The sequence below is a fragment of the Vicia villosa genome, unplaced genomic scaffold (assembly GCF_029867415.1).
Source record: "Vicia villosa cultivar HV-30 ecotype Madison, WI unplaced genomic scaffold, Vvil1.0 ctg.003815F_1_1, whole genome shotgun sequence".
NCBI classification, from domain to species: domain Eukaryota; kingdom Viridiplantae; phylum Streptophyta; class Magnoliopsida; order Fabales; family Fabaceae; genus Vicia; species Vicia villosa.
In genome coordinates this window covers 66,076-138,164 of record NW_026706307.1, presented here as the reverse complement: position 1 = coordinate 138,164, position 72,089 = coordinate 66,076, and the positions used below count along the sequence as shown (strand labels likewise).

At 34.1% G+C, this 72,089-nt stretch overlaps 1 protein-coding gene and 1 long non-coding RNA gene across 3 annotated transcripts; one reads left to right on the top strand and one right to left on the bottom strand.

The window, feature by feature from the left end:
- Window positions 1-23,417: 23,417 nt before the first annotated feature.
- LOC131641536 (MADS-box transcription factor 23-like) lies at window positions 23,418-50,001 on the top strand. The gene is made up of 9 exons (XM_058911843.1): window positions 23,418-23,550; window positions 23,848-24,063; window positions 37,583-37,661; window positions 42,528-42,589; window positions 49,023-49,122; window positions 49,203-49,244; window positions 49,315-49,356; window positions 49,509-49,663; window positions 49,748-50,001. Exons 2-9 carry the CDS (start codon window positions 23,882-23,884, stop codon window positions 49,761-49,763), a joined length of 678 nt encoding a protein of 225 aa, XP_058767826.1. The 5' UTR covers window positions 23,418-23,550; window positions 23,848-23,881; the 3' UTR covers window positions 49,764-50,001.
- Window positions 44,044-55,100, bottom strand: LOC131641537 (uncharacterized). Of its 2 annotated transcripts, none has more exons than XR_009295565.1 (3): window positions 54,816-55,095; window positions 54,541-54,588; window positions 44,044-44,367 (listed from the first exon to the last, which is right to left on the bottom strand). It is a non-coding gene; the product is annotated as an uncharacterized LOC131641537 (long non-coding RNA). The 2 variants fall into 2 exon arrangements; XR_009295566.1 differs by lacking the exon at window positions 44,044-44,367 and adding an exon at window positions 48,290-48,826 and having other exon boundaries at window positions 54,816-55,100.
- Between the last annotated feature and the right edge of the window lie 16,989 nt (window positions 55,101-72,089).

The following is a 72,089-nucleotide window of genomic DNA, read 5'->3' as shown; positions in this document are numbered from 1 at the left end:
ACCTAAAGGGTTAAAAACCTAAGCGAATGTTAATGGACAACACTTACCTAAGGTTAAAAACCTAATTTGGCTAAATTAATTAAAATTATAAAAAAAGGTTAATAAATCCTAAAATTAAATTAATTAGCCTAAAAATAAAACCCTAACCCTAATTTATGAAAATGGACAACATCTACCTGAGGGAGAAAATTTAAGGTTTTGGTTTTTAATTAAATATTAATAATAAAAGAGGGTTAATTAAAGGAAAAGAAAAAAAGGAAGAAAATAGAACCAAAAGGAAGAGGCTAAGATTTGATGTGGCAATCCTTGAGGGTGCATCATGGGAAAGTGGCCAACAAAGTGTTTGGCCAAAACAGGGTTAATGACCAAAGGAAGTACCTGCAAAAAAGGATAACAATAATAATAATAATGTTAATAATAAGAATAATAATATTAATAGTATAATAATAATAATATAAGATAAAAAAAATAACTGGGGTTTAGAAAATTAAATTATGACCAAAATTACTAATAACCTTGATTTGGCCAAAAACCTTTTGGTTTTTGGCCAAATACGAATAATCTTGATTTGGCCAAAAGCCAAAAAGGTTTTTGGCAAAAAAAAAAACACTTGGATACTCCTTGAGGTCAATGGATAAAGCTCTTTCCAGTTGACCAATCCATAGTAAACTTGTTCATAAACCACTGCAATGTTACGGTTAAGAAAACAAATGGAAAAATAGAAAAGTGATCAAAATAAAATCAAAAAAATATAAAAACCTGATTATAAATTAAATAAAATACGATAACGAAGCTACAAATTTTTTGAGATTTTTTTGAAAATATGAAAATAGAAATTAAATCAAATAAAATAGAAAAATGAGGAATTTGCGATTTTGAGCGTCAAAATCCTTTAGAATTCTATTCTAAAAGAGTATCGTTCCTCGATTTTTTTTAGAACTTAGGAAAAAATTTGGAGCAAATCGAAACAGTAGTTTCAGAATTCGACTGATAGGCTGGAAAATTTATCACTCTGCTGCAACCGGAATTATAGTAACAGAAGATTATTCGTAACGGTCAGAAAAGATGGTAAAAGTTTTTTGTGGATGGGTGTAAAATTATGAGAGTTGTTGATTGTTAGTGTATGGGAACGGAGAATTTGGTAGAGGTGAATGGTTGGTGAATGGTTAAAAATAGGGGTTGTTAGTTATTTATAAGAAAACATTAGGTTAAAAGGAAAATGAGCTTGGACCTCACTAAGAGCTTAATTTCTTTTATTTTCCTTATTTTGAATTATTTAAATGAATAAATCAAAACAATTAAAATAAAACAATTTAAGGGGTGATTGGATTAAAACTATGGCCCAATAATGAATTTGCTCAATTTGGATTTTATGCACTAACTCAAAATTTCCCAACTTTCACCAGCCATAATTTTCTCAATTCTCATTATTTGAGAATAATTTTGAATTTGTTGGAAAGCTTAGGGTGTCCTCTTCAATTATTTTCGCATTTGAAGATTTTTGTCTTTAAAAATAAAAGGGCAAATTTTGGGGTATGACATTACAACATAAGTTACAAACAGAAGGTACGTGTCATCCTTTTAGCATTAGATTCTCATCAGGGGGAATTTATTATGAATGAACCTCCACACCGATAAGGATTTCGAAGGTGGAACTGAATCATGCCAAACAAGATCTGTCCAGACAGTGCAAAGAGTACGAAGTCTATAGAAATTGTAAGCCCCTTTCATTACTGTTATTCTTGTTGTTATCTACGCATTGTTTTATTGTTGTTGTTGTTGAGAAGATATATTTTTGTACTCTTTTTTATTTTATTTTCAAAAGCTTTATTTGATTATGGATCGTAGTTGGATGAAAGCAATTAGATTAAGTATCGAGTATGAGAAATGATTGTTACAATTTCTTGATTTCGCAGATAAAAACCTTCCTAACAACAATGAGATTTTTTTGGGTCCTTGTATGAATTTCTATAATACACAAACATCCAAGGGATGTTATATTCAATCATTGTGGTTGTGATAGAATTATTTAAAATTATACAAAATGGATATGGCATGGTGAAGGGACAAAAAAGAGACCTTTGTCACAAACAGTTAAAGATGATGAATGTATGACTGATAATCTAGAAGACATCATTCGTGATATTGGAGTCGATGCTTTCAAGAAATCTAATATGGTAGATACTTTGTGAAGAGACAAGGAAGATTCGTTGTACCCGGGATTTAAAGGTTTTACAAGATTTCCAGCTGTGTAAAGACTATTTAATCTTAAGGCATGAGGTGGGTGGACGGATAAAAGTTTTATTGAATTGCTTGAATTGTTGAAATAAATGCTTCCTGAAGGTAACATGTTGCCAAATCGTACTTATGAGGACAAGAAGATATTGTATCCAATGGATTTGGACTATGTCAAAATACCTGCTTGTCGTAATGATTGCATCTCATATAGGAAAGAGTTTGAAAACTTGAACGAGTGCCTGAGGTGTAGGGCATCGCGCTATAAACAGAAGGACAACAGTGTTGATGACGGTGATGGTGCAACTATCAAGGGTGTTCCTGTCAAGGTGATGTGGTACCTACCAATAATTCCAAGGTTCAAGAGATTGTTTGCTATTGTTAGTGACGCAAAGAATACTAGATGGCATGTAGATGAAAAAGTGTGAGATGGAAAATTTTTGCCATGTAACTGATTCATGAAGAAAATTGATTCCTTGTTTCCAGATTTTGCTAATGAATCGAGGAACCTTAGGTTTGGACTTGCCACCAACGGAATGAACCCTTTTTGTAATTTGAGTACTAACTATATGTCATGGCCTGTTCTTCTCCTAATTTACAACCTATCTCCATAATTGTGCATGAAGCGCAAGTATATAATGTTATCGATGATGATTTCGGGTCCAAAACAACCAGGGAACGACATAGATGTTTATTTATCGCCATTGATTGAAGATTTAAGACTTTTGTGGGAGGAAGGTGTTGATGTTGATGATGTGTATACATGTGATAACTTTAAGTTGTATGCCATGTTGTCTTGCACAATCAATGAATTTCCTGCATACGGTAATTTGTCTGGGTACAATGTCAAGGATCATAAAGCTTGTTCTATATGTGAAGTTGATACATGTCACCACCAATTACAAAAAGGAAAAAAGACAATTTATCTTGGCCATTGAAGATTTCTAAGACCTAATCATCCGTATCGTAAATTGCACAAGGCTTTTAATGGAGAGCAGGAGTATGGTATCGCTCTGAAACCCTTAATCGAGAAATAAGTTTATAGAAGACAACAACACATTAAATTTGTCTTTGGAAAGAAACAACAAAACCCGTGGAGAAAAATTCTTGGAAAAAAAGGTCGGTGTTCTTTGATCTTCCATATTGATCAAGTCTTGATGTAAGACATTGTCTTGATGTGATGCACGTGGAGAAAAATGTATGTGAAAGTTTGATTGGAACACTTCTCAATATTAAAGGCAAGTTAAAAGATACTAAGAAATCCCGAAAGATAGGGTTGTGATGGGTATACAACAAGAATTAGCCCCAAAAGAAGTAGGAAATAGAACATATTTGTCCCAGCATGTCACACTCTATCTAAAAAAGAAAAAAAGATTTTGAAATTGTTTACAAGGGTTCAAAGTTCCCCAATGGTACTCATAAAATATGGAGAAACTTGTGTTAGAGAAGGATCACAAATTAATTGGCTTAAAATCTCATGATTGTCATGTCTTGATGCAACAACTTCTGCCAGAGGCTATTTGTGGCATCTTACCAAGAAATGTAAGGGTGACTATTGTAATACCCCATTTCTACCACAATATTTATTCATAAATCGGAGTATAACATTTCAAACATTCATATAGGAATATCACATTTCTTCATTTAAATCATTTACGACATACACGCCTTCACATAGATACATAGCACATATAATCAAAACGGACAATTATAATAATTAGTTCACTCCTTAAAATCACGTCATCAAATAATATTTAATCTTGCAGCGGAATTCAAAAACTTCTCAAAGTTTAGTTTAATCATCATAGCATCTTCGCAAAATAAATTTAAGTTACAAACCAAAAGTAAAACGTCACTAAAAATTCAGCAAATAAATGATAAGATAAAACAAACGTTTGTCCCCTCGAGTGCTACGTATCAGAGCGACAACCGACTCGACTAACGGCGGCTAATCTTTACTCACTGTCATCACCTGCACGTTACCAATATAAGAAGGCAACGGCGAAAACAAGTAAAGGGTAAGATATCAAACAATATAAATGAAGTTATGATAAATAGTATGCTTACGGTTTAAGTCACAATATATCTCAATTCACATTTTCCACCAAAACGGTTTACAAATAAAATTCACATAATGTCACAACAATTCATATGAATGAGACACGGCAAATGCAAATGCATGTGGTACCCAAGGCTTCAGCCCCCATCGCCAATTGCCAATAAATAGAGGCATTCCAACAGGCATAAGCCTTCGTCACTGTTCGCCAAATTCGGGCCGTCACCAAAAAGAATATGCAATTCATGCGACACTGAAGAAATGCAACAATCACAAACACATCACGAAATATCGTCACAGAGGCATTTGCCTATATCAGCAAAAAGTTATCAACAACTGTTGATGATTACAGTCACTTCATTTTTCCTGCAATTCACAAAACTCGTAGTATTTCATAATATTCATTACGTCTCAACATCGCCAAAACATCACAAAATAGGGATACCGAATCATTCTGGACACGCCTAATTTATTCTACTCGGTTAGATTTGTTTCGGTCGGTTATTGTTCAAATTCCTGTTACTCGTATGCTATATCATTATTTTTGCTACCTCAAGAAAATTACTCTGCTACTGTCACAAAAGTTATCCTGATAAATGTTATTGTTCCGGCATTTGGAAATTTACTGCTAACACTAACTCCGTTTCCTCTGTTACTACATTATTCCTCTACTACTGGACTTGATTAAGTGACTGCTAATTTATTCTAATGTTACTAATTATTTAAGTATGCAATCTAACTCTAGGTAACATCTAATACTAAGCATGATTAATGTTTAGTTACTTCATAGAATGATGTACTAAGCAAGTTATTTAATTAAATAATCAATAAAAACATAGTTGAAACATGGGACCCCCGCCCCTCACACATATCACCCGTCCCACATAATGGGACACCCCCTCCATGCTTAAGGGCGCCCGCCCCCTAGCTAAGGGCCGCTCGCCCCACCTAATGTGTGGGGTCTTCCCACTCATCTTCCTCTAAGGGACGTCCGTCCCCACAAATTGTGGCCCCGCCCCTTAATGTTTTCTTCTACTCCCAGACTTAGTTTTCCTTTCAGTTTCAGTATTCCCCAGAAACGATTTTCTTTTAACAATTTCAATTTCAGCATAATTTAACACCATAAAATCGTCAATTCATTCTCATCACAAAATATTATCATCGATCAAAATCCCAAATTCATTCCAATCATCACATATAAAACAACCAACAATAATCACACAACATAGTTTTTCATACAATTCCAGAAACATCAGTTTAGCAATATCACACATATCAGAACAATTAACCGAAAACACATAGATAATATAATCCCCTAAACCCCACATACAATTCATCATACCCTCGTTTATAGAGTAAGAACCACACCCTTACCTTTGGATCGAAGGTCCCTCTAATTCTCGTTCTGATCGAAATCCCCAAAATCGTTCTGCTATGCAATTGCTCGTACTCTCGCTTCTCCTACCTTTCTCTTCTCTGCTACTCTGCTAACTCTCCACAACATTCTATTTTTCTGATTTTCTAAAACCTTAGTGGTATACCCCAAGTGCCTCACTGCTCATTTTTAATTGGGCCTAAACAATATTACACGTATAATACCTCACTTAGCCCACATAACTTACTCACAGTATACCCTCATTCCTCATTGTCTCAAATTCTTGGTCTAATTTTAATTACTCGGAAAACTCCCAAAACGCTAAATATTATTCTAATAATATTTCTAATACTAAAAATATCAAAATTCGCGATTAACTATCGATCCACTATCCCGTAATAATACAGACTAAATCGCTCAAAATACGCCAAAAACTCAAGAAATACTAAAATAATTGAAATTAAATGATAAATCGAAATACGGGTGTTACAACTATAACCAAATTGTGCTTATTCTTCAATGATATATGTAGTAAAGTTATAAATCCTAGAAATTTAGATGAATTATAACAAAGATCTGCAAGTATCTTGTGTCAATTAGAGATGTTTTTCCCTCCATCATTCTTTGACATTATGGTTCACTTAGTTTTTCATCTAGTAAGCGAGATTAGAATTTGTGGTCCAGTTTATTTGCTGTGGATGTATCTGGTATAGCGTTACATGAATATTTTCAAAGGGTAACAAAGAATCATCATCGTCCAGAAGCTTCGATCGTAAAAAGGTACATCACAGAAGAAGCTATTGAGTTTTGTAAAAACTATTTTCCATATGCGAACTTTATACGAGTTCCTGAGACTCGTTATGATGGATTTTATGATGGTAGAGGTATTCAAGGTTTAAATGTTAAGACATTTAGTCGACAAGTAGTTCTTCAAGCACATTTGTATATATTGAATAACCTTAGTGAAGTTAATCCTTACTTGACCGTGCACAAAGCTCTTATAAAGGAAAAATACCCCCGATGAATGAAAAATGGTTGTTGATGGGGCATAACATAACTTTCATAGATTGATTTAATGAAAGTATTTATAAAGAGAGTGGTGCATCGGATGATTGCAAATGGTTGTCATGTATGCCTAAGTTTAATGTAATTACTTGGAGTGCATACGACATTAGAAAATATTTGTTCTCTACAAAATCAAAGGATAACTATAGCACCATGCAAAATAGTGGTGTTATGGTTGAGGCTGAATTCATGTACTAGCATCTAGAGCGTACTTTGGGATCATTAGGGGGATTTTGGAGATTGACTATGTTTCTTTTAAAGTGATTGACTATTTTGGAGACCATCTAGGTGCGGGTGGATTGACACTAAAACTGGTGTAGAAAGAGATGAATTAGGATTCACAAGGGTTGATCTTCGAAAGACAACTTACAAGAATGAACCATTCATCATGGAAAACCAAGCAAAACAAGTTTTTTTTATGTTAGTGATCCATGTAACACTATATGGTCAACTGTTTTTCAAAGAAAACATCTTCCTGATAGTACTGATGAAAATCAAGATTTTAACTATGAGACTCCTTGTTTAGCAACATGTATAAGTCAATCATCTGAAGAAAATGATTTAGATGATGTGCATGTTATTCGTCGTGATCATGAAGAGGATATATGAGAAAACTAGTAAGTAAATGATATTTTGCTTTTGTTTCTTAATCATTTGTTTAATTTTGATGTAGAATTATATAGTGTGTGCCATTTTAGATTTGCATTTGGTGTTAATCAATGAATATTTCTGTTTCAGATTGAGGAATGGGAAAAATTTACAATGTCTCTGTTTCAGGAATCTGCAAAATATGGTCCTGTATTATGTAATATGGTTTTGTAGTTCAGGTGCAGACGACAGTAGAAAAAAAAACCATAACCCCTCGATTTCTAAAATAAACCGAGGTAAGAATATTGGGCGCGCCATCCAATTATGTAAATAATAAAAATGCTTACTCTAGGAATCAAACCCACGTGCAGATAACTTAACCCCTTGGCATTTTAAAACCGAGGTAATAAGGAATAAACTTTTATGATGCTTCCGTAACCGACATGAAAAGCATTTCGCGTCCGTCGTTATATGTGTTTTTCATAGTAGTGTAGAGTTATCTATCATAATTTTGAATTTAAATTTGACCCCACCCCACAAAGAAGAGGAAATGTGGTAGTTTATTGTGTACCTTTTCTTAATAATTTTTTTTTTTAATATTGAACTTTTTTAAAAGTTATAGGTCAAATATTTTTTTTGTTTTTTTAATAAGATATTTTTAATAAACTAGTTACTTAAACTTTTTGGAGGATCGTGTTTCTAGTTTTCTCTCGATTGTAAATGCGGGGAACCAACAATTAATCACCACTGAATTAATAATAATCATTGGTGTAGTTTTTTAAGTTTTTTTTTTTCTCAATAAATTAGTCATTAGTCTATAAACATTTATTCAGTTACCTTTTAAATAAATTATGTTATTATAAAAAGTTGATGCATTTATTATTTATACTACGAATTTGGAATAATATTTTTAATCTTTTTAAATATACATCAATCAAACCTTATGATACATCTACATGATGATGCAATCTTATTAATTTACAATCAAACTTTAAAAGAGTTTTTATATATTGATGAATGTAAAAAGAATTTCAAAACATATAGGTCAATCATAGACTTTAATATTTATATATATCTCGTAGTGTAAACAAGTTATATGATAAAAAAGTGTTAAAAATATTATTAACGTCATCGTTCATAAATTAAAATGATTAATTTGTCCTCCAAAAAACTTAAAATATTAAAAATATTAAAACATATCCACTCTTAAAGTTGTTTTAAATAAAAAAGTCAAACATGAGAAAACATGTTACGACAATCAACATATTTTCATCACATTTGTTTTTGATATTTTTTATTTTCTAACATCAAAAGTAGTTGATCTTTTAAAATAAGTCCAAAAATTTATTAATAACAATATTAAATCTCTTAAATTTATAAATATAATTTTTAGAAGATTAATTTTATCATCTAAAAAAAATAACCATACATTTTGTTACTCAATTGGCTTCTATTTCTCTTTTATTTCTACATAAACCTAATTACTATTGAAATAGATTTAGATAATGATGTAGTTGGCTTATATTATTTTTATATTTATTCTTTTTTTTATTATTTCAAGTAAATTTATTCTTTATTATTGATTGCTAATTAAAAAATTTATAATTATAAATATTTTAGTAAGAAAATGGATAATGTAAATATAAATTTTTTAAAAAAAATCTAAAAAGAGAGAAAATCAAGATCATGTACTATATCTTTGAAAAAGAGAGTATTAGTGAATTTTTTTTTTTGATAAGCAAGATTAATTATATTTATAGATGAGGTGAGTACTAGGGGTACTCACAACCCAAACAAAACATAAGCAGGACCACAATTAACAATTCTTATGAGCCTCCAAAGGAGCCTTTAACCAAAAATAAAAGGACAGCACTCCGCCTTTTTTCGCACCGATAGAATGCCAAATCCAAGAAACTAGTTTAATACTAACAATAACGTCATCTAAAACAAGGCTAGTGTTGTTGAAGATGAAGTTGTTTCTTGTGTTCCATAACATCCACACCGTAGCAAGCCAAATAATGCACAAATTCTTCTTTCTGGTTTTGCCATACACTGCCTGGGTACACTGCAGAATATGTTCAGCCCCTGCCACATTCCCAACTAATTTCACCTCCATCCATATAAGAATATTCTCCCACACCTTTTTGGAGAAATCACAAAAGAAGAACAAATGTTCTATATTTTCCAGCACAGAGACACAAAAAACACACACTTTATCTTCATTTCTATGAATAATATTTCTTTTGCTCAATTGGTCTTTTGATGGCAGCCTATTTAACATCAACCTCCAACCAAATTTATTTTTGATGGAACACCCGAGCGCCAGAAGAGATTAATTGCAGATAAATTATTTGGTTCTACCCCCACATCTAAAAGACGTTCTCTAAACAAGGGAGTGCAGCTTTTCACCGAAAACGTACCGTCAGAATTGGGCCACCATTTGATCACATCTTCAACGCCGTCGACAGGACCAATACCACCTAAAAGCTCCAGCAACTCAAGAGCCTCTTGCATCGCTTCTGGACAATCCAGCAACGCCGACGCTGCCACATGGAAATCCCACAGCCAGGAGACACCGTCGCGACCACCCATTTCGTGGACAGTTCCCAACGGTTTGCTGGACAGGCTGAAAAGAATTGGAAAAAGCCTTTTGAGTGGTGAACCACCGAACCACCTTCCATACCAGAATAAAATTTGTCTACCATTGCCCAAACGAAAACTAACGCTACCTGCAAAACAATCAAATTCGTTAGACTTAGACCGGCTTGCCGCTAGCATGTCTTTCCACCAAACAGAATCTGTCCTTTTCGATTTATAGTCCGCCCCCAACATCACAGCTTTGTTAATGTCACTGTATTTCGCTACAAGGATTGACTTCCAAGCTGATGTACCCTCGCACATAACCCTCCACTTCCATTTTGTTAAGAGAGCATTATTAAAATGCCCAATGTGTTTGATCCCCAGTCCACCTTCCGCTTTGGGTTTACAAATATTAAGCTAACTAATCCAATTAATGACCTTTTTATCTTCCGATCCACCCCACAGAAAACGGCTCTGGATTCGAATGATATCGTTGATGATTTTCAAGGGAGCTTTGTAGAAAGACATGGTGTAAATCGGAATGCTAGAGAAGACAGCATTGAGAAGAGTAACTCTACCCCCAATGGACAAAAATCTAGACTTCCACAATGACAATTTGTTTTTCAAACCACTCAGAACAGAGCCCCATGAATCCCCTCTTCTCGGGTTTAAGCCCACTTGAATTCCTAAAAACTTAAACGGAAGTTTATCCCTGCCACAACATAAAAAATGTGAAGCTGCTACCAAAAAACTTTCAGCCACATTCACCCCCATCACCTTACTCTTGCGAAAGTTCACCTGTAGGCCGGAAATGAGTTCGAATCCTCTAAAAATCGATTTGATAGTCCGGAGATTCACCCAAGACCCTTTACCTATAATCACCGTATCATCTGCAAATTGTAACATCTTCACCTCTACACTATTGTTTACACTGTAGCCCTCGAAGTTGCCCAAACCAGCTGCAGAGTTTAACAGAACCACCAACCCTTCCGCCACTAATGTGAAAAGAAAAGGGGAGAGCGGGTCTCCTTGTCTAAGGCCCCTTTCGACTCTAAAATCTTTTGTTGGGCTGCCATTCACCAGAATCGATAGAGAACTATTGAAAATACACGCCTCCATCCATCGACACCAATTCACGCCGAAACCAAATGTATGGAACAAGGTTCTCAGAAACTGCCAGCTAACGCAATCGTAAGCTTGCTGGAAATCAACCTTGAATACGAAACATTCCCTTTTTGACTTTTTCGCGTGATCTAATATTTCGTTGAGAGCTAAAACGCCATCTAATATCTGCCTACCCGGAACAAAAGCTGATTGAGTAGGAGAAATAATATTCTGCAACACCTTTCTCAGTCTATTAGCAAGAACCTTGGACACAATCTTATACAGACAACCAATTAAACATATTGGACGAAATTCGTTGAGCCCCTGAGGATTCGCATTTTTTGGAATTAAGGCTATAAACGAAGCGGTAATCGCCTTTGGTAACGATGCACATTTGTGGAACTCCTCAACAAACGCGAACAAATCCTCCTGTAAAAAACTCCAGCATTCTTGAATAAACCTGAGATTGAAACCGTCGGGGCCTGGACATTTATCACCGTCTGAATCCCACACCGCAGCTCTAATTTCCTCCCGAGAGAATTCTGCTTCCAGTGAATTACGCTCCTCCTCTGTCAGTTTTTTAAAGCCAGCGCTGTTCAGCACCGGTCTATCAAACATAGGCTCTTTGAATCTACCCTCAAAAGCTTTCAGGACCTCGTTGCGCACCCCAACCACATCGTCAACGACCCTGCCACCTTCTGTTGTTACTTCTGTGATGTTATTCCTCCTACGTCTGTCTTTTATAACTTGATGAAAATATCTCGTATTTGAATCGCCCTCATTTAGCCACTTTTGTCTGGATTTTTGTCGAAGTAAACTTTCTTTAAGATGCAAGTGCTTCCATAAATCATCCTTGAAACCCGCCAACCCCATAATGTCATCAGTACTTGCGTTGATTTTCTTTGTAGCCACCTCAATGTTCAAACCAATCCAGTCGAATTTTTCCTTATTCCAATTCCTCAAAATAACTCTAAGCCTTTTGAATTTTTCTTTAAGGACATATGCATGATTTCCCACGACCCTCAAGCTATTCCACGAAGTCTCCGCGAAACCCTTGAAACTCCTGTCCTCGAACCAACAATTATTTACTCTGAAAGGTTTTGGACCCCAGTCCTTATTGTTCACTTTCAGCCAAACAGGGGCGTGATCAGAAATGTCCCAGTCACCCACCTTCTGGCCCGAAATCTTCCAAACATCTATCAGCTCCTCTGAAAGTAGAAATCTGTCTAACCTGCTTTTTGATGACCCATCTTTATTAGACCACGTAAATCTCTTGCCAATAGATGGAACATCCACCAAATCCAGTAGCTCAATAAAATCGTTAAACTCGCTAGATTCTGAATTTCTGCCAGCCACGTTTCTGCCCTTCCTCTCATTTGAATCTCTAGTGGAATTGAAATCTCCCCCCACACACCACCACCCTGAACCCAACCTACTTTTCAGCTCCACCAATTCAGCCCACAATGCTCTTTTACCAGAAATAGAACAAGATGAATAGATGTTGACAAAAAAGCAAACCTGACCTCTGAACTCTGCTCCTATACCCACAGATCCCTCCGTTTTGAAACTAAACAAAGGGGAAATGATACCCTTCTTCCATATAATAACTAAGCCACCAGAAGCTCCATTCGAATCTTTACCGGTCTATTCACAATATTCTGCCCCCCACAAACTACGCACAAAATTGAAATCCATGGATCGAGATTTGGTTTCCTGTAAAAAAACCATGTCCGCCTGGCCCATGACAATCATCTTCCTCAATCTTCTTCTCTTCACAGCACTACCGCACCCCCTAATGTTGAATGTCATTATATTCATGACACACCCTGATTTTTCTCCTTCCTTTCCACCAAGGCATCCGCATCTCTCCTATCCATCTCCCTAATTGCTTCCACAAAGAATTGTTCCCTGCTACCCCCTGAAATACCAATTGATGTTAACTCCTTCCACACTTTATCAACCACATCCTGAGAGATACTTTTCTTTTTTTCGCCGCTTTCTGCAATTGGTGAAGAACTCTTCATGGAATTACTGCAGATGGTCGTTCCTGATGATTGTGATGGTACTTGATCCCTCCTAATTCCTTTTGACGAATCTCCACAAATTAGGGTTCTTGGGCGCGCAAGAATAGAAAAAAAGGACTTGGAGATTTCATAGTTATCCTCCTGAGTTTTAGTGGATAACTTGTTCTTGCCTTTGCCCAATTCAAGTAGTAGAGATTGGGCCTTAACGTCACTAAAATCCCCATCCACGCTTTGGGCCCGTTTGGCCCCCACGAGACTACAGTTGGCTTTGGGCCTCTGACTTTTAATCCAACCCACTTTATTATTTTCAGAAAGTGCTTTTTGTCCTTTTACACAGTTGGCAACATTATCCACCGCCTATTCGCCAATCTGGATACCAGCTTTGCTATTTGATCCATTTAAAAACCTCTTCTTGTAACACGCGTCCAGCCTCCTTTTCTCTGCCACCAGATTTTCCTTTTCCAAGGCTTTCTGAAACATCTTTTCGTCATCATGCCCTCCTGTCCCCACTAAGCTCGCATTTAATGTTTTTTCTCTCAAAATACGTCTCTCCGCCGCCAATCCACTGGTTTCTTCTTGGGACTCCTGGACAAACGAAAGCAGACACGCATCTGAATTTAGGCTTCCCCAGCTTTCTTCCTCCTCCCCAGAACTCACCTCTGAGCTACTGTTATCTCCCATCTCCCCACCCTCCCCCCCATGATTCAAGGAGATACGAAGTGGCTCATGATTATCCTCCACCACCTTAATCCTGAAAACATTGTCGTTGATAGAAATATTATTTGTTTCGTTCAAAACCAAACAATACTTGTTCTAATTAGGATTCTGGCCACATCCAAGGTCCTATGGTTTGCTGTATCTTCATCCGTACAAATAAAGACTCCGACCGAAGTTGCCAGGAATTTAAAGACATCATCTTGCCATGCATGACTAGGCAACCCGTAAACTCTCAACCAAGTTACTCTTTCGTTATCCACATCATTTGGGCGCCAAGGTCTGATTTCCTCAAACCACTGGTGGATCATTTCCGGAGCCTCCGCTATAACCGCTTCTATGGTTCCTGGTACATAGGTTTGCACCCATTGGGGTTATTTTAATTCCAAAATATCCTTCCTTGTTAAATTTCTCCTGCATGTTGTACGTGTCTCCTGGCTTCTCCACCACGCCCACGAACGCTTTTTGAAATCTAAGCATATCTTCTTCCTTTACATTATATTCCAAATGGGCAAAAGGAACCTTTTTGTTGTGCAACTGACCATCGATCACCGTATTGGTAGCTCCAACACCTGCGACAGTCTGAGCATAAGATTTCCTTTGCCAAGCAGCCTGCCCCCCTGAGGTATGTTGGTTTCTGATGTTCCTCGGAATTTGTTGGTTGTGTGCTTTCGTGGGCCTTTCGACTCTGGTCCCCCCTAACCTCCCATCCTGATTCCGAAACTCCCCCACGACCATCCTTGCACCCGTTGATTCTCTATTAAATCTCGAAAGATTCGCGTGAATCTTCCTAGACTCAATGATGATATTGTCTAATTTTATAGCCAACAGTCTTTCATCTTGCACGTTGAAGAACCGAACGAAGCCAAATCGCTTGCCCCTTTTGTCTCTTCTAGGTGGGAAAACCACTTCATCTATGTCACCAAAACCCTTGAAAATGTTGTACATCTCCCTTGCACCGTAGTTCTCAGGTATTTCTGTGAAGAAGAAGGACGAAACCCTCACCGATTCAGCATCCCTAAGCTCCTTTCCTCTAGACGTCTCCCATTGAAACTTGTTGTTGTTCTTCCTCCTTGACACATGAATCCAGTCATTTTCCCCTCTTCTAGACATGGTTGGTTCGGTCTACTCCATACTCCGTTCCTAACGAAAGTTACAAGATTACAAGACCGGTGTTGTTTCTCTCTCTCTCTCAGAGTATTAGTGAAATTAAATATTAGTAGTATGGTATTAGTGAAAAGTTAAATATTACTAGTATCCACTACACCAACTAATCAATTATGCCATTGCCTTATCGTTAGTAAACCAATGCTGCAAAAAAGTTCCCTTTCTTCACGTGATTCTAACTAAATTATGAGCCACTTGCATTTCTTTTACTATATAATAATGTCATCAATATAATGTCATTAATACTACTAGTTTAGTATGCGTCTCTTGCTCCCTTTTCATTCCTTGTCCCAAGAAGAAATTAGAGCCTAATACTATATTCATATATTGAATTTTTTTTTTAATAATTTGAATATTTTCTGCATGTAACAACAAACACTAATTCATTAAGAGAAAATTACAATGAGCTATAAAATAAATTTTAAGAAATTTAACACTACTCTAATTTTAAGAAATTTTAGTATTCTTCCTTCGTTGCCTTTTAATTACCAAAAAAAAAAAAAAACACTTTATCTTACATAAAAAAACAATAATAGTGCATATATCCAAAAAAAACTTTATCTACAAAAAATATGTGCTATACTAAAAAAACATTAATTTAGTATTCTTCCTCCGTTGCCTTTTCATTACCAAAAAAAATTATCTTACATAAAAAAACCTATAATACTGCATATATTAATCCTATAATTTATTTTCTCAGTTTTAATGATTTATACGGAACCATCTCAAATTATTGAGAGACTATGTATAAGAAGTTAAAGTTAACTTTAATTAAGCTGTAAATTTTTTAAAAGAGTTCTATTTAACCGTAAATTAATTGTTAATATATGTATAAGAGTCATTTTTACGATAGCTTAATCATGAAAAAAGTGTGAGGTCATTTTGGGCTATAGCACAACCCTCAAAGACAACCCTGAACATATATATATATATATATATATATATATATATATATATATATATATATATATATATATATATATATATATATATATATATATATATATATATATATATATATATATTTGTAATATTATTTAGCCTTGTTTAATAAATCAATTAAAATATTGTTTGATGTATCACCGTCGCTATTACGAAAAACACATTTAACTTCAGTGGAATATGAAGTGTTACCTTGGATTCATAGGCGAAGTAACGAATGACGTCATAAAAAGTACGTTATTTTACCACTCGGTTTTACCTCCACCAACTAAGGATGACAATTGGACTCATCCCTAGTGGGTACCTGCAAAAATTACCCACAATGGAAAAAATAAAAACTCGCAAAATGGGTAAGGGCACGAGCACGGACAATTATCCACTAAAATAAGCGGGTATGGACGTGGTTACGGGTACCTAAGTACCCACACAATGTATACTTATATTTTTTATCTTTATTATTATATATACATATACGCTTATCAATTTTATATAATACATCACTATTAAACTTGTACGCATTAACTATTTGTTAATTTCTTAACTCAACAATAATATCCTTAATTTTAATTTGAAATATTGTTAAAAACTTAAAATGACATGATAAATTATAATTGATCAAATTTTTTATTACAAATACGGGTAAACATGTATGAGTATGTGTACTTAGGTAGTCATAGGGCAAGGGTACAGATACAAACGTTTGAGCCCACGTGGGTATGGGCTCGAGTACATAGATTTTTTCAAATCTCGAATATGGGGACGAGTACTATAATACCTTACACATATCTTATCTATTGTCATCTATACCACCGACGGGTAAGGTGTGAAGGTCATGGGTTCGATCCTCAGGGAGATCCTTTTTGAAAATTTTAAATGGCGAAAACGCATTTTCCCTCGTTTTTGACTTTTAACTGACGGGTAAAGTGGATAAATATGCAAACCTAATCATTAGGGTTAATCAGATAAAGAAGCAAACCTAATCATGTTTGATGAACTTGACTAACCGATGATGGCAATCAAATGAAATGTAACTTAAAGCATCATCTCAAGCTACTCAAGCAAATGGCAATAAAAGAGAAAACATATGGCAAAGTCTATTGGAATAAAAGTAGTTTGTACCATATCCCTAAGGTTTTTATGATAACAAATTATTCAAAGAACAATTGATATACTAATGTTTGTTCAAGTGTGCAGGACCATAGATTAAAATCTGTGATAGAAAATAAGTTCTAGCACCGGAAATTGGACATTAAAAAGAAGCTGAAAGACCTAGCATCTAAAGGATCAAATTCTGAAGAATTCAACTTCTAAAGATTAAGTAAACCTCCGAAGACTCAAAGTATGAAGGATCAGAAGCTGAGACTCAGACTCTAAAGACTCAGATTCAAAAAGTCAGTCAAAGCTCAAGGACCAAGGAGTTTCTCACAAGTCACTATCAGACTCTGAGGACATTTTGTCTTCTTCTGATTGTCCTCTTCTGATCACATGAAGACTTGGAAAAATCTGCATAAGACAGAAGGAATGCAACTGATAATTCCTCTTGTAGCAAAGAAGCTTCAAATGACCTCTCAATAGCATTAACCATATCAGGAAGTTTTCCAACGTCTCTGATGATGCTTCTCTCAAAGACTCACTTGTGCATGAAGTCTTCTTCAACGACTATTTTGTGTTCCTATATTTAAGGAGCTGAAGATTTAAAGAAAACAACAACATTGTGCCTTGACAAATAAAGAGTTGTTACTCTGTCAACAACAAAAAAAGCATAAGATTAACTTAGGAATTCTGAACTCTTATATATTCTAGAAATTCCTAAATCTTAGAGTCTTTCTGTATTGTATTCTGTTTACACCTCTGATTGTTTACCAAGTGTAATACTCAAACAATCTTTCTTTCAAAGTTAGATTGTAGAAGTCTCTTTCTTGTGTCCTTGAGCATTTGGAGTCTCTTGCTTGTATGCTTGAGCATATGAAGTCTTATGCCTGTGTTCTTGAGCATTAGAAGTCTCTTACTTGTATGTTTGAGCAAAAGAAGTCTCATCACATTTAGTTTCATGACCCTAGAAATTATGAAATTTGCAAAACCCTCGTTTCTTTTTTGTTCTAAAGGAGGGTTTTTTTAGTCTCGGAGGCACTATAATCTTCCCGTTGGTGACCAATAAGTCGAATATCTCATCATATTTAGTTATATCAAACATATATGTTTTATTAACGAATTTTTCATTCTTATTGTTATCTGTGGGATTCTTTCCATTTGATGGTTTGAGCAATTTGCATACATAAGAAGGCTCTAGTTTTAATTCTGCTACATTGACCTCACTTTCATCATAAATACTTTCGACATCAGACTCAAATTCTTCAGTTGCAACGTAAGCAAATTTTTCCTTGTTGTGATGCTTATGCGTTATGGCCTTTTCGGCCTTCAAACGCTCGACTTGGCGAACTCTGTTTGCCAACTGTGCCATGTCTTTAAGATACTGGGTATCTAGTTTCTTCCTAAGGGAATAATCTAAACTCCATCATCCATTTCAATTAATTCATGTTCAGGGACTTGTGTAAAGCATTCTGCTTTCAATAACCTAAATCGGTTCAAGTAATCATCAATCGACTTAACAACCTTTCGCCTTACACTTGCTAATTCCTTGAGGCTAATTTTTTACTGACCCATATAGAACTGTTCATGGAATAATCTTTCTAATTGATTCCATGAGTGTAGAGACTGTGGAGGCAAAGTGGTGAATCACGTAAAGGCATTCTTTGTCAAAGAGTTTGGTAAATATTTCACTTTTAGATTTTCATTATTTGATATGTCGCCTGCCTCGGCCTGAAATCTAGCAACATGTTCGACCGTCGATTCACCTGTTTCACTAGCGAACTTAGTAAATTTAGGGACTTTCCAGACCTTGGGTAATTCAATCTGTCTCACATACTCCAAAAGTGGGGATACAAAATTTGGCGTATGAAGTCCTATAATAAGGCCATTCTGAACCAGAATATGTTCGACTACATTGGATATATTATTGTGGCCCCCATATTGGTTCTGCTAGACATTTCTAAGGACTTGATCTGCATCTTGATGACGTTGCACCATCCTTGGGATATTTTGCTCAATACGTTCTTTCTCATCCCTATTTGGAATTGATCGTTGATTATCTGGCATAACCCTATTTTCTGGTGTTTCGCCGAGCCTTATATTCGACCCTTGTGATGAAGGCCTGGTTTGAATTTTTGGGGTGCCAAAGAAATCAACTATTCTAGCCATTTGTCCAGCCAATGTCTCATAACTTTGGTTGGTGTTGTTTATCATGGGAGTAAAGATAGTCCCGATTTGTTGTGTTAAAGCGTTCACCATTTCATGGTTACTTTCATCCATTTGTTGCCTGATTGACAACATGGAAGTCGTATTTAACGAGGGTGATGGTTTGGGAAAATAGCCCACTCCCGTTTGTCGATTTCCTGGATTTGAGGAAGTACCAGTAAACATCATATTGTCATAATAAGTCGATGGGTTGGTTTGTAAGCCTGCTGTCATCGGCTGAGGCATACCATAAGGTTAAAAACCAAGGGGTGCTATTGTCGCTCCTGGGAATAAAGGCCTCGCAAGATTCATAGGTGACCGTGGTGTATTTACTGGTGACGATGCGGTGGCTGCCGTCGAACCAGATGCGGTTGATGTCATGACCGGAGACAAAACCGTCAAATTTTGCGGGAGGGTACCCGTGGGTATAACATCCACATTGTTTCGAGGGGGATCAAAAGTGTTTGTATTTGTATTAGATATTTCATTTAATTGTCTACCACTTCTTAATTTCATTCATAATCACAACACAATGTTTGTTAAATGATTACTCAAAACAAGAATTTCTTCAACATAAAGAAAATTAGCACAAAGGGTCCCACTGGGCGTACCAATTTGTTTACCCAAAATTTTGGTAAACAAACGCTGGTTTCTTATTAAAGGTTACTTTACAGAATTAATTAGTAAATCCTAGGACTTTTATTGTGCTATAATGTGTTGTACTCTAATTTTTGCTTGAATTAAATGAATAATGAGACAAACCATTGAAAAGAAATGACTTAGAATTCAATAAAATGACATAAAGAAAATTCATAACTTAAAAGTAATTTGAACTTTGATATAAAGTAAGTACATTGCATGAAAAAGAAATGGTACGCATACGTACATTCTCAGGAATAACACTTGTTTCTCACTTTTGACACAGAGATTCAGAGTTTCCTCTAACATTGTAAAAATGCGGACCCCTAAATCTACAAACATTGGTGCTTATATAGATATTCTGACTTACAACTACCCTAACGGTCGACTAAATACATGCCACCACGTGTCCCAGCCATGCAGCATTCGCCTATCTTGCTTCCACGTATCTCAGAAGCAACTATTCGATCTTATCTGTCAACTTCGACTCTGACTAACTTAAAAATACAATTAAATATTTATAAGTCTTTCCTTCCAAGCACAGCGCCTGAGAAACCCTCGCCTTCGGCTATACGTCAATTTTGTCTAAGGCTTTTCGGCAGAAGGATCTACTTACGCCTTATAGATTCAAATACCTCTAAATCTTACTACAAATGGGAGGTCAAAATTCAGGGATAACAGAATCCAAGTGTCAAACTCCTATCCAACCAGGGGGAGCCCCTATCTGACTTAGGAAGGTATAAGTGATTGGTTGGAAAGTTGAATTATCTAACAGTCACTTTTCTGGACATTTCTTTTGCAATTAGTGTGGTAAGTCAGATCTTAAATTCTCCTTGCCAAGAACACATGAATTTTGTTGTCCGGATTCTGAGATACATCAAATATGCTCCAAGAAAAGGCCTCGTGTATGAAGATAAAGGACATACTCAGATATTTGGATACTCCGATGCTGATTGGACAGGGTCACCCATTGATAGACGATCCACCTCTGGGTATTATGTACTTGTTGGAGGAAACCTTATATCCTAGAAAAGTAATAAACAAAATAAAGTTACAAGATCTAACGATGAGGCAGAGTATAGGGTCATGACAATGGCAACATGTGAAGTCATTTGGTTAAAATAGTTTCTCAAAGAACTTCAAATTGAAGAAGCAAGACCAATGACACTTGTTTGTGATAATCAAGCTGCATTACACATTGCTTCAAATCCAGTCTTCCATGAGAGGACCAAACATAATGAGATAGACGGTCACTTTGTTAGAGAGAAGATTGAATTAGGCGACATTGTCACAAGCTTTGTCAACTCCAATGATCAATTAGCAGATGTGTTTACAAAATCCATGCGAAGTCCCAGAACTAATTATATATGTGGAAAGCTTGATGCATTTGACTTATATGCTCAAGTTTGAGAGAGAGTGTTGATATTTGTAAATATATTGTGTTAAGAATATTTGTATATAGAATAGTCTCACATCAACTATATCATGTAATTATTTGCAATCTCTCTATATATAATAAAGTCTCCGCAGTGCTTTACAAAACACACGGTTTATTCAAATGTCTCTTAATCTCTCGTATTTAAATATGGTATCAGAGCCTATCGATCAGACCATGGGCTGTCCACTGTTAATATCCACGCACCAAGCCCAAAAGAGTGTTGGGCGTGAGGGGGTGTGTTAGTGACACTTCTCACCTTACCAACCAGTTTATACCGGTTTTGTAAGGATGAGTTAGGTCAAACTATAATATTGTTATTATCACTGTTGTGTGATTGAGGGGAAGGGAGAGGGTTCTCATATCTAGGAGTTCTTAGATAGAAATAGCATGGGTAGTGATTTGGTTGTTGAGAACTTCAAACTAATACTATTATAGTGGATTTCCTTCTTGGCTTGGATGCTCCCATATGTAGGTGACGTTGCACCGAACTAGGTTAACAACTGAACTATATTATTTACTTTCTACATTTTCCTTTAAATTGTTCATTGTTTTGTCTGTTGTTACGATGTCTTAACATCACGTTTGATATTGTGTTTGACATCCTGGTGTTGTGACATTGTATACGACATTTGTCTTGTTGTGCCAGAATTTCATTTTAGCTACCATTTTTTCTCATATAGAAAATGGGCTAAGAGGTAAGAGAGATAAACTGATTCTTTACTGTGTTAGGTGAGGAAACTATAAGAACAAATGAAAATAAGAAGTTACTTGTAGTAGAAGGTTTGAGTGCTCTTTTTGATTGAGATTTGTGCCAGGTAGTTTTGGTTGGAGCATAAAGGTTAGATGTGGTACTCATAATCATATTCTAATTAAGGGTTTAGACAATCGTGGTATACTATACCGTCTAAAACTCAAAGAAATGGAGCTTGTCGGCGACATGATAAAGTATAACATGCTTCCAAGGTACATATTAAGTACATTTAAAGATAGAAATGCTGAGAATTCGACGAGTGCCGGACAAGTGTATAGAGTAAGAGCTACATATTGGTTTACTATTAGAGGTTCATTCACGAAAATATAACATTTTTAGAGCTTAATTCATAATGAGAAGTATTTGTGTTAGACCAAAAACATGGGGGACTCAGATGTTATGGGTGATATATTCTTGACACATCCTAATTCAGTGAAGCTTTTGAATATGTTTCATATGGTTTTGATCTTTAATTGCATTTATAAAACCAACAAATATATGTTATCACTACTTGAGATTGTTGGTGTTACGTCTACTAAGGTGACATTCCCCATTAGTTTGATTACTTGGAAATGAAAGGGATGCAAATTTCACATGGGAACTAGAGAAGGTAAGGATTTGTTCACATTCGAGAAATTATTTTCCAAGATCATGGTGACTGATCAGAAACTTGTCCTGATAAATATCATTAAAGTTGTTTTTCCATCTTCGGTCCACCTCTTATGTGTTTTCCATGTAGCGTAAAATGTTGGTGCAAAGTGCAATGAACTTGTCGAGGTTAATAGACATGAGTATATGATAGAACTATGTAATAAAGTCATGTATTCAAATACGATATTTGAATATAAATAACATTTGTAATATTTTAAATTAGTATGTGTTGATAAGGGGCACCCACTTTGCGTCTTTATAAACTAAAATCTTCATAAATATATTGGTCCAAATGTATAAATATTTAATAATTTCAATTAATCACAAATATTAAAAAAAATCTCTCAAACAATATAATACTTAATTTAGTATATTTGAATAATATTCATTTCAATCATTATTATAATTAATAATTTTTTATAAATTTATTAATATATTTAATTTTTATATAAATCAAATAGATTCTAAAAATAAAACTTTATAATAGTGATAAAGTCAAAACTAAAAAATATAATTATTATATCAGCAACATAAAAAAAATATAATAAAGGACAAATCAGACAATGTACTTGGCGCGAGTGCACTTTCGAGGCGCAGTCTCACCCTTATTTGAAAGAAGCGCCATTTATTTTCCGAAAAAAGGAAATAATGTACTCATCTACGGCATGCATAATCTTAACACCACGCGTCAGCAATGCAACGGTGATCGACACGAACGTCAAGAAACGAACAAAAGGACCCAATCAATTCCGAAATGTCAATCTCTCATTGGTCCACGTGGCACCCCTGAAAATACCACTACTGGTTTCTACCCTGGTTTTCAGTCCACCAACCAAAACAAGTCTCATCACTTTCCTTATATAGCTATTCTCACTCATGGCAATTCAATCGCTTTTCTGTTATAACAAACCAACGCGTTTCGCACCAGTAAGTTCTCTCTCCCTCTCTCTCTAGATTTTCTCTCTCTCTCTCTCTCTAGATTTTCTCTCTCTCAGAGTCTAGATTTTCTTTCTTTTTCGGAAACTTGATCCGATTTTCCTCCATTTTCGGCTTCTTTCTCTTCTGAATTGAACTGCAACAACGAAACTGCAATATTACTTATATTCTCACAGGATCTACGTTTTGCGTTTTTTAGAATTTTTTTTTTATGTTCATACTTTTGATTTTCATGTTTTTTGTTATCTTGATGATATTGAAGTTGTGATTCGTTTGATCTGTTTGCAGATTGTGTTTTTCTAGTTTGTTAGGGTTTATTTGAATGGGGAGAGGAAAGATCGTGATAAGGAGGATTGATAATTCGACAAGTCGACAAGTGACGTTTTCGAAGCGAAGAAACGGTTTGTTGAAGAAGGCGAAGGAGCTTGGAATTTTGTGTGATGCTGAAGTTGGAGTTATAATCTTCTCCAGCACTGCGAAACTCTATGAGTTTGCGAGTTCCAGGTAATTCGTTTTTAGTGTTTGTTTTACTGCTAATTAAACTTAGATCTTGTTTATTTTTTGGTTTTTATTGATATGCACTTTTGAACTCTATGTTGATTTGAGTGTGTTTATGGTCTTAAGGATAAGAAACTGGTTCAGTCATCATTTCTGTTATTGAAATAGTTATAATAATGTTACTGTTAATATTGAAAGGTGAAACTCTTGAATATGAACCAGTGAAGCATAACTGTTACATAAATCAAGATTGAAAGTTAGAAAGAGTAGTATCTGAAATTTGTTTTGGAAAAAACTGGATTGGAAGTAGAATAAGCATGTGATTTATATAGTGTTATAATATAGGTTTAAGTCCCTTTAGATTCTTTTCCATATACAAATTGAAATAGGTATATACTACTTTCTATTACTCAGGCCTTTTTGGTTTGATATAATATTTTGTATGCGTCATCTTTATTTTACTGAAATTTGAGTATATAAAAATTATTTCTACAAGTGGTGACATAATTAACTTTTTATATACTATCTATAACTTTATTAATTAATGAAAATAATGTTAATGCTGCTTGGGTCAAATGAGAGGCATGTCCATGCTCTTTAGCAATGAGATGTTGCACTGTCCCAAATAAATTAATAAGCCCATGGAATGTCAGTGTTAGAAACTTGTTTTTATTATCTTCTAATAAATGAATATATGCAACGAGCATAAAAATGTAAAGAGAAGTGATAATAGTATCAAACAATTATTTAGAATTTTATAGATACTGTCTTATTCAGAATTACACCTGAAATGTCCCCGTAAAGAAAATGTTTGAATATTTCAGATTAAATTTATAAAACTGTTAATTACCATCTTTAAATTTGATCACTAATATAGTACAAACACTCTTGCAATGATATTATTAAGTTCGACTCTAAGGCAGTCGAATGGCATGCAATAATGTTATCCCACTCAGAATGGAGTATCCATCCCTTTAACTATTTTTTGAAATAGGCATTTTAGCATCAGAAATAGGGCTGAAAATAAAAAGAGATAGGTTGGACTTGATTTGTTCGACTCAACTCATAAGAATTAGATCTATTCGAAATTTAATTTGAGTTTATCATAAAAATAAAAAGATTTAGTTTGAATACTTTGATTCAAAAAATGGTGCAATGCATATATGTTAAGTAAGTATATTTTTTCTTGAAAAATGCTTATTAGGAAGAAAAAGTAAAAATAAGAAAAACAAGAATAAATCTCAACCATTCTTTATCACAACCACCCCATAATGATATATGTGCATTCTTGTGTTTCTTGTTCAAATTCCTTCATACTAAATAGCATTACTCTTTTTTCTTAATGTGAGACTTTAATCGCAAAATTAGATAGAATTTTTTTCTCATTAAATAAGTTAAGTTGATTAAATCAATTAAGTTGATATCTATTCACAAACATGAGATGCGAGGGTGCAAATTTAAATGCGAGATTTTTAAGTATTAAATATAATTATTACTAAATTTCAATTATGACAATTTTTTTATACATAATAATATTCATAAGAATTATATACAATATTTATAGCTTTTGAATCACTATACAAGTTAATCTATAAATTATATATATATATATATATATATATATATATATATATATATATATATATATATATATATATATATATATATATATAATCGTACTTGATCAGACGGATCTTCAAGGCCTGCACGGAACTGGATCTTTGAGAAGTGGAGGGGGGGTGTACCTGTAAGGTACTCCGATGCTAAAGTGAGAAGACGGGCAATCAGAGTGCAAGTACAAGCTAAAGGTTAGAAGAGAATGAATACCTGACCCTCTAGTGAAAGAGGGTATTTATGGCCATGATCTCGCTACTGGGCTGGATTCCCAGGCCCAATTAGGAGACTGCCAGGTTTCCTAGGCGGAAATCTCGGAGATGCGTGAGTGTCCTCCGTCCTGGTCAACCACTCCGAAGTTCAAGGGAGACGCGGTCTTTTAGGGACCACAAGGACTCCGTATTATTCGGTGGGTTGGATGTGAAAGGAACCCTACGAGGAGAAAGGTCCTCGGCGGAGCAGGTGCTCGCGGGGAGCACGCTTGACATGCTTGGGTCTAGGTGAGGAGGTAAGTTCTCGTCAGGTGGGGTGCTCTAAGGTTCAGTGCCGTTGGGTCCTCGAGGAGATGAGCACTGTTTGCTCTTTGGGTTCAGGGATGCTTTGGGCCTCTAAGGTTAAGTGGGCCGAAAGTAGACTGGGCCGAATCTTGGCCCAGTCCAGAACAATATATATATATATATATATATATATATATATATATATATATATATATATATATATATATATATATATATGTATACATATCATTACTACGAAAATCACATTTCTTATCAGTTGGAAAAGGACTTTCATCTCTGTTCGGTGGTCGAGATAAGACATAGTGTCATTAAAAGTGCATTGCTTTTTCTCTTATGTAACTGACCGAGATAAAAAACTAGAAAACACACTATTTTTTCTCTCAAGTTGATCTGCCAACCGAAGGGATAAGTAAGGTTAAATTTTACCAACGTAATTCAATATATACAAATGTGCTTCAAGAACTACAACTTAGGGCATTGACTTAACATTTAAATCTCGAGAACCTCTACCTTCATATCTTCGATCATGATGAGACTTAAGAATTATTCATATAGTGTCTACTTTTGATAAATAATTTGAATAAAACTCAATAGCTTCTTTTATGGTGTACCTTCAACGATCTAAGCTTTAGGATGCTAATGCTTCTTTATATGCCTTTTAAAGATCTTCATGTGTCGTTCTATTGGATACATCCCACCTTAAATAAAGTGGGTCACAAAATCTAATCTTCCTGACTAGATGAACAATGAAGTGAACCATAATGTCAACAAATGATGAAGAGAAACACATCTCCAATTAGCACAAGATAGTTGGAACCTCATGTTCCAACTCGTATAATTTTTATGGATCAATACTTTATTCAGATAACATTGAAGAATAAGCACAACCTAATTACAGTTTTCTTACATTTTTTGGCAAGATGCCACGAAGCCACTAGTAGAAGTTGTTCCATTAAGACATGACAATCATGATATTATAAGCCAAGTAATTTGAGATGTTTCATTAATACAATGAGTTTGATACCATGTAAGCACTTGAAAAAAAAATTTCTAGACAAAATGTGACATGCTGGGGCAAATGTCTTCTTTTACCCATTTTTTCTTGAGCTAACTCTAGTCGTATACCCATCTCCACCATATCTAGAAGGACATTCTTACCATCTTTTGTCTTGCCTTAAATGTTTATAAGTGTCCCAAATAAATTATCACACACATTTTTCTCGACATACATAACATCAAGACACTTACATCGAATATAGACCAATATAAAAGATCAAAGAACATCGATCTCTTTTTCCATATATTTTTCTTCGCAAGCTCTTTTTGATTATTTTCCAAATACATATATTTGTAATAAAGCTACACCTATATTAAATTATATATACATTTCTAAATCATATTTATAAACTACACATTTTAACAACAAAAATTCAACTTACAAACCTCTAAGAGAGATATCAAGAATTTGATAAGTTAACACAACTAAAACAACAACATTAATGTTGGGTGAAAATGTAGATACAATAAGATCTAGAAGATTGGTTGATTAGACTATTTCCCTTAAAAATAATCAAATTCAAAAACAATTTTTTTGCAAAATTAGAGTTAAGGCGTAGAAGCAAACGTAGTAAATGAATTCAATATCTTATGTTTCATCATTATCACATAAATAAGAGATCAAAAAAATCATTAACTCAAATACATTTAAATTTGCTTTAAAAAGCACTTTAAATCCACAAAATTAGAGTTAGTACACTCTTGATTTAAGAGACAAATAATCATAAAATTAAATGCATTGTACACCTACACTTAGATGGAAATGATAAATTATGCTTCACATACATGATATGATGTAGAAAATAAACAGATAAAAGAATGTACACAGGATATATAGTGGTTCGACAATTCATCCTCGTTATGCCTACTCCACTCTTGATTTATCATAGGAAACAATAACATCTTCCTTCATGATAAAAGTAAAAGATACAAGTATTTTAGTACAACGAATTATTATTAAACTGAACACTAACAATCTAACGCTTTTGCAAACACAGATCTAAAAAATTAATTCTTCTTGCTAATGAAAATTTCTCGACTGCTAACATTCAAGATCTTTAATGATATTGATCCATCAAACTTTATAGACTCAACCAGCTCCAAGTTTCAATTTTGTAGCATCCTTTACTCGAATATAATGAAATATTCTCTGAGCCATTGTTCTATCACCGAATAAGGATAACTCCCAACTTTGTTCTGCGGCAACCTTCACTCGGATCCACCAAAGTCTTCCTTAGATAATGAAGAAAAACCCTTATGTTACATGACAAGCACCAATAAACAATGAACAAGAAATTATCCTTTATCCTAATACAAACCAAAAAACTTCACACAAAAAATATTAGATTCCCTAAGGTACCAAAATCTTCTCTCATACATAATATATCTCTCATTACCTTGATTTTGGACTTCTAACTTAAGATTCAAGCAATACTCAATATTTTAACTTCCATCCAATTTTTAAAAAGTCTAAAAAGACCTTTATATGGATCAAAAACTAATAAATTAAATGGAGAGCGAATTTAAGGTACATATCTAACAAGAGGCAAAATGTTAAATGCAAATTACAAAAAAGATTATTCAGGCGATAAATAAAGTTACAAATACACTTAGAAATATAATTGACAGAATATTAAAATAATGATACCACGGCTGCAATTAAATTTTAGTTTCCTCCTTTTCAATGTTTGGAAAACTTGGGATATTATTATTATTATTTGATTTGAGCGATCGTTGAAAATTGTAATTTGTGAACTTAGATTAAATGGATTCTTGCCTTATTGAACAACACGCAACAATTGATGATACACATGTGGAATCTTGAGCTATATAGCTCCTGCTGCATTAAATACTTAACGCGCGTAAATATCATGATAATATTACAACCCTTTCTTCCTCTGCATTAAACACTTAATGCGCGTAAATATCATGATAAGATCGCAACCCTTTATCTCTCTTTGATAAATATCAAAAAGAGATAAAGGCGAAAACAGATACGACACAAAGAGATGGATCCAAAATGAAATACAAGCCTATATGAAATGCCATACAATAACAGGCCAGTTTAAATTTCGAACAATGCAATTGAAAACATAAACACACAATTTCACAAAAACAATATGTGAAATAACTGAGCAGACAATGATATATATGAAACATCAACAATAATCAAAAGGATGGCAAAAACACGCCATACAAAATATTATTCCAAATATCCAGATGATCATAATATCCAATATGTACCAGAAATAGTAATAGAAATTATCATAGTCATGAAAGAACAAAACATAATTAAGCATAAATGATAATGCGGAAACTTATGATATGATATGATATAATATACTAACTTGTGGGAGGTTGGATGAGTAAGGATTAGGAGCAGGGTCAAAGTTATGATCAAGGCCAAAACCCAAACCCTTAAGATACTCAATGGCTTTTTGATGCTTGCTACAAGGGTGATCATTCATTCTTCGCTAGTAACCATATGGTCTTCCCTTGCTCTGACTTCAATAGCTTCTGAATGAAGACGAGAAATCATGCGCTCCTCTCTAATTTGGGTCGAAGATTGAATGTGATCAACATAAAAGTCCTAATAGAGCTTCACATTAAAAAGAAATGCATCTGTAGTAGCAACAAAGGAGGGTCTTCCGGGAACATAACCTTCCAGAGCATCTTCATTGGCAACAAACTTGTTATCATATGACTTTCCATGAACATCCTAGTAATACCAGCCATCTTGAACCTTGTTGTATCTCATCAATTTGAGAGTAGATGAGTCAAACACCTTAGGACCTTCCAGGATATCATCAAGTACATGAGTTATGTTGTTAGAGTCAAGTAGGTATTGCATAAAAGATGTGTAGAAAAAAGATCGCTTCGAAGAATTCCTGCGAATATTCATTTGTTCCAAAAGCCACATGAGATAGAGATCAAGCTCATAAACTCTAGCCCAGTCACTAGGTTATCTATACATCACTTTGACGACTACCTAGTGTAACATCCTCATGGGAGACTTCATTTGATTTATGTTGAAGTTAACAAAACCAATAGGATCTTTTAGAAAAGTCTTGCAAATTTCCTTGACAAATTGAGCACAACTGAAATATGGAGCCTTGGACAAGCATACTTTCATGCCCATGTTCTCGAGTCAAAATACAGTCTTAAAATTCGTAACCTTGAATTTAATCAATTTCTTGTCAAATTGAAAGTGAATACCTCTAGAGGATATCTCAGCACAATAGTAAAAAGCTTTCACATGATTCAGGATAAACTTTTGGTGGAGGTCAATGAACTTCAGGAAGTTGTGGTCTTTAATTCAAATCAAAGACCAAAATTTTGAAAATATTGAAAAATTATTTTTGAATGCATGAGAAAAAAAACTAATGAATACAAAATTGACACATGATTTTTTTTATAAAAAACTTTTATGCTTATGAGAAAATAAATTAATATTAATGAAGGAACATGTTATGCTCAGATGAATAAAGTGATCAGATGCGGGATATGTTCAGATGATTTATGTTATGCATACAATCACATAGACATACACAACATTACATGCACACACATAATTAAGGTACACTACAATAAGAGAAAAGGAGATTGAAACAATCATACCAATTTGACTATCTAGGCTTTAACTGGCCACACACAAAATGATTAGTAAACAACAACAAACATAACAAAAGCAAACTATTATAAATCATATACAATTGGATACTATTTCTATTACCCGTTTGAAGAACACTATCAGACATTCCTTTTCAAGATATCAAGTGAACTTCCACGTGAGATGTTCATGATATCTTTGATCATCATTGAATTGGATAGCAGATGATTTGTTACTTCATTTGCTTGAATAAGTATCTTGACAATATAGAATAATTGATTCAACACTTTGACAATGGTGTGGCCCCTTCAAAACTTAATTCTTTGAACTTCTCAGATGCTTGTTGAATAATCAATGAACATGTCGAATTTCACAAAACTATATTTCTCTTCTTTCACGACGACCTTGGAAAAGTAGGTCAACAAGGAAATGCTTTTTCCTTCTTTCACAACTCTTTCACAAAATTAATACACATATAACATACGAAGAATTTTTTAGATTTTCAAATAATCATCAGACACACTTTTAGGCTATGGTGCAATGTTCAGGTCACCTGCACACAACTCAAAAATTTGTTAGTTCATTCCTGGATGCATTTAATTTTAATGAACTATCATCATGATATTTAGAACTATTGATACACTAGTATTGGATTACTTCAAGTTACTTTTAGTCATTTAGATAATGATGTAAACTAAGTATATAGATGATAACTAAACATATTGAATCCTCTTTGACAAAATATTTTACAAGAACGCTTTCGGGATAAAAAACTACATGCTCAACTTTTAAAGTTGCTTAAACCTAGTCAAAAGATCAGCTCTGAGGCTAATTGTTGGATGAGAATATAGATAGAAGAAGGTCTAGAAGGGGAAGTTGAATAGAACGCCCCCTTAAAAATAATTGAATTCAAAAATGATTTTTTACAAAAACATATATAAGACGCAGAAGCAAAGATAATGAGCAGAAGCAAAACATAGTATATGGATTCAACATCATATGTTTTGTTATTACCATAGAAATAAGAGATCAAACAAAATCATTAACTCAAGTACACTTGAAGTTGCTTTAACAAGCAATTTAAATCCATAAACTTAAGAGTCAATACACTCTTGATTTAAGAGACATAATATTCATCAAATTAAATTCATCACAGACCTACACTTCTATGATGAAATACTATAAGCAAGATCTAATTATAGATGAAATTTTAATGATAATTATGCTTCATATACATGATATAACACGGAAAATTAAAAAGATAGGGATATACGAATGTAAACATGATATAAAGTGGTTTGACAATTCGTCCTTGCTATACCTACTCTAGTCTTCGATGATGTTAATCACTGGAAATAGTAACATCTTCCACTATGATAAAATTTAAAGGTATAAATACTATGGTACAACGAATTATTATCAAACCGAACACTAACAACACAACGCTTTAGCAATGACATGAATTATTCTTGTTGGCATAAATTATTCAACTACTAACATTCAAGTTCTTCAATGATCATGATCCATCAAACTTGATAGATCCAATGACATGCTCCAAGCTTAAATTCTAAACATCCTTTACTCGGATCTGGAAAAATCTTGTATGAGTGATTGTTCTATCATCGAATAATTCCCAACTTTGCTTTGGGGTAATTTTTGCTCTTTCTATATTTGAACTATAATAGTTTTATAAAAGAAATGTCATAGTCTCTCTCTCTCTCTCTCTCTCTCTCTCTCTCTCAATTTAATGGTATACAAAGATTAACTCTGCCCAAGGCCATGGCTTCTGATGGAGATTCACTTGACATTACTCCTGAATCATCATCTCTAACCTTCACCGCAAAGAACGTCTTTAAAACCTCCACGCAGTAGGTGACACTCGAGCTAGAAGAAAATAATTTTCGACCATGGAAGAAGAAGATCGAAGGCGTCATTCACATGCATAATGATGTAGAAAGGCTGGTTACGCGTATCGAAAAATATCCAAAATGGATGCCTGCTATGGCAGATGAATACCATGCCCTAATCAAAATCAAAATTGGACTCTAGTTTAACTCTCACCCAATTGTCAGGCCATTGGCTGCAAGTGGATTTTCAAGATCAAACAAAACATAGATGATTCTCTCGATGAATACAAAATCATAGTGGTAGCCAATGGTTTCCATCACCAGCATGCCTTTGACTTTATTAAAACTTTCTCTATAGTAGTGAAGCTTGTCACATTGTGTGTAATGCTTACTCTAGAAATTTCAAAGGGATATTGCATCAACTTGATATGAATAATTCCTTCATAAATGGTCTATTGCATGATGAGGTTTACATGCAGTAACCTCTTGAATTTGGGAGCTCAAACACAAAATTTGTGTGCAAACGTAATAAGGCCATTTATGGACTTAAGCAGGAACCTAGGGCCTAGTTTTAAAGGCTATATATGACATTCAAAGTTGGTAATTTATTAATACACCCTTATAGGGGTGAAACAAACCTCTAAAAACCTGAAAATGCCCTTCGGAGATGCATCTCCGAACACACTCAAAATCAATTTTTAATGTGTTCAAAAATGCATCTCCAAAACCACCATGTTTACATGTTATTACTATTTGAACATTGAATTCAAACATTCAGTGGTATTTTTGGATATGCATATCCCAAAAAATTGTTGCTATGCAGCATGATCAACTCTATCACTATTTCATTCTCTTCATTTCTTCCCATAACCGAAATCTACCACAAAACTTCAATCGTTCTCAATCAACTTTTCGTCTCTAAACCAAGTTTCAAGTGTTTTATCATATCTAATAGAGCATAGAAATCTGCTATTTAAGATAAACTTTCCTCATTTCATCTCTTATTTCCTTGCATTGATGCTGAGTTTTTGATAAAAAAACAACATCACTTCAAATAAGCTTATCTGAAACTCACCTACTATATTTCAGATGTGCATATCTGAAACATGCTCCGCTACAAAAATAGAATTTAACGAAATTTCTATTTTTGCTCGTTTTAGATATGGTGCACCCCGACATGTTTCCCAAAGCTATTGTAAGGATTTCGGACAAGAATGAATGACGATGCTAAACTGGATGAGGTGAAGGACGACGTTAAAATGATTGATGTCGATATAGATGTTCGACAACAATTTACAAATGATCAAATTTTTAGTGCTCGTCAACATATGCTTGAATGGGTTCGAATGGTAGCTAGCAAACTCGAGTTTTTGTGTTGTGATTGGAAGGTATGACAATGACACTAGTAGAAGGCAAGAATTTGTAACGATGATATGCGAGAGAAGTGGAAAATATGCTCCAAAAGTTCGGAAGTTAAAACATGATGACACTGGATCGAGAAAGTGTGAGTATTTGTTTAAATTGTGTGAATACTGTAGGGTGATGATATCTGGCGGTTTAATGTCATTTATGGTATACATAATCATGCGTTGGACACCAAGCTACAAAGTCGTATTGTATGTCGGCTTAAGTCGGAGGAGAAGAAAATTATTTTAGAAATGTCGATAATAAAAGCTGCACTGAGAAACATACTTTTCGATTTGAAACGCAAAAGACCGCAAAGTGTTTCAAATATCAAGCAGGTATACAATAAATGTTATTAACATAACATGGCGAATAGAGGTTTGAGATCCGAAATGTAACAACTTTTGAATGATAACCACTATATTTTAAGGTACAGAGTGTGTGAGGATAAATTTAGTGTCCATGACATTTTTTGGACTCATCCAAAAAGTATATAAGTTGTTCAATACATTTAAAACCGTCCTTATAATTGATTCAATATACGAGACCAACAAGTATAGGCTTCCGCTTCTAGAAATTGTTGGTGTCACTTCTACAGGGAAGACATTTTTGGTTGAATTTGCTTTTCTGGAATCTAAGAAAATAACGTTACAGGGGCGTTGGATATATGCAAGAGCTTGTTGAAGGATCCAAAAAATATGCCTACAGGGACCTATAGCCTAGCCTACTTAAGGTCAGGCCAAGCCTATTTAATCAAGAGGTCAAGTTTAGGCTTTTTTAAAAGCCTATTTTATTAAATAGACTAGGCTTAGGCTATTAAAAAAGCCTATGAAGCCTGATAGGCCGACCTATATTTTCATATATATTATAAATATGCTAAATAGTTTTGCTCATGTATGAATATATATTAGAAAAAAATACTAAATAGGCTAGCCTATGTATGCATATATATGAGAACAAAGGCTAAATAGATCGTCTTATATGTGCATATATAGGCCGATCTATAAGGATTCTTAAGTAATATGGATTAATTGAAAACTTTAATGAGATACAGGCTTTTAAATAGGCTTTCAGGTCAGGCCAAAAAACTGAGCCTAAGATAGGCCATAGGCCAGACTTGGGCCTTTTAAGTCTATCGTAGGCCAGACTCAGGCCTTATAAAGCCTAGCCTAGCCTATTTCCGCCCCCAATTGTAATCGACCGAGATAACGCCCTTATGAATGTGTTTGGAAGTGTGTTTCTTACATCATATGCATTACTTTGTCGGTATTACAAAAAAATGTGAGAGCTCGGCTCAAACTTGTGGTTGGCGCCAAAGAAATCAAGAATGAAGGCGGAAACATGGTCAAATCTAGTGTTGTGTTAGAGAAGATAATAGATGCATGGACGAATATAATAAATTCTTCTACATAAGAGTTGTTTGTTGAGAATGTGGTACATTTCAGGAGCTTGTGTGTCGAATATCCAGATTTTCCGAAATACGTTGAATATACAATCTTGATCAGGTGAAAGAGAAAGTTGTGTGTGCTTGGATAGACCAGGTTAGACATTTGGAAAACACAACAACTAATAGAGTCGAATATGCACATTCGGCGTTGAAAAAATGGTTGGGTGATAGCAAGGAAGATCTTTGTAGAGAATAGGACACGGTGAACCAAATGCTCCAAAACCAACATAATGATATTCAAACAACTTTTGTTCATAGCACAAATGTGGTAGAACACCGATTAAAAGACAACACTCTTTACTTGGAGTTGGTTCTCAACATATCCCGGACGGGATTAAATTTCATTTTTCATGAAGCGAAGCGAGCGGATACAACGGGGCTGGATAATTTGAAGTGCAGATGTACAATTAGGAAAAATTATCGGCTTCTATATGCTTGTCTCATTTCAAAAAAAAATGAATTTAAATTCCCTCATACGAATGGACGAGGTCTACACTCATTAAAAAAGACTCTGATATGATGATCACTGTGATGAAGGACGATACATAGAGTATAACCATCGAAACCGAGTTGTAATTGATCATGGGTAGATTTTCTAAAGCGGGTGACACTGAGATTGCACATTAAAGAACAACTGAAGAAAATCGCCTATCCAAAAACCACTGATTTGAAACCTCATTCACAACCGGTAAAAACCAAAGATGCCCCTAAAAAGGTGAAAAGTACACAAGATGACAATCCAATAGAGAGGAATTCGTCTTACTATGTTGTTGATTCACATTTCCCGGATTCTCCAACCCTAAAATCGCAACAACAAAATTCAACAGAGCTTGCATTTCCAAACCATCTCGTACACCGCATATAAAAAAAAACAACCGCTTACATCTCCGGTTAAAAAACCACTACTTCCACTACCTATTATCCACATTTATGGACATTTTATGCACAAACACATTGAAAGTATCGTAGATGTGAGGGGTGATGGTAATTGTGGATTTCGAGTCGTGTTCGATTTACTTGGTAAAGGAGAGGAGAATCACACTCTTGTGCGCCAAACACTTATTTCGAAGTTGACCGTGCATAGGGAACTTTACACACGACTATATAGGAAAAAGGAAGAATTCAATAATTCACAATGCTCTTGTTCCATGTGTTAGCAGTCTCGTACCAGTTGCAAAGTTGATGTGTTTCCCTGATAGGGTATGTATCGATTTGACAAGATATGATTTTTTGAAGACATTTTTCCCACTTCGGAGTCGCCCACCTCAAGACCCATCTGGCTGCATCATTTGTATTGGGTATCTTAGATCGCTCCATTTTGTCCAGGTTTATCTGAAACTGGGGTGTCCTATTCCGACTACATCAATGGAATGGACGACACATTCCGCAAAAGAGGCAGAAACTTGGCCAAATTACTTTTTGGAAATGATTGCAGAGTTCACCAAATTGACGGAGCTTGAGAGAGAATCAAATAGGGAGAAGTCAAAGAAAGAACTGGTTTTAGATTTAAGTAGTGACAATTCATTCGGTGCATTTTAGAATGTAATCGAACCATTTTTTGAATGCATCGTCTTGCACAATATAAATTATATACGATTCAATACATATATAATATATCGCTGTTTACTTTTACCATTTTATTTTTTTTCATATTTCTATGGTATTGATTCAGCTAAAACAAAATTTGTTTCTAATTCTACATAGTTTAAATATACATATCTGAAATAACCTTCGTTTAAAAAAAAACAATACAGGTTATTTCAGAAAAGGACGATAATAAACTAGTGCACATAAATTTTGAAATGACATGATATGTTATCAAATACTATTAAGATTGTGATATCGAACTATTTTGCATCTTTGAATTACCACCTAGTTAATTGTATCAAGTTTCAGATTATTATTGGATATATAAATATGTTCAATCTGCAGTCTGATTCTAAAATCTTTCATGGAATATAATGTATATACAGTCAACAGCTCACATATCTTACACAGTATAATTTTCAATGAATTTTCATTTTTCCAGCATGAAATCAGTAATTGATCGATACAACAAATCAAAAGAAGAACATAATCAACTTGGGAGTCCAGCCTCTGAAATTAAGGTATTTATAGATATCTTATGCCAATATTTTTCTCTTTCTTTAATAGTCTTTTTGCCAATATATATACCACACATCCCCTTCTCAAGCAACATGAGATAAAAAAAAGATATTGAATAAATTACTGAAATCGGTATAAAAATGTTAATTAAATTAAATTTTCTATTTTCAAATCATAAGATTCATAATTAAATATTTAAAGTTAATTATTATTAATATTAGAAATAATAAATAAATGGGTTTTAAGAAAATGAGAGTTTAAAGTAATTGTTATAATAAAAAATATTTGTTTGTATTAAAACAGGTTAAAGCATGATACCTATTTATTTTTTAAAAAAAAGAGTGCATTTGAACATCTCTCTAACAGGGGAGTATAATTATTTCTTGGTATTTATTTCTAAAAAAAAGTGGGTGTCCATTTTAATATGCAAGAAAGATGGAATGTAATTTAAATTGCCTTTAAATTTTTCTCTAAAAAGTGAAGTATAATTTACTCAAAACATATATAATTAGCAGCCGTAAGATTATAACATGTTTACTTTCTTATTGATAGATAGGAGTGAGAATAGGCCGGACTAATTAGTAGAAACTTATGGCCTAACTTACAAAGACCTATGTCAAACCAAGTTTTTTTAGGTAGGAAATACTTAGGCTTTTTGTTAAGTCTATTTAATTAACTAGGCTAGGCCACAGGCCATGCAAAAAACTTTATAATCAGGCCGACTTATTTTAATAAACATGAATGAATTTGTTGATTTTATATTGTATTTTAACTTTATATTAAAAATATAAAAGTAAAACTTAGTTATCCTAAAAAATTTGTGAAAATAAGTTGAAAGAAATCCTACAAATAATGTTATAAAGTGTTTTTATAAGTTCTCTTAAACAAATAATCTCACAAAACTTATGCTATTAGGTAAGTTCAGATAAATCAATGCAAATGCACATTTAATCTCATTGTACTTCTAATTTTCTAATCTATTTAAACATTAGTTGAATTGCTTATGTACACATGTTCAAATGCTATAGACTTTTAAGTAGACTAATAGGTCAGTCAAGTCTTCGAAAAGGTCAAACTCCGGTCAAAAAATAAGCCTATGATAAACTATAAATCAAACTTAGACTTTAAATTTTTTAACAGGTGAGAAAGCCTAACTTGAACTAACATATTTTCAATCTTATTGATGGAGCAGTGTACAATAGAAGATGGATGAGAAGGTGAGTGGTATTAATTAGAAATGGAAATGAAACTCCTATTACAGTTCTTTTACTACCTAATACAAGTCATAAAATAAAATTATGACCTAAGGGGCACACCCCGCCTTCCCCATTTTTAAGGTGAAATTTTTAACTAATTGTCAAAATGGGATCTACGTGGCAATGCCCTCCACAACTCTTTTTTTTTCATAAACTCTCTAAATCTTGGGCTTATCATGCTTAAGTCCAATAAAATATCATCCTCGATTGAAGTGGGCTTATCATTACCCATCCCATCAAATGAAGTATTGTCCCTAAGACTAAAGTCTAGAAATTTTCTTTTAAGTAGTAGTTAAGACTTCCAGATAGCATCAAATGCATCCATGCCTTTCTATTGCACTAAACACTCTCACATGTTGTCCCTCTTCGAATATATCTTGCCATGACATCACTTTGTCATGCTGAGTAATGTCAATTAAATCCTCCCCATACTTGTAGGTAGGTCTGCAATAGTTTGATAGGCTCCCACAATTTTCTTCAATTACAACGCGTCAAAAATAGGATAAACTCGTGAAGTTACTGACAAATCTAGTTTGTACATCACCTCCCTTATCTGTTGAAGATTCTTGCAAGGCAGGGACCAAATAAACTTGGAGATAAGTTTTGATGGGTGTGCTGCACTAGTGAATTATGTCTACCAGGTCTTAGTTTTAAGAAACTCATTTGTCCAGGTTAAGCTTCACATTTTTCTGTTTCTAATCAGCGTAAAACTTCATCTGCTCATATGCCATTAACAGATTATACTTGAGCTGACGCAATACTTTATCGCTATAACTTAATTCTTGAGCCTTTGGTGCTACCTTTGTCCCTCCTTCCAAATATTGCACCAAATTATGTCCACCTTAAGCTTCACATTTTTCTGTTTCTAATCAGCGGAAAACTTCATCTGCTCATGAGCCATTATCAGATTATACTTGAGTTGACGCAATACTTTATCTCTATAACTTAATTCTTGAGTCTTTGTTGCCACCTTTGTCCCTACTTCCAAATATTGCACCAAATTTGATGGTTTCTGCCCATACACAATTTTAAACGGAGTAAAAGCCCGGTAGATACATGAAATGGGTTGTTATACCATAACTTAGCCCAAGGCAACCAATAAGACCAAGACTTGGGTTGATAAATAATAAAATGATGGAGAAAAAACTTTAAACACTGATTGATTAGTGTCTGGAGAGGCGGTATACTACCACCAAAACAACCTCATATCCTTTACTCTTATGCAACATTATGATTAAATCCATAAAAATCTCATTCCACACCAAAAATGGAACGGGAGAGGTTGCAACAACCCACTAGAAATAGTGGCAACATACTTTTGTATCTTTCTGAAAATACAAAATGAAATGCATTGGTCACTAAACTACAAAGACGAGTTGAAGCATCGTGATTATATTTCCATACTAGTGTATTAGGGCACCCAAGATTATCATAGGCATGCCATTCCGATCAATAGTAACCTTACACAACGTATTAAGTCAAACAATCCCAAGAATCATATCCACATCGCCCAATTTTAAAATGTAAGTACCATAAGTCAAATTTAAGTCACCAATAGTCAATAGCATGCCCTCACAAGTACCCAAAGTCATGATCCTATCACCATCTCCCAACTGCACACCTACTAGTTTTATAAGATATACAAGACCCAAAGCCCAAATCGTTCGCGCCACTGTCAATTAACACTAACTCTGAATCCTTTTTATCAACCATTCCACATGGATACTCTTTGTTCCAAAAGGCCTATAATGAGATATGCCAAACATCCATCATCTATTTGCATCCAGGGTCATAGACATTTGCAATCTCTTCAACAATGGCTTCAAAGGCTAAAACTTCTATTTCAGTGTTTAATGTTTCATCTTCACTAAACAAAATGACACGAAGTTGCTTGCCAAGACATTGGTGGAGCGAGTGCCATTGCTCATTACAACAGAACCACATATTGGAGGTCGGCGAAGATCCTCTCTGGTGCTACCCTTTGAAATAGTGGTTGATGTAGTTGTTTGATTTGGGGAGCTGATTGAGATAAAAGAACTTTAGGGTTGGAAATAAGCTCGACCTGAAGTTCCATTTGACTCGGATTTGACTAAACTTGCTCGCCCATGTGGGTCACCTTCAGGAATAGCCCATGGCTTAGGGGAATAATCCCCAAAAGCATTGTATCTAACTTTGACCCGAAACTCGCTATTTTGACTTGAATTATTATTGTTAAGAGTCCCACATCGGACAATATATGGCATGAACATGTGCTTATAAGTGGGGACAATCTTCACCCTATTAGTCGGTTTTGTAGGGTTGAGTTAGGTCCAACCATATTTTTTAACATGGTATCAGAAGATCCGGTGGGCCATCTATTATGATTTTTGCTATCGAGCCACCCACAATTTATTTCCACGCTCCAATTGTCTAGTCCTGGACGTGAGGGAGTGTGTTAAGAGTCCCACATTGAACAATATATGGCCGAAACATGTGCTTATAAGTGGGGGCAATCCTCACCCTACTAGCCGGTTTTGTAGGGTTGAGTTAGGTCCAACCACATTTCTTTGCAATTACAATCTGTCAACTTTGCTTCAACATCACGTGCAAGTTGCACAAGTTGGTAATGATTTCGTGACTTGAAATTGCATCTTAGGCAACCAACCACATCGGAACAAGTAGAGCTCGAATTCAAAAAGATGTAATCTTCAATAGACCAAAGTGACTGACACCGAAACAAAAGATGAAAGACTCATTGAGATTTTCCCATGACAAACATTCGGTCAAATTCCTTCAAAGGTTCCATATTGAGATGGGTGAGTTGAATGCGCACGCCTTCAGAAATCCGTTGAACCTCGAAGCAGGCCTCCGCTCTAATAATCAACATGAGTGGATCATCTCCGTTGAAAGCCAAAAGGCGGAATTCATCAAAGAAAATTGAAGATTCTCTCTCACTAACGAGAATTTTCTTGCATCGTGGTTGTATCTCCAACAACCTTCCCGGTTATTAATGAGAAATTTCTAACTAATTGTCTAAATGGGTCTCCGTGGTGCTGCCCTCCACAACCATCTTTGTCTTTTTTTTATTAACTCTTCTAATCTTAAGCTTATCATACTTAAAGCCCACCAAATATCACTTGGAGTGGACTTATCACACATTTTCCAGTTTTTTAAGGAGTAAAATTTATCTTTTTCTTTTCTTTAGATGGCAGTCAATTTGGGGCACTTTCCCTTAAAAGGCTATATTGCGAAGATAATCTTTTTTAAGGCAAGAATCTAATATGTGAAATTATGGTCTTTAGTAACTAGAGCACATGATAAAACAAAAGCAGGAAAAAGAACTACAAACAAAGAGGGGATGGGTGGATAGAAACATTAAAAAGTTGTAGGCTCAACTTCTATTGCCTTTGTGCAAACAATTCCCATAGGTAGACATCTGGGAATATGTTTGAAATCATTCATATCAGACGTGCCAATCTAAGAATTCTAAATCGAAATTCCTTGAAAGATTTCCTAACCAAACAACCCCGAAATTCTATATTTAATGCTTATTATGATAGAAGTATTCATATTAGTGATTCATTTACCTTAATATCTAACTAGAATGTATGTTGTATTTCTTTCATTTTCTAGTTCTGGCAAAGGGAGGCAGCAATGTTAAGGCAACAATTGCATAATTTGCAAGAAAATCACCGGTACACCCTTCGGCATCTGTTTTAATTTATTTTATCAAAAATAGAATTCAGAAATTTCAACTATGTGGTCACCCCAAAACCTGACCTATGTTTGTTTTAAAGATGAGTAAATAATGTCACTTTAAAAGAAACAGTTAAGAGTAGTTTCTAAATTAAGTTACAGCATATACTAGATTAAGTTTAGCATAGAGCAGTATGTTATTTTGAATTTTCCTTGTTATTATCCAATAGTAGAATTTACCAATCACGGACTCTTCATTATTTCTCATTCTATTCTGCTAAAATGGGATCCATTGATTAAATGGGAAACCGGTAGATTTATGCATGAGCTTGCTGTTTCTTTATGATCTTTTTGCTAAAATCGATGGTTTTTCGTCTAACACGGACACCTCTAAGAATAAGTGTGTCGTGGTGTCTGACACTTGTATGACAACGGTAGGACACGTATCAGAAAAATCAGACAAATATCCCTTTAAAAAATATTTTTCCTTTGATTCGACACTCTTTAAAGCGATGTCCAACAATCATACAACATATATCAGACAATTCAGACATATTTTATAAAAAAAAGTTTTTTTTCTTCACACACATCTTATACATTTTTTTAACAAATTTCATACACATCTAAAATTGTCAAATATGTTATCAACAAAGAATTAAAAATATTAATTTTGATTAGAATACTTTTAACTCTTTAAATAATAGATGAATAAATAAAACTCAAATACTATCATATATGTTGCAGTGTTGGTATTCTATATGCTTTATATTATCGATGTGGGAGTCTCTGTGTGCGTGTAGCTAACTATAATTCTACACAAAAAATAACATGGTTTTGGAGTAGGGATGTCAAATTATATTTGTAAGTACAAATCTCTCTGGAAATTGTCTCATTTAGAACGAACGTTGTTGGCATAGATTTTCTCTGCGGGGCGGGGGAGAAAATCCCCCGATATTGGTTTGGAAATAGGGATGAATATCCCTATTTTAGAATATATTAGTCGATTAGATTAAGAAATAACGGGCTTCTTTGATTGTAATTAGTTGTTATTTTTTTTAGAAAAGTCTGCTGTTTAATTAACGAATTCTTGATGTTAGTACATAATTTTTTATACTTGGTTCAGCATTTTGGTTTGGTATCTGATTAGGTATTTTAGTCCGGCACATGCTACTTGTGATATGGTTTGGCAAACATGTCATGGTATTGGTATAGGTCTGGATCATTTGGTATCTTATTATTAACGGTTTTATAACACATGACAGCTAGGCCTCAATTGGTACATTAATCTGCAAAACTATCAATAAGATTTTTCAATTTAAACAGAGTTTAGCATTTGCATGCAGTCAAAAGTAACTATATGATTTTCTATCCTGTTTTAGCTAAAGACGACAATTTTAATTATATGATGAATCCTTTATTAAAGAAAGGTTTACAAAGATGAAAAATGTGGGGATTAGAAGCTACCAGGGTAAATAATGCATAAATCTTCAAGGATGGGGCAAGAAACATTATAAGATTTAGAAGTAATAACGTAAGTTCTTAATAGTCATGACAGAACAAGTGACAAAAGGCTTACTGAGAACCAACGAGTCTGTAGGGCATTCAACTCCGTCCTAACTTAGGCTGAAAAGTTTATTCTCAAAGATGGCTGACTTGATTTCTTCAACTCCGTCCTTACTTAGGCTGAAAAGTTTATTCTCAAAGATGGCTGACTTGATTTCTTCGCTAACTTCACACGTCCATCTGGCTTGTTGAATGGATGCACAAGGTGCTGAAACTGAACTAAAATGTCACATAAGTTTGATCTAAATAGAAGCTAAAATTGGTTCCTTGGATGCATAAATAATAAATAATTTTCTAAAATAGAGCAAATTATTGCACAAATCTCTAGTATTCACCATTCAATTTTTTTAGTACATTAACACTGTACTTCCTTGTTTTTTATCATCACATAATGTTTGAAATATAGGTTTTGGCAAGACTTGATTTTTATCATCACATAATGTTTGACATATAGGTTTTGGCAAGACATTTCAAGATAAAAGAATTGTTTGATAATAGTCTTTTCATCACGGGTTTAGAGTTTATTTTACTATCTTATAGCTTATTTTCTATACGCTATTTCAATTACTACGCGTTTTAGCTTATAGCTCATCGTTTTTTCTTTCACTTTTACCCTTATTTTTTTAACTAAAATTCACTTTTACTCTACAATTTTAAGTACTTAAATATACATTTAAGTATTAATTAAGAAATGTCTTTTTATGTTGTTTTACATTTATTTGTTTTAACTAAAATTTACTTTTACTCTATAATTTTAGGTATCTTAAATATACATTTAAGTATTAATTAAGAAATGTCTTTTTAAGTTATTTTACATTTATCAATTAGTGTAACCGTTAATTTTATCAAACACTTCAATTAGCTAATCAACAATAGTCATAAGCCATCAACAATAAACTATCGGTCATCAGCTAGCTTATCACTAAACTGTTATGTTTATTAAAGAGAGTCATAATTGAGACTGTTTGGTAGTTAGTTTTTGGAGGGTTTTGGAGAAGAAAGTTTTTAAGGGTTGCATCTATATCTTGAAATGTGTTTGATATTTTAAAAAAATTTAAAAAACAATATGATTTTATATACTAATGTAGTACATTCGTTTTAAACTTCTTTAAAATATCACACATTTCAAGATATAGATGCAACCCTCCAAAGTCATCCCCTCTAAAAACCAACTTTCTAACACTCATAAAGTCTACAACAAACAGAGTTGCCTTACAGAAGAGTCTAGGATTTGTTGCTGTTATATAGAAACATGGGGCAGATACTCAGAGCTCAGATATAACTAAACTATCTGTCAAAAGAAGAGATGAATTTTAATGAATTATAAAAATGAAGAAGCTTTATAAAAAAATGAAGAAGCTTTATAAAAAAAATTGGTCAAAATCAAACTTTGAGGATAATTTCGAATGTAATTTAAAAATAAGAAACTTAAAACTTCTTTGATGTGAATCTCAAATTAGTCATTATAATTCTTTTAAATTATGCTAGCTGATTCCTATGTTATGTAAACATATATCTTTATTTATCATTTTGCATCACTTTTCATTATATATCTATATTTTCATCCTAAAACTTTTAAAATTTATAAAAATAGCATAACATTTAAAAATCAAAAGAATTCGATTAAAACATTTGAATTTAAAAATATAAAAAAAATTAAAGAATCATCCAAACACAATTTTAAAGTAGGTCCGCTAGCAATTCTCCTAGATATCAAAGAGCTTTTCATCATGCATAGCATTCTTAAGACTGTCCTTCGTTCAAAGATTGTAAAACACCTAACTCTAAAGATTTGGCCTAGTAGTAAAAAGACAAGTCTAAGAATTGCTGCCACACTCTCGTGAAAATTTGAAAATACCTTTAGATTCTGAAGATGCACTTCCGGACGCACACCAAATACATGCATAAGTGAACCACACATTCATTTTGTAAAAAAATAGTCCTATGAAAGTAAACTTCCGTAAATTCTTAAACAAAAATTCTGAAGTTTCTCTGTCAACTCACGAATCTCTTCATCATTCATCTAAAACCATGTCAATATTCTTTCCTTCAGAAATCTGTATTCTCCACTGCATTCCACTTTCTTAGTTAAAAAACCCAGAAGATAACAAATGATCAAAAGTGTAACAGAAAAAAATAGAAGAGAAAACTGAAACTAACAAAAACAAGGGTATGAACAGCAGATCTTAGAGTCTGTTCCATTTATGAACTAGTCCTCTCCAACTTCTTAACAAGAATTTCCTTCTCCACCCTCAACAAATTACAATCTGCTCTCAACATTTCCGCTTCTTCCAACCCATCACCACTCTCAATACCAACTCTCTCCCTCCTCTTCTCTTCCTCCAACAGCACTACTAGAACATTCACCAAAGCTTCAGCAGGACGTGCCCGTTCTCTCAACATTTCTACAAAATGAGGTGTGGCTCACTTACGCATCTATTTGGAGTATTTGCAGTGCGTCCGGAAATGCATTCCAAAATCTGAGGGGGATGTTTATCCACCACTTAGGATGGAATTAGCAATTCATCTAAAATCCTTTATGACCTTGAGTTTGATATGGATGCATTGGGCCAATTTGAGATAACTTCTGACAATGAAACAATAAGTTGGACGCAAAACAAGCAGGTTACTGGGATTTTTAGTGCAGAAGAGAGAACCTAAATGAGTTGTGTAATGGAGGTCGAATGTAAACTATTTACTTGAATCATAAGTCTAAGTATTAACTGCTGCATATGGGAATTAAAACTGAAGTAAGAGTTACTGGCTAGGGTTTCAAAAAACACCATCCCAAGGAAGCAGATGAGGTAAAAACAACAATGGTGTAACAAAAAAAGATGAGAAGTCAAATTGGATGGTAGTAGAAATTAATTGAAATGTAAGAATACAATGATAGAATAATGTTAGTGTGTTGCGTGACTAGATCACATGTTGATGCGAGTGCAATAGTTCTCAATGTAGATAACCATTTCACTCATTACTGGGATATAAACCCATATTGAGCTTTCTTTCACAACTTAAGATAAAATTATATTAATATTGGTATGAAGGATGATTTATAGAATAGAATGCAGTAACCCCTGTCTGTACAATACCAATGCTTAAATCTTAATTGAACAGGGATAAAATTAATGCATATAATGAAATACGAAAACTATTATTTCAGATTATTTTTCCTAGATTTCTAGATATATATTTTTTTGGTCAAGTAGTGCTGAGATTTCATCCTTTTAAAGGAGAATAAGTAGGATTTTCGGGTTCGAACATGCACTCCTGCATCTAATGTCCTGCACAACTTTCTAGATATTCTAGCGGATATAAAAACTAATGTTGAGACCATACATAACTTTAGCTTTTCAGCTGGTCCTTTAGTTATCAAAACCATTAGCTACATGTGTTTGTCTACAATGAGTTTGGATTGGTGACTTTAGAGAGAGAAAGTTATGATAACTTTTTAGTGTGTTTCAGTGGTGTTTTATGAATAAATAAATGAAAAAATATTAATAATTAAGATAAGAGTGGTATGGGAAAGAGATAGAGAAAAAGTCATGGTGATTTTTCCTCCCTAAATGCTAGTTGATACACTTCATACGCTGTCAAATATTTGATAGCCACCACAGAAAACACAATATTACACAGGTAATCAACACGATGCAATAAATTATCTTGAGAGTCCTATACTGAAGGTGATATGACCTGAAAATAGTATATACAAGTGATGAACATTCCATGCCTTATAGGTCGGTTTTGTAAAATTTAGTTAGACCTCAACCCAAATTCCAATATAGTATTCGAGCTTTAATCTAATTGGGTCACGCTTTAGATATCCAATCTTGAGCATGAGGGTGTGTGTGTATGTTAAGACTCCTACATTGGATGCGATATAACAATTAGTTGATTATGTATGGTTGAGTAGGGCTCAATCTGAATTCTAATATGTTAATCTGGCTGCCCTGTGGTGTTTTCCTCACGATTGAATTATAGCAATTAGTTGGAAATGAAGAACATAAGATTATTTAAGTGTGCTAACTATCAGTTTGTAACATTTGTTCTCATTGAAACAAAGTGTATTTTGGAAAAAATGGTGTGTTTAAGTTATGATATAAGTGTATTAAGCAGAGGAGCTCATCAAGGACTAATTATAAAGACATTTAACAGATATAATTACAATCACTGTTACAGTGGACTAATATTCTAATTGCCTTTAAGGAGGGTTCCATTATTGGCCAAACTCTAATGTGTTAAATATTATAGGGATTACAAGACTCTCTTGTTAGAAAGAAACACTTCAATAAAACAAAATATAAATGTGAGCTCCATAAACCTCAGTTGAAAAAGTAAGTCGATAAAATGACGCAACTATAAGCTGACTAAATGAAACCTGCTACAAAGATAACACAGATGAAGATGGCTAGAACGATGCACAGCCTAGTTGGTTCAGATTTTGCATGGCCACAACGAAACCATTGGAAAGATGTGTAATAGAACTTTTCAGCAACACAATCAAACATAGTGTGGCTATTACTTCTCCAAATTTAAAATTCAAATAATGAGGTTTACTCATGGCTTAAAAGAGTTTAGAAGGAAAACCTCAGGGAGTAAGATTGTAGTTTCAAAGGATACTGATGAGGAATTGGGAATGTCTTAGATGTATTTAACCTCTGGAAGTAATAACCCTAAAAAAAACAAAAGAACTGTTGGTAAGATTATCATTACAAAATACAAAAAACTAAAGACGTCGTACAATGTTTTAATAATAACAAAACAAGAGAAGAATCTTTTTGGGTTACAAATCCATTGCCTACTACCCTTTTAATGAACTGTCATTTCAGGATCACATCCGAACATTTTATTATTAGTATGATTTTACAGGCAAATAATGGGCGAAGAATTATCAGGTTTGACAGTCAAAGAACTACAGAGTTTGGAGAACCAATTGGAAATCAGTCTTCGCGGTGTTCGTATAAAAAAGGTTTGCATTTTCTATCAAAAGTACAGTACTCAAGTTTGATTCTAAAGATATCATAGTTGACAAACAATTGAATTATGCAGGAGCAACTTTTTATGGAAGAAATACAAGAACTAAATCGAAAGGTCAGTCTTGAAGCGGAGAAATTCAAAACTTGGCTATTCATTAATTAAAAAATGTTTTTATATTCTGCAGGGAGACATCATACACCAAGAAAATGTAGAACTGTATAAGAAGGTAAACCTGATTTGTCAAGAAAAGATGGAATTGAAAAAAAAAAAGATATTGGTTTGTATGGCAATATAGAAGCTAAATTATCAACATTTTAAATGAGGAAACCTTGTTAGGTGCTATATTCTGAACTCTAAAAGAGACTTTCACAAATCCAGGTCTATGGAACAAAAGATAAGAATGGAACAAACAGAAATTCTGTTCTCACAGATAGCCTAGGCATAGGAGACGATTCACACGTGCCTGTGAATCTCCAGCTCAGCCAGCCACAGCAAGTACACTACAAAGCACCTTCAGGAACTACAAAACTGGGGTATGGTTTTGATCATTTAACTAGTAGACTGTTAATCATGAAAAGAAAACTATTGACATCAGAATGTTTTGATTGCTTCAACAGACTACAATTGCATTGATGCATTTCCAGGAGATTGGTGTTTCTCGTCTGCTGTCAAATAAAATGGACTCGGGTTTTAATTAGATATATGAAAGTGGCGTGGCATATAGGCCACAAACCATTTGCGTCAAGATTCTAATTTGAAATTATGAACAGCAAACAAAAAAACAACCTAAGAATGTATGTGATGAAGAATGAACAACGAAGCATCTGTGTGGAGTTAAGACTCAACAAAGAAACTCTCCAAATTCAAGAGATGTTTAATCCATTTCACAAGTGTTAAAAAACTATTACTGCCTTCAAACAGGTGAAAGCTGGCATAATTAATGCATCCACGATGTTGGTAACAAATCGGGCAAATCAGTGCATAGAGAATATTAAGATTCCAGCAAAATGAATCTAAACACCAACGCATGAAAACTATTAACATATTTTACATAACCGCATAATCCCTACCTAACTTTCACTTACAACTAAAAAAATGAATGGTTAATATTGCCCACCAGATTGGACTTGACTTAATATCAATTACATATAGAAGGGAGATGGGGAAATTGAAAATAAAAGCAATGTAAACCTGCATTGTAGAAGGGATACAACAATGTAGCTCACCAACAGTTGAAAATATAGAAGGGATACAGCAAGGGCGACAGAGTATGAAAGAATAAAAAGTAAATGGAACAAAACCATAGGCAACTCAATTTACAAAAATAAAATAAACCTGCATCTTTCTAAAAACTTTACAATCATAGCAATTCGGGTTTCAGAATCAGAACCAAAAATTTACAATCATGGCAACAACCAAATAAACGAGCATTGTCATTCTAAATTTAAATAGGAGGAAGGAATATTAGCATATAGAATTTGTAGTTGTAAGCAGACTACTAATAAACAAGCAAAGTTATGTGCCTTCTGAGATGAAAACAAGGCCTCCCTAACCACAAAATGAAACTATTAATGTTAAGTACTGGCATACTAGTTGCCCTCTATTTGCAAGATGTTCAAGAGAAAACAATCATTGCTATCAAAATTCTATTCCTAATGCTTGATATAAACCATTGACGAGTCTTCACCAAACAACTAAAGACTCTCTGAGTGGGTTCTTGAACTAGTAAAAAGAGACTAAATCCACTAAGTAGTCTAAAATTCAATAATTTCTTCCATGTTCTACTAAATACAAGTTGAATATCATAACAAGTAGGTCGGTCTGTCCATTCTACCAGCTTCGATTCAAAAAAAGTGTACTTGCATATTGCAAATTATTCTAAAGTTTTACATTACCAGACTGGTAATAGATTCTGTTTGAACCCCTAAAAACCTTCCAGGCATAGGCAAAATATTTTATATCGTCCTACATCATGCATAATTTCAACAATATGTAGATTGTGTCTTAATAAAAAAATCAAAATACACCCTCAGCCACTCAAATATGTCGTGTGTAAATTATACGTGGGATAAACTGAAATTAACCCTCCTAGAGAATAGAAAATGCACTATATGGATATTATTTCAAATGCACATGTCAAGGCAGTTATGAAAATTCCTGATATGCGGGAAGTCCCTTGGTGGTTGAGCCTGCAAGTTGAACTTGAGAAGGGATGTAGGAAGTAGTTACAAGACCGTTATCCAATTTCTCCTTGATGAAGTGTCGATACATCTCTCAATATTTGGTTATATCTTGTTGTATTGGGTAGTGAATGCTAAGGACATCATTCTTAGCACAAAAGTACATTGAAATACCTTTGTACTAACTCAAGTATGATCTTCATCCATAACACCTCATAGACATCATTGGCCATAGCTTAAAATTATGATATTGCACTTGACTTGGTAACTATATTTTTGTTTTTCACTCCTTCATGTCACCAAATTCCTCCCAAAAACAAGCAATGCCCTGAGGTAAACCTTTTATCAACAATCGAACCCTCTATGGTCTACTTCTATGTACACCTCCATGGACAATTTTCCTTCTCTCTTGAATTGCAATCCACTTTAAGGGACTAGTCTTCAAACACTAAAAGATCCTATTTACTACCTACAAATGTCTCTCGTGGATCATGCATGAACTTACCAACCACAGTGGTTGGCCTAGTGTGAGATAGATAGATGAGTATTCCCATAAGTGGTTGGTGTTGGGCCTTCTCTACTTATGGTTTCTCATTACTTCCAATCCTGTGATTTTTCTCAATGGGTACCTTGACGTTTTACTCTTCTCATTAAGAGAGTCATATCCATGTGAGATTTCCACGCACACTTCTTCTAGTTTTATGAAGAAAAAAAAAAGGCAATCCAACTATTGAACCTCCCGTTCAAAGGTTGCCCATCAAGGTGAGAATTATTCATACAATATTCATTTGTGCTACTAGAGTAAATGTACCCTTGTAATTAATCGTGTATGTTTAAGTGCATTCATTCACAGCAAGTCTTGCCTGATATCAATACGGGTGTACCATATGTCTAATATTTAAGTATACATCCACCTCATTCTATTGCTTTCTTATCACCCAACTTGTCAACATTCACCTAAATCTTATTTCTTTCCAATATACTCATTTGAACTCAACTCTCATCCTTTAAGGCCTCTTGAATTGAATTGTGAATTTTGATAAAATCAATTGTTGCAACAGAATTTGGATAAACCTCTATTGTTTCACAACATACTATTTATTATAAAATATTGCCAATTAGCTAGTACATCGTGATTATAGACTATTGTATAGCAGAATTTTAACAATTCACTATTTTTTGCTATCCGCAATTGACAACATTGATTTAGCACGAACAAACTAAGATATAGGATAACTAGCGTGGAAATTTTTTTTTTTGTCTAGGCAATCAACAACTCGCCATTATCTGTTTCAGGATTAGCGGTACTTACGTTTGGTTTGGTTTAGACGACTAAAATTGAAGAAGATACCACTGTAGAAGAAGAGGCTACAACAAAAGATAAATCATGATGAGAAACTTAACCAACCAAACCTGGAACTCATTAACATAGAACAAACAACTCAAAATGTGGCAAGAAAACCCCATGCAATACACCTAAAAAATGGGATCCACAAGCAAGAAATGATTTCAAAGGTAAAAGTCTCACATGGGACAAGATGCACAATGAATCGACAACAAGAAGGTGGTTTCAGAACCAGCATACCAATGTAACCACCTTTAACAAGGCACGCATGAGATGAAGTCTAGCACTGGTGCTCAAGAGGATCATCAGTCGGCGGCCTCAAGTGCAAACAATGGTGTCCCCTTTGGACATAACTACAACAAATCTCTTTTAAACTAAGGTTAGATCCTTGGGCAGCGAGTAAACCTACAAAACTAGGGTGCTTTGAATCAAACTTTGAAACTCACTAAAACGAGACAAAAATAATTCTAAATGATTGTCTTGAAAATACAAGACAATGCATATTTATACACTAAAGAGAATCTCTCAAAAGAGGGAAAGTTGGACATGGGTAACTATCTAAGAAAACTATATCAAGGATAATAAAGTGAAGGCATATAACTAATAATTCTAATAACAATAAATAAAACAATCTTCTTAACCAATATTTACAACTCTTAACAATTATTCACGAAAGATGGAAAGGACCTCAATCAAATATCTGACATACTCTATTTGGCAAATGTATTTATATGATGGTTTGTGTGAATATAACATAAATATTACAAAAACAATGATGAGTGAATATCTGAATTTGAAATACATCTATTCACTCACTTTTCAACTAGAGACTTGGGAAAACCTTTTCATTTACTTGTAGAAGTCAATTCATGCAATCTCCACATGCTTATATTGAGAACGCTTTAGATTAACCGAACCAAGACAAAGTAAATACTAAGTTGTGGGGTATTCAGATTCAAATTACGATAGTTCACCTATCCAAAAGGAAAAATGTGGTTGTTTGATGCAATACAGAAGTCGAGTATCAACTTCCAACAACAATCACTTGTGAACTTATATTACTTCATTGGTTAAAGTTTCGGTGTGTTGATCAAATGACGTTCATCATCATAATCAATCTACTCTACATATTACATCAAGTCTAATTTTTCACGAATCATATATGTCAGATATATGATTATCACTTTATCGAGGGAAAAGTTCTTTCTATGGAAATGTCAATTGAATTTGTTATTCAAATTACCATATTCGAGATATTCGTAGAGCTTCTTCGGACTCTTCAAGGACAGTTAGTTCATTTGTAATCAGTTCGGAACAAATGATTTGTATTCTATATCTAGAGGTTAGTGTTTGAATATATCTCCAATTCAATGAAAATATCTACCATACTTAGGAGATGTGTGTAGTTACATACTTATTTTAATTCCTATAACATTCACAGTCTCCTTATTTTCTTTGGAAGAGATTTAACTACATGTCATTGCTTAATGAAAAAAATCTCAGACAAAATCCGGTAACTTATCACCTAAGTAGCACCGATACCTCTGAAAAATGCGTGTCCATAATCAGACACCGACACCGACACCGACACTTGTGATTTCGTTTAATTTATTATTTTTTAAATTATTACTGGTGTTTCCGTGTCAGCGTCGATGTCGTGTTCGGGGTGTCGTGCTTTATATATCACAGCCAAAGCGATGAAAGATTGATTAAACATAAAGTTTAGGTTTGATTGATAATTGATTATTTGATAAATCCAAAACTACAACTTCTCTGACAAAGTACATTTTACTGGAGTAAACATATTAAAAGTTGCATAATAAAAAAATAAAAACAAAAACTAACATACACAGCATTTGCAATTGCAAACTCATTTTCACATTACCTGAGATCCAAACGCAAATCTCCATTGAAAAACCATCGCAAAAGTAACCTAGATATAACAATAAAATAAACTGCTAAGTGTACGATTAGAAGAAGCACCGTGATGCCACGATAATGCTAAATCCAAAAATAAATACATATAAAAAACTAAACTAAAACGATTCTTCTATACACTAAATTGCATCTAAAAGATGAAAAAAAAATTCTACAATAGTTTCTCTATGCTTTCGGTTACATGCAATAAGAACAGCGTTTCTGGTGTTTCTTTGGTTTTACCTTTACTTTCTCGCTGTTTTTCAGCGACGAGATGGATCTGAAATATGGAAATTCGGTTCTGTTGAATGATGGAAAGTGGAAACAATGGATTGGTGTTACGTGAAAGTGGAATCCGCCATTGAATGCTGAAGCTTCGAGAAAGAAAGGAATAGAAAAATATGAGAAAGCGCTAGAAGAAGGAGAGAGAAAGAGAGCGAAAATGAAAGAATGAAAATATCTTGAGTAACAGTTATAAGAATTGGTTTAAATAATTCGCGTGGGGCCATAGAGGGTTGCAGCATCTGTTCCCCAACTAATTATTGGTTTGGTTTAAAGGATTTAATTTCTTTTTTGGCAGTGGTACTCATACAGCTGCAAAAAAAAACTATAAATATTTCTCAGATAGGAGATGTATTTTATACGCATCTAAAATTCTAAATCACAAAACATTTTATCAAAAAAGTTATTTCCATACTAATACATTTTTAAACGCATTTTGAGTTCTATTATTGCGTTAGATCTCTCCTCCTCCTCCTCTTCATTTCCATTAAGATTTAGGGTGTGCTTGGAATACAAGAAGTAGAGGCGAAAGATTTAGGGTGTGCTTGGAATGCAAGAAGTAGAGGCGAGAGAAAGACAGACGAGAGAGTAATGAAAGAAATTGAATACTTCTTTTGTTTGGTGTTGCATAGAAAGAGAGAAGAGTGATTAAATTGGTGTGGGACTCACACCATTTATCTTCTCCTCAATGTTGCGAAGAAAGAGGAAAGAGTGTTTCAATTTTTAATCTTTTCCTACTTTAACCTTTAATTGTACATTTTGTAATTTTCTTTTCAGTTTTGTTTTGTTTTAAATAATACCACTTGTTTCATATTAATTAATTAATTAAATTGTTAATTAAATAAAGTAATTTATATATGAATTAATTTTTTAGAGCTGAGTTTAAATATTTGTTTGTTTATGAAATTAATGTAAATATGATGAAGAATAAATTACATTTCAATAATATTGTAGTATACTTTTAATTCAAGGGATATTTGTGTCTTTTCAAAAATGACACACTCTATTTCTCTTCTATTTCTCTCTTCTTTCTTTTATACCAAATAACACATTAAATCTACTCTATTTCTTATCTCTTTCTCTCTTCTTATACTCTATCTTACTTATTTCTCTCTTCACACTTTCTCTCTACAACCAAACACACCCTTAAAGAGTTTGTGAGAAACTTCATTTCTTTTTATTTTTAAAATTTTCTCGCAACTTCTACTGAATTGTATTTAGTTTGTATTTAGTTTAAGAGTTTTCTTAATCTCTACATCACTCATTTAGTTTGTTTCATTTCTTTTCCTTTTTTTTTCATGCATTACTTAAATAGCTTGTTTAAGGTACAGTAGGTTGTAGTTAAACTCATTTTACGTAGTTATTGAGACATGCATTGACATTTTTTAATATTTAGAGCACTAGGCATTGGATTAATGCATTTTCAACCATTGTTGAGTTTTAGGTTTTACGGATGAAATTCTGGTATCAGATATGAGATGTCGAAGGAGATGTCACGACACAAATATCTGAGGACTAAACACTATGGAGTAAAACGATAAACAGTAAAAGACAGTAACAGAAAGCAACAGACACAAGAAAATGTTTACCCAGTTCGAAACAACCTTCCTACTCTGGGGGCTGCCAAGCCACGGATGAAATCAATATACGATAGTATCAATTTGAAGCTAAACAACCTCCGGTTTACAACTTCTCACTTAATCATTACCCTTCCTATGACTTCTACCTAAGACTCACCTAGGTATGAGGCCCTTCTCAAATCCCTTCAATCACAACCAGTGACAAACGACACAATTAAACAAACGACACTCTTCAAAGACACACAATTCTCAATGCTTAAAAGCTTATGAGAACTAACAATTACACTCCTTGCTTAACAGCTTCGGAGGTCCAACATTCAACACCTAAAGGTTTGTGAATGGACAGGTATGGAACTTACTACCCAACCAAATAAGGATTCCTAGAACCATAACAAAAACAAATATAAGTTCCATCTAAAACTAGGTTTAGGCCAGTCTATTTATAGGATTAGTATATACTGAGTTGGGCTTAAAAACGCAGTAAAGAGGCTGCACCAAGTCTGCTACTTGTTCTCCGAGAAAATGGGTCTTCAATCCAAACTTTCGGAAATTGTCTCCAATTAAAGAAAGCGTGAAAACCAACATATATCATTGATTGAATCGATCTTGGATGGAACATAAACTAACCGAATAGTCCAAAATATTCTGTAACTAACAAAACGGCTGATACACATGACTGATCAACTCCTGCAGACACAGTGTCATACCCGCCTTGTTGGAACATCTTTGTTCGACATGTTGAAACCTGTATGTTAGGATATTTTATTCAACATGTTTTTGGTAGGTTGGTTTTACCAAAATGCATGTCAGTCTTAGAGAAACTACAACGGAAGTGCACTTCCGTATTTTGTCTGAATTTGATTCTTTTGGGTTAGGGAAGTGCACTTTCGTATTTTGTCTGAATCTCCTTAGTTTGTTTGATTTAATGTTTGTCATTTGGGTTTGAGTTCTTTGATTTAATAGGATGTTTCTAATTTAATTTCATATAAAATGGCTAACAACCAAGATAGATTAAGGCAAGATAGAGTGTCATAACATGCATTTGTTCGCAGGGAGAGAGCTAGACCCTCTTGATCACCAGTTGGTTCCAGTTTATTTGATGTAGAAGCATCCATTTCTGGAGTTCAAGTGTCTCCAACTTGGTCTTCTTAGAGGCGCATATCACCTACTATTGTCTAAGAAGCCCCTGAAGTCCATTTTGATTAGCCAAATATTAATGTTATTGTTCTTGATGTCGTTCTTGTTGTTTTTGGAGGAGATCCCTATGAAAATTCATTATTACTTTTGTATAAAGACAATGCTTCTAAGCACATGTGAGATTGAGAGGTAATTGTTTCATTGAATGTCAGGGGGTTGGATCCTTCATGCGGCCATAAGCTGCATTTGTTAAATCCCATCTTCTCGATCAACTATGAATACGTAATATCACAAGAGTTCTCACCATCAGTGAGGATCCTAGAGACATCGAACTTCTTGATTGTAGTTGTGATTCCTAGGGAAAATTTCATTGGGGACATCTCTGACCATCACTGAGTCTTGAAATCCTAACATAGGTCGGTCAGGAATCTTTGTTGATGTACCTGCATCTTTTCTGTGGGTGGCTAGAATCTTGACAATTTTCTCTTCATGGTCCTCTTGGAGGGGAGGTTTTCTCGGGGTGCTCCTCTAGTGATGGTTGGGATGTACGATCATTTTCCTTTGTTGGCCTTCTTACTCTCGTCGTTGGTCCTAGCATCTACATTCTTCGAGGGGAAATTACCTTTTGATGATTCCTCCCAATTTCATTTGCCCCTTGACGTATTTGGTCAGTCGACCCCTTTTAATCAGTCACTTGATGGCATCCTTCAGCTAAATGCAATCATCAGTGTTGTGGTCATGACCCTTGTGGAAGCATAAGTACTTTGATTTATCCATACTAGATGTTTCCTTAACGGACCAGGATATCAGACTCCTCCCTTTCGAAATTCGGTGTTGATGCAGTCCTGGTAGATTTTCTCCCAAAAAAAGTAAAGGGGTGTACTTGTAATACCGCCGTTGCATACCTCATTCAGACTCATCTTGGTGTTGGTCGGACTTCTTCCCAATCGAGAGACTAGAGTGAATTTAGACCGTAGCATGATTGTCAAATTGCGTATTCAATTTGTCCTATAAGATCATATAAGACTCGGTCATGGTCAGCATTTCTTGGATGGTCTTCACTTTCTTCCCCTCATCTTCGAACAAAACGGATGGTACGTCAAGAGGTCATTTTCAAAGATCCAACACTAAAGGCCTTCTCTGACCCCAACAGTTGCTTGCATGAATAAGTCGATGTAATACCACAAGCTGTCCTTCTTACATTGGATGATTTCTCTAAAATTAGCTTTAGTCATTGGTCGCCGCTTTCGGGAAATGAAGTGGGCAAAAAAATGTTCACAGACACCAATCCATGACTTAATGCTCTCGTCGATTAGACCATTGAACCATATCCTGGTCGGTCCGATTAGGGTCAGCGAAAACAACTTACATTTAGAGAATTTATCATTGTTAAAGTACTCTAGTCGTTTGTTGACGAGCTGGACGAGCTCGTTGCGGTATCCCTTTGCGTCAAAAAATCTGGACAAACAGTGGATGTTTCCCTATCAATTTTCCTCTTCAGCCGAGCGAGGAGCATGGTTGAACTAGTTTCCCTTGTGGCTTTGAGGAGGAGTCTATCGTTTCCCGCTCCTATGTTGGTTTATTGACTTAGGAGTTTTTTCTTTCTTCGCCCCTGTCGAATCCAAGATGCTAGTACGAGTCCTTCTCGATAAAGCCTCCTAAACAGTGTTCCCGTACGGAAGAGCCTTGTGAAGGCTTTCTTTAAGGGGCAATAACCTTTCTTCAAACGCAAGAGAGTTATGTTGTCGAACAATATGGTACATGTTGTTCAACAACTCGTTAGCGCCTTGTGATCCAAGGTTTGTTCCCAACAATTATAAACCAGACAATACCCCTAGTTGTGCAACAAGAGGTGACATTTGATGTCTAATAAGAGGCAATTGGATAAACCCAACTATTTGGGGAGTTTGAGTGATATCTGGATGCAACGGAGTTACCGCTTTTAGATTCATGACATTTTAATGAGGTGGTGGAGGTAGAGGTTGTTGATTGATTGTTGTTTAACCAACAACAACAGCTTCACGTGCAGCGCCAAATCGAGTAACTTTAGATCCAGCCATCACTTAGAATCATGAGAATTGGAGATCTGGAAGTTTGAAGAAATCTAAGTTAAAATGATGTTTGATCAGATCGAATATGAAGAATCTTCACTTTTTATTCTACATTCTATTGATTCATTAACTTGAGGAGGTTACAAATTGATGAATCAGAGAGCTACAATGAGATTGCAGAAATTGAAAGAATCAGAAGTTGATTCTCACAAAGAGCGTCAGTATTTAATTTTGGAACTAGAAATAGAGTATGATTGGAAGTGATGGTGGATTTGAACCTTCGGCACAGTGGACATGGGGGATTGTATGGTTATCTCTCAAACGCTTAAGTCAGTATGTGAAGGAGAAGAGTTAATTGAAATTGTGTTTGAAACTTGTTACCTCAATTTTACGCTATATATAGAGAGAGAGAGAGAGAGAAAATAAAAAACTCAATATTTGTTAGGAGTGGATTGCGGTGAGCCGTTTGATGCACTTGCAATTGCGATCTTTGTTAACGCAATGAGAAACGTGTTTATGCTAAGAAGATTTTGGAAGTAGTATTAGTCCATTAGAGTGGTTGGGGCCGGCCCAAAATACCAATCATGTCATTGAAATAAAAATATCGAAAACATAATCTACATTCCAAGGATATTGATGTCTCTTTTGCAATTATCATGTCCATTCAAACTCAGTAGAAAACAATTCTCAATAGTTAGTGATGATTAACAAGTCTCAAGGTTAATATTTATACTATGTTGGTTTTATACGTTACAAAAGGTTTCTTTAGTCGTTGACAACTTTATATATCTATTTCTAGTGTCAAGAGTAAATATTATGATTGGCAATGAATTAGATCAACTCGAATATAGTTTGAAACTCGATTCGACAACTAAATTCTTGAACTTAACTCATGAACCAAATGAGTTGAACTTTAATTAATTATCAATACTACAAATAATACATTTTATGACAAAATTTTTGCCTCGCTTAAAAAAAGAACTGAAGTGTAAACCATCTACGCATCACATTTTATTTTATTTTTTAAAGAAATCCATATATTCCCTCGGTTGAGCAAGAAATCGAGGGGTAAAGTATTTAGAGAAAACGCCTTCGAATCCCAACAACTACATTTTAACACCTTTTAATTTTTTTATGACTTATTACCTCGGTTTTGCTTATAACCGAGAGGTAAAGTATTTAGTGAACACATCTTCGAATCCCAACAAATATATTTTATCACCTTTTAAATTTTTTAAAAAAAATTTATGACCTATTACCTCGGTTTTGCTTAAAACCGAAGAGTATAGTAGCTAGAAGACACGTCTTTGAATCCTAATAACTATATTTTATCACCTTTTAATTTTTTAAATTTTTTTATCACCTATTACCTCGATTTTTCTGAAAATCGAGGGGTAAAGTAACATATTTTTTTATTTATGACCAGTTTGATGAAAAAAATAAGTAAAGAATCTTTATCGTCCATTCATAAAGTAACAATGGTCAAAATATTGTCAACTCATCAATCCATATGAAACATTAGTGATCCATGTGAAACTCTCACTAGTTAATCAAAACGTGAATGCTACAACTATTCATCTTTGATGCAAAATATTGATATTTAAACTTAACATATTGAAAATAATGATAATGAAAGGAAGAAAGGAAAAATATTTCAAGGTTGGTTTTTTAATGTTTAATCTTTTCTCTAGTTAGGAAAGCATGAAAGTAACTTATTAATGTTAGTTGTAGTTGTATCAAAGTAAAATGGTTAATATTGTTATTATTGTTGAAATTTAGTATTTAACAATTCCATTGATTTTGTTTATTTGTTGTTCTTGTTGTTAAGATTTAATGTTTAAAGAATCCATGGATTTTGTTGTTGTTGTTGTTATTGTTGTTGTTGAGATTTAATGCTTAAGGATTTTATTGATTTTGTTTTTATTAATGTTATTGTTGTTGATGAGGAAGATTTGGAATTTATCAACAAATTTGATGCTTTGCAGATTAAAACAAAAACAAAACAAAAAAATAGATCAATATTTTTTTTGTAAACAAGACTTTACTCCTCGTTTATTGTTAAAAACCGAGGTAAGAAGTAGCGCAGTTTTGAAAAGTACAAAAAAGCAAATGATGGGGATCAAATCCATGAATAGTGCCACTTTACACCTTTGGTTGTTTTAGCCAAAATTTGCCAAAGGAGGAGATTGTTAGTTCCATGGTTTTTGTACTGGCATAACTTTGCTAAAACATGGTTCTTGACTGATGTTGAACAAGATGTTGTAACATCATGTTCTGCTGTCATAACAAGTTTTGTTGTTATGTGTTTTGACAAATGATCTGTCAGATGTTCTGACATTCTACACCAAATTATCCTGACAACTCAGACTAGTTTTTAAACCTTGAAAGAATTGATTGAAAAATATGAGAATCTGGAATATTCAGATAATCATTACAGACGTAGGCGCAGACAAATGCATATTAGTCTTTGTTTTTAGAAAAAAGAATCTTTGAGATTTCTTTTAGAAAAATAAGATTTTATTTGTTCCTAATTTGTGAAAAGATCTTGTAGCTGTTTTCATAAAAAAGAAGATTGGATTCAGATTAAAGTCCAAATCCATTCTGCAAGTATCTGTAAAAAGGAACATGGGAAACCTAGTTTACCAAGCATTCACACAAGGGAAATCGTGGGTGCAATAAGGATTGTTGTTTTGGAAGTTCCTCAAGTTCTTCGTGTTTTCTATTCTTTTGTGTCATTCATGTATCTTCTAATACATTGAGGTGGACGTGTGTTCTCACTCTTGAAACTTCAAAGCAAGAAAGTTGAATTTTGTTCTTGATCAAATCTTTTAAGCAAGATCAAGTATTGTTCTTAGTTATGGTGCTTAACTAAGTTCTTGATTGGAAAGTGTAATCTTTCTACTTTGGTTCCTTTGGTCACCGGGTGTGTGGCTATTTTATCACTATGGTGATTGGAAGTGGGATGGCGATTTTTCAAATCTAGATGTCGAATTCTAAGAAAAAGTAACGTTGGGTAGTGATTAGAAGATAAGTTGTAAACTAGGGGTGTTTAGCCTCTTAAAGCTTTGTACATGGTACCGGTTTTGTATGCTCCCTTTTGCTTAACTTATCCCTAGTATATCGTGTTTCCCATTATTTCTCTGTTTTTCACAATTTTCTTCAGTATCCATGAACAATTTAAGGTCACTTGACAACACATAATATCTTGGCCCTTGAGATAATACGCATTGATCTATCTAACCCATAGTTTGTCCTCCTTGGCTTGTAAGTTTCATAAGCGCTTACCTACTATTGCTTGATTCTATTCTATCAAAGAAGTTATATTTAGACCCCTTGCAACTTTGGGATCACAAACATTCTCCCAAGCCACAAGTGTTTTCCTGCTTACCTCATCAATTCCACTCCACAAATTGCTTATGCATATTGCTTCTATGTATTTGGTAACTGTTTGTAGTAGCGAAAATACCGGCATCCATTAAGTTATGACAACGAATAACACACTTCTAATCAGTGGGTATATCCATGTGTATCTCAAGAATTTCTATGTCCAATATCGTATCTTGGAAACTATTATATCCATTAGAGGCCTGCACTGGTGCACCGTCAATTTTCTACTCGATAATGGCACTCCCATGTATTTGAAGGGTAGTGTACCAGCAGAGAATATAATTGACTCTATAATTGCATGTTAATCTGCTTCTTGCATTCCTTTAAAACAAAGCTTGCGTTTTGGAGGACGTGCTTTCAATCTAGTTGCATTAGATAATTTCTTGAATTATAACACCATAATCTTCACATATATCTCATCACCTTTTGTAAACTAAAATTATTAGCAAAACTAATGCTAGTGATTTGTAGTTTCTCACTTCTTGGATGAAAGTTAAAATCACGATTCTTCTTAAGGTTCTTCAAGCATCTATGTAAGTATTCCATGATTAATACAAATAACATAGGAGATATGGGATCCCCTGCATGAGTCCTCGCCTTTCCTTCAACAATTCACTATTTTGGCCATTGATAGAATACGTGTAAGAAATAGTACTCACATAGATCATAATCCATTTAATAAATTTATCAAGGAAATTCATTTCACGCAAAATCACCTCTAGTGTTGACCAGTCCACGGTATATGTTTCTTGATATATCCTTTCAACAATTCATGTACAATAATAATATTGTCATGGATTACCTTGCAAGTCATAAATGAAGATTGGCTATTATCCACTACCACATTGATTTCATTTCTCAGTATGAATGTCAGAATTTTTGAAATAATTTTGTATATCGTGGTACATCAAGCTATAAGTCTCATCTCCTTCATTGTTTTTGCAGCGGGCAATTTTAGGATCAGAGTAACTAAGACACAATTGGATGATGCATATAATATGTTCTTCTTAAAGAAATCAAGTATAGTTGCCATCAGATCGTTCTTTGTTATATTTCAAGTAGCCTTGAAGAACTTTGAGTTGAATCCATCAATCCCAGGGGCTTAATTAGTATCTCCAATACTTTTGAGTGATTTTGAAATTTCTTGCTCAGTTATTAGTTGAGTCAAACGATTCTTATGAGAGCCTTGTAGTTGAGCTCCTTTTATAAGTGCCACTATATCCATATTCAGCAACCTTTGGGAGGTTGTTCCAATTAAATCTCCATAGAACCTAATGACTTATTTCTTAATTTCCTAGAAATCAGATAAAATTCTACCATTGTTGTTTTTAAGTTTATAGTTCCCAGTTTGCTTGTTTTTTCCTCTAATGATGGAATAGATGTAGGCATTCTTTCCATCCCTTAATCTCATCCATGTGATCTTCGATTTTTGAATTAGGATTTTTTTCCTCTACTTCAGTAGTATGAATGATCTCATCAGTCCAATGTATAAGTTCTTGGATGTACTCATTATTAAACATAGTAAATATTTGTTGTGTTTATATCAAAAACATCATATAATCTTGTAGTTCTCAAATTCGTCTATTTCTTTCCTGTTTAGGCCTCTTAAGATTGGTTGTAAGCATTTAAGTTTCCTCCAAAGGACATACATTGATCTCCCAGACTCCTCCTTATTCCAACTGTTAGTTACCAATACCATTTCCATGAAATCAGGTTTCTCAAGAACATTATTCAGGAATTTGAATCTTGGTTGTTGTCTTGTTCTAACAATGTTATGACCCACCAACTTTACCTTTAGAGGTGAATGATTAGATATGTGAGCATTTAATACTTCAATCTCAAAATCAGGAAATTTAAAAATCAATCTCTATTACAGATAGCTTTGTCAATACGAGAATAAATGATCCCATTTGTATGTTTGTTTGACCATGTGTAATGGATACCTATAATTTCATGCTCATATAAGTTTATTTCATTATTTGTGCCTTCCATCTCATCAAATTCCATACTTTACACATGAACCCCTCCAATTTTATCTTATACTGTAAAGACATTATTGAAATCACCAATTACCATCCATTAATTTTGTATAGTACTAGCCAACTTCTTGATATTAATCCACAATTTCCTTCTATTTGCTAGTTCGTTATGTGTAGGGGTGTTCAAAACCAAACCGACCCAATAGAAAACCGCTAATCGAACCAAACCAACCCAAAAACCGCAAAAACTATATTTGGTTCGGATTTGTTTGGGTCATATTTTAACAAAATCACACGGTTCAGTTTAGTTTGCGGTTTATATTTTGCAAATCGAACTAACCCAAACCAAACTTCATTGTGTTAATATATTTGATATTATATTTGATACATTTTTAGAAATGACTCTGATCCCACAACTAAATGAGAACTTTCTGATATTGAATATGATTAATAGATGTAGTTGAAAATGAAAATGTGTAATTTGTCATACACATTTGTAATACACATTGTTATTTTTTTATTTGAGTTATTTTGTTATTTGGTGTTAAAATTATGTTGTAAATTGTACTCATTGACATTGTTATTTGTTGTTTTATAATGTATTAATGATTAAACACAAAGTTATATTGTCCTTAATATTTATATGTATAACTCAATAAAAATCTTTGAAAAAACAGAACCAACTGAATCAACCCAAACCATGTTAATTTGGTTTGGTTTGGTTTTATTTCTAAACACCAACCGAAGCACACATGTTTTTCTCTTGGGGTTTGGATGACCTTAATTGTCAAAAATGCCCAAACCGCATTGCGAACACCCATAGTTATGAGCATACACCACAATCATCCAGAAATGTCTTTGGCCTACAGTGTTAAAAATTTCACAATGGAGATATTAATCAGAATAGTCATGGAGTTTAATATCCATATTTTCCTTCTTCCACATCACCCAAATTCTACCATAGGGTGATGATCATAATTATCAAGCTAGTTTTAATTATTTTCAAAGATATTTCTCACTTTGGTTGCATTATTCATTTTCACTATGGTTTGTAACATAGCAACACAAGACTACTGTAGATCCAATTTGTTAGTTTCATGGTTTTGGGGTTGGCAACAATTTTGCTAAAACATGGTTCTTGACAGACGTTGAGCAAGATGTCGTAACATCTTGATTACACTGAAAAAACAAAATTTATGCTTACATTGAAGACAAATGTTCTAACAGATGTTCTAACAGATGTTCTAACAGATGTCATGATATTCTGAAACAGAACATCAATACATGTTGTTTTAAATCTTGACATATTTGATTTGCTTTTGTGATATTTCCTTCAGATATATCTCAATAATAATCGCAGGTCAAGAAGATTCAATCTGGAACTAGAGAATCAAATCAAGTTAGCATTAAAACTTCTAAAATTGGTTGATCGGACAATTTAGGAAATTTGAAAATTTGTTCCAAGATTAGAAGAGAATTCTCAATTATTTTGGATTATAAAGAAATACAATGTCCATCAGAATATTTTGACATTTTACTGTGAAAAAATGATTTAAATCCAAAAATTCAAGGATGTCAGTATGCTTAGCTGAGAGCATTCTACTGATCAACACCTTTTATAGGGCCTTGCTACAGGTTATAAGGGTAATTTGGGAATTTGGTACTGCTGAAGAAACATAGCTATAATTGTCTGGAAGGCTTGTCAACAATAATTCTTCCTTTCTCACCTAGTGAAGCGTAATGTTAGGTACCAAATTGTGTTATTATGTAATATAGTTTTTTGTACCTTTCGATTCATTTTATTGCATATTTGTATTTATTCCCCTTTGTTTTGATATAAATATTTGAAGTTTATTTAATCAAGTTTATATTTCCTATTAATCTATTTTGTAGATAATTTTATTGTAGGTTTGCCTTTTAGGTTGGGAACTTGGAGCTTGGAGTGTAGAAAGAGATTTCAAGAAGAAAATTGCATTTTTCTACAAGCTTCAGGTCGTGCGACGCGCGCTTGTAGCTCAGTCTGGGACAATTTCTGAATTTTCTAACAGTCTTTAGTGCGCGATATGCTGTAAGGAGGGCGCAACACGCCATTTAGGGCAGTTTGATCATTTAATGAAGACGCGCGTAGCGCGCTATAAGGCGCGACGCACGCTCGACGAAATTGGCCATCTTTATAAATAAAGTTTTGAGATATTTTGGGTGTGGACACATCATTAGTCGAGAAATCGGAGCATCATTAGTCGAGAAATCACCTTTGATGTTTGATCATTCTCTCCACTTTCTTCTTGTTAAAGCTACCATGTTAATGGAGAGCTAAACAACTTTGGTATCATGACAAGATGTAATGTTCCTTTCATTTTTTATGTTTTGCTTTTGATTATTGTGTATGAACAAGTTATGAATCAATATAGATGATAATGTTTGCTTTATCTTGGATATATATGGTTTAAATGTTTGTGAAATACAACTTTTGTGTCTTGATCTAACTTTATCATCTATCAAAGACTAAGCCTAGACATGAAATTAATGTTTGATATTCACTTTGTATCAGTTCATAAATGTTATTTGTGTTGTTTAATCGGTTGAGAAATTGTTGGTTGAACAATACAGTAAAACTTGCTATACCTTTGTGGATACAAATAGTATAGACGAATGGTACGTAATAATAATGATTAGTAACGAGTTCATATGCATGATTATTAGAAGACATACAAATTAGGTTGATGAAATCAAGTTTTGATATGTTTTTAAAACCTTTAAACCTTCCGTTATTTACTCTTTTCTACTATAAACTTGTGAATGAACTTTGACAAATCAAAAACCAAAGTAAACTCTATCTCACGACACTGTAAACTATAGCAGGGTTGTAATATCTCATCAATTCCTGTGGAAACGATAATTAATAAGTACTCCAATATACTTTCAACACGTACAAATTCAGAAAAAATATATTCCAATGACATACAGAATGTCAGCTCAAATGTTAGAACATTTGTTTTCAGTAGTCAATGCTTGGAAAAGGAAAAAGGAGAACAAAATAATATCTCTCTTCCATGATAAGTGGTGCACCATTTCAAAGATGATTTCATGAATTTCAATAACTTTCTCATTGATGAAGTTGTTGTTACAAGCAAGGAATCTTTACAACTAATGTAACTCTCTTTACGTTTTAAACACCTTACTAGTTGCTCCCTCCCTCAAGATACGCTTCAACATGAGCACATCAAACACAATTGTTGAGGATAAAGAAAATGATATTCTGTTGAAAGCCAAGAAGGATGAGATTACTAATCCAAAGAAGATGGAGTCCAATGTTGGAACATCTAATGAAGCATCAGTAACAGGGAAGAAAGTTGTGTCAAAGATGAGGTCATTCAAGAAATATTATGTTCAAGACTCTGACTCAGAAGTTGATGAAGATTGGGTCAATGATAAGGACTCGTGTTGAAGAATTGGGTAGTTTTAGTTCTATTTTAGTTTTTTTTATCAAATTCCAAAAAATACAAAAAAATTGTTGCTTCTTGTTTTATTTCTTTAGTAGGTGTAATTGTACACTCACTCGCCTTTTGTCAATTTCTGGCTAAAAAATGAGAGTATAGTAGTAGTAGTATCAGTAGTAGTCTGTTTATGATAGGATTAATAGTGTTTCTTGTCATGTAATAGGAGGAGTAGTAATAAATTATTTAGAAGGTTCAGTCTTGGTTGCTTGCTGAATGCAATTATTTAGGGGGAGCATGATTGTTTGTCATGCTGGTGCTGGTGCTACTACTGATGGTGCTGGTGTTTTGCTTCTGCTATTGATGGTGATAATGATGGTGTTGGTTTTTTTTCTCTTGCTGCTGAATACATGATGTTCTACGAGATGTTCTGACATCCTGAATGTTGAGGTCTATGAAGAACCTTTGCTACTATGTTCTGTGTTATGTCTGCTGCTTCTGCCGCATGTTCTTCTAACAAAGGGAACTTGGATAGTTCAGGTCTGGGTTCAGGCTGGTTTTCTTGTGCTTCGTGAAAAGTTTCTTCTTCCACTTGAGGGGGAGAATTGTTTTTCAGTGACAAGAATTGGAGCCGTGTTTTAGGGAGAGTTTGAGGATAAATTTGAAATAGCATGTTATACCTGAGATTTGTCTCTGGAATTTTGTACAAGCTATTATGTTGTGTTAAAAAGTATATATTTGTACAAGCTATTAAGCTGTGTTAATGATGGCGTAATGATATGATTACAGAATTTACAAAGTTTACATGTTTATCATGAAAGCTTGTGTTGTTTTGATTGTGGTTTTATTCCTATCTCAAGGTTTAATTGTGCTTTGGTTGTTTTAGTCAAAAATTTCCAAAGGGGAGATTGTTAGTTCCATGGTTTTGGGGTTAGCAACAATTTTGCTAAAATATGGTTCTTGACAGATGTTGAGCAAGATGTCGTAACATCTTGATTATACTGAAATAATAAAATTTGTGCTTACATTGAAGACAGATGTTCTAACATATGTCATGACATTCTGAACCAGAACATCGGTACAAGATGTTTTAAATCTTGACATATTTGATTTAACTTTGTGATATTTCTTTCACATATATCTCAATAATACTCACAGGTCAAGAAGATTCAATCTGGAACTACATAATCAAATCAAGTCAGCATTAAAGTTTCTCAAATTGGTTGATTGGATAATTTAGGAAACTTGAAGAGTTGTTCTAAGATTAGAAGAGAATTCTCTACAGACTTATTGCAATTCTCAGTGTGTGCATCAAGTAATATTTGGGTAGAAGTTTCGAATCCCATGGGCTGCTAAAGACTATTTAAAGAGAGCCCTAACATAATGTAAAACAATACACACAATTGTAAAGTTAGGGGAAGTCTTAGGTCTATAGTTTTGAGAGTCTCTTGTGTGTATGTGTAAGTCACCCTTGTATCTTATGATATTTGTGGTACACGTTATGTACTTACTTATAAGCCTTTAGGTAATGAATTGAGTGTTGTTCTTGATCAAAGCTTTTATGCAAGATCAAGTTCTGTTCTTAGTTGAAGTTGTGAAGCAAGACTAAGTATATTTTACTGGAAATGTAGTCTTCCTTTATCACTAGTTTGTGATAAGTTTTGTCACTGAGATTGTGAATTATTTTGATCCTTTTTGTTGTGATTGTAACAAGTTGTTTGTACATTTGTTGGATTGTAACTGTCTTTTATCATTGCGATTTCGACTTCCCAAGTCTAGATGTCGACTTCTAGGTAAAAGTAACACTGGGTAGTGATTAGGCGAGAAGTTGTATAGTAAGAGTGTTTAGGTTTGAGCTAATAGTGCTGATAGTAGATTTCCTTCCTGGCTCGGTAGCCCCCATATTAGGTGTTGTTGCACTGAATTAGGTTAACAATTCCTTGTGTTATTTATCATTCTGCAATAGTTTTCGGCATATCCTTCAGTTTGACAAATATGTGTTTTGTCAGCAGGCGATGTCAAGACATCTGTCTTGACATTGTTGTTTGATTTGAGACATTATTCCCAACTTGTGATTTGTGATGTGTCATACCTCAAAATTTACCTATCATATTTCAACAGCTCGAGACTATGCAAGAATTAGGCACACTTACCTATCTCCTAAGCAACAAGCCTCTATCTAGGGTTTTGCTTCTCTCAAGGTAAAAATACTTTCTGAGACTTCAAGTGGATTTCATGGTCTCTAATATGCTTCAAATAATCCTCATACCAATTTTCAAGCTCTGATTTACAAGATTGCTCAGTCAACAGCTCAAATGGACAACAATCGACTAGTTTGACCTAAAAATCAACTATGGTCAAATCACTGTCAAAAATTCTGATTTTTGGCCAACATCAACACTTTAAGGTTATATTCATCATTTTATCAAGGGTTGATCATGATTCATCAAGAAAAGCACCAAGGTTGACAAAACTCAAAAGTTTCTAATTTAGGGTTTTGAACTAAAAGTCAACCAAAATTTGACTGATCATAACTCCCACATGGTTCATCAAAAATTCCCTAACCAAAGCTCAATATCAATGAAATTCAATCCTCTACAACTTTTATGTTGGGCCCAAATCCAAGAATGTTAGACGATAGGAATGGTCTAGAGGGGGGTGAATAGACCACCTTTTTCGACCTAAGAAAATTTTAGCTATTTGAAACGTGACTTCCCTGAATCACTTAATCGTCTAAGATGATTATGTTATCGGGGACCGGATATGTGCTATAAACCAAACGGATGAGAATGACAAGTGATGAATTACGTTTTAACGAAAATCTCGATTGTCTCAATTACACACAATATGGTATATTACTCACAATGAACGTTTTCACTAAAATATGAACAAAAATGTGATTGAGTAATTTTATCGAACACTTGGTGATCGATATTTTACCTAACCTTAGTTTTTGTTCAATAATGGAAATAAACGAAAACAAGTGAAAATGCGATAAAGTAAAAGCGATAAGGAACACGATATTTGTTTAGGCAGTTCCTCTATCGTCCTCGCAGGAGTACGTCTGCCCCTAATTTCAATTGAAATTAGGAAAGTTTTTATTTAATTGCAAAATGTTTAACAAGGAAAGAATGTACCAATCACCAACTACAACAATGCAGTAAAATTGAAATACACTTCGATCCTTCCCTTGATTCGAGTCGAATCAAGTCGATGTCTAATCTTCACGATTAAGACCCCGATCGTTTCTTTCTCAATCCTCCGGTTGTAGCAAGTTTGTTGAGTAGATCTTCAATCCCTCAAACCCTTATGCACGGCTGAATTGTTACCAAAGCAAATCGATCGTCAAAAACCTTCAAACCCAAAATCTTTGATGAGGAAGGGAAAACCCTAAGGTTTTATACCAGAAACACCCTCAACACTCTTCACTCGAACAAGATAAATGTCTACCGTCGAATCTCGAACAAGACAAACTCTACCGTCGAACCTTATCAACACACGTTCCTTACTTCGATCGAGAAAGATGATTATGTGTGATTCTCGATCAATAAGCGAAAGGTTGAAGATGAGAAGAAGCTGAGTCTATATTTCACGTTTCTTGTTATTTTTGCCAGAATGATCACTTGAGTATTTATACCACACTTAATGCATAACCAATTTGAAC

Bases quoted from the DNA above. Each gene is read 5' to 3' on its own strand.
- LOC131641536 (XM_058911843.1), top strand. From the start codon at position 23,882: ATGGGGAGAGGAAAGATCGTGATAAGGAGGATTGATAATTCGACAAGT. The intron at 24,064-37,582 runs GTAATTCGTTTT...TCATTTTTCCAG, and splicing joins TATGAGTTTGCGAGTTCCAG to CATGAAATCAGTAATTGATC. The intron at 49,357-49,508 runs GTAAACCTGATT...TCACAAATCCAG, and splicing joins ATGTAGAACTGTATAAGAAG to GTCTATGGAACAAAAGATAA.